Source organism: Mya arenaria, chromosome 11 (assembly GCF_026914265.1).
Source record: "Mya arenaria isolate MELC-2E11 chromosome 11, ASM2691426v1".
Taxonomy (NCBI): Eukaryota; Metazoa; Mollusca; class Bivalvia; order Myida; family Myidae; genus Mya; species Mya arenaria.
In genome coordinates, this window is record NC_069132.1 from 27369325 (window position 1) to 27441413 (window position 72089).

Below are 72089 nucleotides of genomic sequence, written 5' to 3' on the forward strand. Positions count from 1 at the left end.
TACATTTTATTCGCCAACATGATGTTTGTTTTCGACTGGACACTGGAAACTCCACTTTTAGGACAACAAAATATGAATGGCTGTTTCAGTGCCATGATCCAATTCAGCGCTGAGATATTCGTCAACAAACTGCTTCGTTACATGAACTATAATAAACAGAACTCCTGATTTCTACTATTAAAACATAAGATTACAGACTATTTCATAGACTATAGAATAGACTTACGGAGTACCTGTGTACGTATATATAGCCTCTGGAATGATTCGGTATCATGACACAAGTTAATATTTTCCATAAATGAGTACTTTAAGGTTTATCAGTCAAAATTTATTTTTGTTATACATGTGTACGTATTGATTTTGAATAAGAGTGTCACTTTAACCTATTTCAAAACTTATAATCTGAAAGCTTGCCGCGAAGTTAAGCAAAATAATAGATAATATAATTCATTTGACAGTAGAAAGTGGCTGTTTCCCTATTAAATTTCAGTTTTGTTTAGAGAATTTCACAATTAATACATTTGTAGCAATTCAAAAAAAAATCAAAATAAACCCAAGACTATTAAATATACATCAGTTTAAAGGTTACGGTGCATAAAAGAAAATTAAACGACAAAGCCAACACGGAATGAAATAAAAAGTGCAATATTAATATAAATTGTTGATCGCCAGACCTGAGCAAGAATGAAATTGCTCAGAATTACTAAAGGTCAAAATTCCATTTTTCTCTTTATAGCATTTATAAACTAGACATGACCTTTTCGTGAACATGAAAACTCATTTTCTACAATCCTGCTGCTTACAATAAATCGGATTAACTTTGTAGTGTATGTCTATAAACGACAAAGTGCTTTTAGAATAAACTATCTTAACGAAATATTCCCCAGTAAACGGAACTGATGTCATTATGAAAATAGTTCTAGCTACAAAATAATGACACAATTGCATTGCTCGATAGAGCTTATCGTTCACTTCAAAAGGGAAACGAACTTTGGTAGCGAAGATACCCTGCGAAAGATAATGAAAACTATATCAACAAAATAATAATACAGTGTGAAATTCACACAGAAATCGAATTTCACCTCGTTTGTGTTTGAAATAAATGAAAGCTGAAGCAATCATTTCAGCTAACGTTTACATAGAGTCAATCATCGAAATTAGACTTTTATATCAACGAGCCTGAATTCTTACACTTTTGCTGCTCTATTAAACTCAGAATTTGAGCAAGCACCAAAGGCATTTTACCAGTGCAGGGCTTGCGGGCTTGTGTTAATTTCAACCACTGCATAGTTTGGTATCTCATATTTGTGGAACGTTTTGTTCAAGATACATTCTTACTCCCAAATAAGATTTACCACAATACATAGAATTGTTTTAATATATCAAAAAGGATGAATTATTTTTGAAAACAATGGTTCTGATGAAGGGTACAGTACCGTGTTTAATTTTAAAAAAGGTACAGAAAACATGGTGTTTCTACCTTATGAAACGATAGTAGATCACAGTCAATCTTTAAGCACTCACCAATCATTTAATATATTTGCGTGTTCAGCTACTAAATACACGGTTGCAATATTTGTATCAGTAATTAATCTTTTCCATAAATGCATTACATGTAATTAGTAAGTAGTTAAAGGTTTATCTCTCAAAAATTATGTATGTTATACATGTGTGTATATTGATTTTGAATAAGAGTGTCACTTAAAGGAAGCCACAATACAGAAAAAGACGCGAAATAAATTACAATATTTACTCCAGCCAATTTGTATAATTTCCACGCGAATAAACGCCCATGAAATCGCATAATGAGTGTGATTATTTCTGTCACGAAAGCCCGTCCATCAGCCTTTCATGTGTACGTTATCAGAAGACGATACCGTATATTTGGAAAGTTAGCGCAGTGTAGCAAATTAAAGATACTATATATGCAGTGCATCCAACGGTAGTCAGTAAGTTTAATATACAGCTGTTTTCTACTCAATAGAAGTAACGGGATTAGAAGGTGACCCGATATGGGATACACGCGGCAAAGGATATCCCACAGTGTGTGTATACCACGTGATAAATTACGTCATATATGTTACGTCGGAAGGCAACATAATGAAGACTTAAATCAAAGATAACTATTCTTTTACAACACCATTTTAAATAAAACAAAGGGCAGTCTATGCCGCTTAAAGAGACCCACATTTGTTTTATTACCGAAATTTGATAAAGCATTAGTTTCATCAAACACTTCGACAAACCGGTTTCCAAAATCATGTTTTGACAGTGCTCCGTCAGACGGCCGTATTGTGAAAAAGTTTGTCGAAGTGTTTAAAGAAACTAAACTCTCAATCAAACTCTGGCGTTGACTGCGCTCATTTTTTCATTTTAAATGGCGGAGAAATAGTGAAGTTATCTTTGTGTAAAGTCTTTTTTCAAATCAAAATATTGCCTTCCGACGTAGCATTTATGACGCAATTTATCACGTGGTATACACACACTGTCCCATATCGGTCCATTTAGCGTAAACCGGTAACGTCACGTCGACAACCTAGATGCCAACATTTTCTTAGAAATGATTCATTTTTTCATCGGACGAGGGAAAAATACATCATTTTTGGTATAATTGTAAAGATTAGTGATCCAGTGTAGATAAGGCCATCATTTTTTAATAATCTGATTTACAAACCCGCCGACCCAAGTTTTTGCTAAAATGAAATAAAAATAAAAGAGATCATCAACTGTTTTATTTTTACTTGGCCCGCCGACCCGAAAAATTGGGAGCAAATAAAATAAAATAACTTCTTGGAAAAATTAAATTAGCTTTACATGATCATTAAAAAACAACTCGCAGACTTCATTTCCGAGTATTAAACCTATATCACGGGTTTCCCTGGTGATTGGAAGCTGACATTCGGCTCGGCATTCTCTTCAGCTTTGTGATCACCGAGCTGCTACGGCGACGTCATTGTCGACAACCCACGGAAATTTCCGTACGACTCCGTTACACAGATAACATTGCAGCTTGTTGGCCGAGGAGATTCGATTGCGGTGAGGATGTGCTAAAGCCCGGAGCCTGAACTCGTCTATTCCACGACGCTCTGTGCTAAACATAGGCCCTGTGCATAATGTTGCAAAAAATCTAACTTGATTGTCTGCCAATTACACGTTAAGTTTTTCGTCTATCAACTGTTCTTCAAAAGAAAGAAGAAATGCATTCTTCGACTAGTTTTAACGAATTGGCAAAACATATCTGCATTTCGAGCAGAGGTGACTCTGAATATCGTCTGCAATGGCGGCATCGTCAGCTGCTTGTTATTTTAAAGTGAAAACAATCCTCAACATCAAGGATCAAGATCAAATATAATGTATTTCAAACTTTGCAAAATGTTATGCAATGCTTAATCGTTCTATTTAATGTTACAAATATAAACATTCTGCAAAACTTTTGAGACACTATATTTAAAGGTATACTTTGCTCATTTTTTGTACATCTTGCCATGTTTATTTAGAAAAAAGGGAAATTAATACGTTTATACGACCGATTTTTGAAGATTGATCCTGATTTGATCCAGATCTGTTTTTGTCATAAGTGTAAAAAATTAATTGTTCAACATCAATGACAAGTTAAGCATGTTTTCATAATGTAACTTGGAAGGTTTTTAGATTTGTGTGTGTATGTTTATAAAATGTATTGGAAAAAGTGTTCAATTGCTTCATAAAAATGGCAATTATTTTTATGGATCAACTTGATCCAGATCAGGTGATCTTTTGTGAACACGGGACCAGTAGAGCACATCATATACTTAATACTTTTAAAAGCTGACTGCATGAAGAACTTGACACTGTCATTTAGCACTTGTAAATACCCAGTAGAAATATACATATTTATATACTTCAAATAGAATTGAAGCCAGATTCCTCAACATATTTTATTTGTTCACATAACCTAAATTAGCTATTCTTTACCGTTTTAACAGAATTTAAAGGTTTATTTATTAAATAAAATAAAATAACTTCTTGGAAAAATTAAATTAGCTTTACATGATCATTAAAAAACAACTCGCAGACTTCATTTCCGAGTATTAAACCTATATCACGGGTTTCCCTGGTGATTGGAAGCTGACATTCGGCTCGGCATTCTCTTCAGCTTTGTGATCACCGAGCTGCTACGGCGACGTCATTGTCGACAACCCACGGAAATTTCCGTACGACTCCGTTACACAGATAACATTGCAGCTTGTTGGCCGAGGAGATTCGATTGCGGTGAGGATGTGCTAAAGCCCGGAGCCTGAACTCGTCTATTCCACGACGCTCTGTGCTAAACATAGGCCCTGTGCATAATGTTGCAAAAAATCTAACTTGATTGTCTGCCAATTACACGTTAAGTTTTTCGTCTATCAACTGTTCTTCAAAAGAAAGAAGAAATGCATTCTTCGACTAGTTTTAACGAATTGGCAAAACATATCTGCATTTCGAGCAGAGGTGACTCTGAATATCGTCTGCAATGGCGGCATCGTCAGCTGCTTGTTATTTTAAAGTGAAAACAATCCTCAACATCAAGGATCAAGATCAAATATAATGTATTTCAAACTTTGCAAAATGTTATGCAATGCTTAATCGTTCTATTTAATGTTACAAATATAAACATTCTGCAAAACTTTTGAGACACTATATTTAAAGGTATACTTTGCTCATTTTTTGTACATCTTGCCATGTTTATTTAGAAAAAAGGGAAATTAATACGTTTATACGACCGATTTTTGAAGATTGATCCTGATTTGATCCAGATCTGTTTTTGTCATAAGTGTAAAAAATTAATTGTTCAACATCAATGACAAGTTAAGCATGTTTTCATAATGTAACTTGGAAGGTTTTTAGATTTGTGTGTGTATGTTTATAAAATGTATTGGAAAAAGTGTTCAATTGCTTCATAAAAATGGCAATTATTTTTATGGATCAACTTGATCCAGATCAGGTGATCTTTTGTGAACACGGGACCAGTAGAGCACATCATATACTTAATACTTTTAAAAGCTGACTGCATGAAGAACTTGACACTGTCATTTAGCACTTGTAAATACCCAGTAGAAATATACATATTTATATACTTCAAATAGAATTGAAGCCAGATTCCTCAACATATTTTATTTGTTCACATAACCTAAATTAGCTATTCTTTACCGTTTTAACAGAATTTAAAGGTTTATTTATTAAATAAAATAAAATAACTTCTTGGAAAAATTAAATTAGCTTTACATGATCATTAAAAAACAACTCGCAGACTTCATTTCCGAGTATTAAACCTATATCACGGGTTTCCCTGGTGATTGGAAGCTGACATTCTGCTCGGCATTCTCTTCAGCTTTGTGATCACCGAGCTGCTACGGCGACGTCATTGTCGACAACCCACGGAAATTTCCGTACGACTCCGTTACACAGATAACATTGCAGCTTGTTGGCCGAGGAGATTCGATTGCGGTGAGGATGTGCTAAAGCCCGGAGCCTGAACTCGTCTATTCCACGACGCTCTGTGCTAAACATAGGCCCTGTGCATAATGTTGCAAAAAATCTAACTTGATTGTCTGCCAATTACACGTTAAGTTTTTCGTCTATCAACTGTTCTTCAAAAGAAAGAAGAAATGCATTCTTCGACTAGTTTTAACGAATTGGCAAAACATATCCGCATTTCGAGCAGAGGTGACTCTGAATATCGTCTGCAATGGCGGCATCGTCAGCTGCTTGTTATTTTAAAGTGAAAACAATCCTCAACAAAACAGAAACATCGACAATCCAGGCCATCAACCTTAACCAATCGTTGTCGGAGTTCGCATCTGCTTATTTAGCGGACAAAGAAGTCCATATCGAGCATGCGGCCGGGGATGATGCGGACACGGATTTAAACACGCCGTTCTGGGTTCTGAATGATTTCGGGTAAGTGAATTTTAAAAAATACACGCCTTTTCATTAAGAGAAATATTCCAGTTGAAACTTTTTACAAAACGCAATTTATTGTCGGGATTAACAATGATGCAATGACTACGAGTTAATATTTCGCCAAATTAATGCGAGTTAGGCTGAGAGTGAGATGAATATACGGTACTGATGACCCTGAATACCGATGGGCTATGAATAACATTATTTAAAGTGACGAGTTTACGGACATTTGTATGGATTCATTTTTAATTTAAAAAAAAACAACATATAAACAAATGTCATGGCAAATATAAATAACAGGTCATCATTTCCATTGTAGCCAAAGTTCGGAGCTTTGCCCTATGTAGAGAGTGTGGCAAGCGCCGAGTTGTGTACAGCGCTAAAAAGCTTTTTACTGATGAAGAGCGGTCTGTCATGCGTGTGCAGGAGTAGCTCGTGTATATGTGCGGCAATCCACTATTCCATGCTGGAATATACCACAATACGATCATTGTCAAGGAGGGAATTAATTGCAATTCGATGATGGAGGCTGCTTATTATGCAGGTAGAACTTCTATGAAATGTGTAGCAGATTATAAGCATTTTAATGCCTGGTATTCTGGTAAAGAAATCCTGTTCTGACATCTCCTGTATTAAGGTCTTACTTCAAATATGAAAAGTATTGCACCTATACAGTCATAGTTTTAACAGAATAATCTGTTCTGCATCATTCATGACCCTGTGTACAGCAGATTTCTGCCACATTGCATACAGTCTTATTACAGTTATATGCCTCATTATCTTAATGTTGGTATCTAGACTGTTGGTATAACTGTTTACTACATATTTTTTAATGATCTGGGTTGTTGTTTTTAAATAACTGTAGTCCCGTCCTTTTACATCACATGATTGGCACTGTAACTGCTGCCCCTATTTTATAAATTATAGTTTCTTTTGTAACCCTATATAGCATGTGCAGACATGTCAAAATCTGTAATGAAACAACAAGCATTTTTTTCAAAATACAATGAAATTGTGTGATGCACCTTGCAAATCAATACTTGTAATATGAAAGTAACATGTTGTTAAACTGTGTTTATTGTGTGACAATTTCTCACCAACAATTTTTTTAAATGGCGATGAGTAGAGTGATAATTTTACTGACATGTTATTGGCAATTTTCAGGGAAGACTGTCCAGTTTGACGATGTCTGCTTCTATTGTGGAGATACGGAGGTAGCCGACAATGAAGGAATAAAACAATTAAAGTAAGAATTTGGCATTGTGCGGCCCATATGTGAAAGTGAAAATGACAGATTATTGTGAATTTTTTGTTATTCCAAATTCAATGACCTTGCTGTTTTCCCTAATCAGAGTACTAATATGTTATTGTTTATCAGGCCCTGTGTTCACAAAGGATGAACTTTCAGGATCAAGATCAAATATAATGTATTTCAAACTTTGCAAAATGTTATGCAATGCTTAATCGTTCTATTTAATGTTACAAATATAAACATTCTGCAAAACTTTTGAGACACTATATTTAAAGGTATACTTTGCTCATTTTTTGTACATCTTGCCATGTTTATTTAGAAAAAAGGGAAATTAATACGTTTATACGACCGATTTTTGAAGATTGATCCTGATTTGATCCAGATCTGTTTTTGTCATAAGTGTAAAAAATTAATTGTTCAACATCAATGACAAGTTAAGCATGTTTTCATAATGTAACTTGGAAGGTTTTTAGATTTGTGTGTGTATGTTTATAAAATGTATTGGAAAAAGTGTTCAATTGCTTCATAAAAATGGCAATTATTTTTATGGATCAACTTGATCCAGATCAGGTGATCTTTTGTGAACACGGGACCAGTAGAGCACATCATATACTTAATACTTTTAAAAGCTGACTGCATGAAGAACTTGACACTGTCATTTAGCACTTGTAAATACCCAGTAGAAATATACATATTTATATACTTCAAATAGAATTGAAGCCAGATTCCTCAACATATTTTATTTGTTCACATAACCTAAATTAGCTATTCTTTACCGTTTTAACAGAATTAACTCCATTATATTGAGTGAATAGCTAAATCCTCTCATAGTGTCAATATTTGGACAAGACATCAAATAATTAAATTTTGTATGTTGGATGTGTGATATAGTAATCTGACAAATACTTAGAACGAAGGTTTGAATATGACAATGCAACAGTAATGTAAACTTATGGTAGATGTACGGTAATTGCCATATTAGAATTTGATAATGTTTAGTCATGTGTCATATGAATATTGTTTTTACAAACTTCTTTTGTGAAAAGCTTTTGTTGTACAATGCATGTATATTAGTATAAACAATGACCATGATTCTTTGTATATGTACATATGTTTGTGTATAGGCCGGTGGCCATTAGCACAATAAATAAATAAATATATAAAATGAGAATATATTATTTTTGCTGATAGCATTTAATGTTATATCCTCAGTATACCAGGGGAATCTTGTTTATATGTTGAAAAAATGACAAAATGTATATGTTATAAGGTTTATTCTAGTCAAAATACCAATAGTAAGGCTTCGGTACATCTCTTGTTATGACAACATAATTTTCTTACATCATTTTAGCTTGTCTGAGTTAAAATATTAACAAACACTAGTTTGTTTATGAAGCATTTTTATTTTGCAAGCACATGTAGTTCTATAACATGTAATAAGAGATTAGACTGTGGAAGGTGGACTTGTATATGAATTGTGCCAACAGTGCTGAAATCTGGACGTCAATATTTGTTTCAATAGGTTTAAAAACCGTTTACCATCTAGACAGTCTATTAAAATGTTTTTATGACTCAGTTAGTATGACAAGTACTTAACAATGCACTTCAGATAATGGAGACCTTTTTGTCTCTTATTCAGCAGCTTTTTACCTAAATGCTGTCAAACTTTCTCAGTGTACAGTTTTCTGTTTCATTCTTTGTACACTAACATATCTGAAGTGAAGTAAAATACTTTACGGTACTGTGTATGTATTGAATGTGTGGTCAACATTTATGACCAATCTGTTGGTTGATATTGTAGACCACTTTGTGAGAACTTGATGTCATTATGTTCAGTTATTTCACAAAGTCTGTAGTTATACTGCTACAATACTTACAATATACAGTATAACCTCACTTTGCGACCACCCTGGGGACCCTTTACAACTGGTCTTATTATTGAGGTGGCCTAAATAACGACCTTAAATGAAAGAGCAAAATTTGGAAAATGGACTTGAACATTGTGTTCTTAATTTTGAGGTGGTCTTCTTATTGAAGTGGTCTTTAAGGGAGGTTTTACTGTATCTGAAATAGCTGATGTTTGATGTCACCTTGAACTGCTACATAGAACATTAATTTTGAGTTGTTATGAATAAGAGAAAGTTTACCATTCACAATTGGTAAAAGTGCATTACAACCTAAGTAAAATCAAATAGTTTGCAATATTTGTTTGACTGCTGTTTAACTTGATGTTAGCGAGTATTTCATCTGAAATTTCATTCTTGTTTTACAAGTTCATGTTACAATAAGCCAAAACATGTTTCTTCATTCAATTTATTTTGTACAATTCAATTGTTAATCCATTCCAAATCTTAATCTGGCTTCAATCTACAAGACTTGAAAATAAAGCATATATTGAGCAAATTTGTGTTGTGAAGTAATATAGTGTTTATTATACATTTCTGTGGTTATTATGGACACAAAACATACATATACATGATATATAGCTCTATAAACAGGCATTTTGGGCTTAAAATGATATAAATGAAAATAAAATTTATGCTCCCTCACGGTACTTTTATTTTTATTTTTTGTACGACTGCTCACTTTTTCAGCTTTTATTTTTATTTTTATTTCGCCCCCTCGACTCAACATTTTTGAAAAAAAATCTTGTAAATCAGATAATAAAAAAATGATGGTCTAACACTTATCCTATACATGTTCATGAGGTTCGGAATCTTAACGAGGCGTGGTGTGCGAATTCAAATGGTTGTATGGCAGGCAACGAAATATACAAGAAATAATGATGATTAACTAGTATTGCTTTATACAGATAACGTTTCGTTTTCATTTAAAATATACAAAGGCAATTGATAAAAAAATGGCTATACAGAATCAATTTTCGAGGATGTTATAATGTGTTAGCTTTTAAGAGAATTTCAGAAAGAAAAAGGAAGTTACGTCATCATTTCTTTCGGAGTGTTATGCGTAGGTCACACACTAATGATAGCTGACGTTTGATAAGTACATGATGTGCAGCGATAAAACAGGCTACGGAGAGCCGTAATCCTTAATGTATGAAAAGGGTTTAGCAAGTTATGCTATTTATCTGTATAGCATTTTCTTATCACTCAAATACAAAAACACCTATTCCAAAATGTTAGTCCTTATTAGACTACCAGTAACATAAGTTCGGTCTATGTTTGTAATTTACATCTGTTCAAATGACTTAGTGGTTTTAGAGAATATATCTCAAAGCTATATTCTCTCAGAAAACGGAAAATGTATCATTTGCAGATGTTTGTTTTAAAGCAGCTTAATTTGAATTTATTGTGTTTAAAGATGAAAAAGATAATTACATACAAAGGTATAATTTGAAATGTAAAATTTTCATTATGTTTGGTAATGACAGCTAAGAAATAATAAATTAAACATGTTTTGTTTAAAAAAAAAGTCAACAAAAACACATCAACAATTTAGATAAAAACACGTTTTTCACCAATGACGTTCCAAATGATAAATTAATTCCTATTGACAGTAATAACTAATATGAAAATGAAAACTTTCAGTTTTTCCGATTTAGCCACATGATGTAGAAATACGTAAGTGTAGTGTGTTCAAGAAAAACCTTAGCACGCACTTTTCCAAAAAATACAAAGAATAAACAGAATAAAAAATGCTGTTTTTCCCTCCGTTGCATTTGCTGGTCTAAACAATATGATGTCAAATAATTATTTTCTGTGACATTCTTAAATTGTTCTTCACCATTCCCGCCTTCACACAGATTATATCATTCAAGATGACTGATAACAAGATTGTAACCGTTTATTTAAAAAATTGAAAGCGCAAAATTATTAAATGATTGGTGAATGCTAAAACATTTACTGTGATCTACTATAGTCTCATAAGGTAGAAATACCGTGTTTTATGCTCATTTCTTTCAAAACTTATGTGAAAAAATCTTTCAAATTAAAATCGGTATCCTCTATGAGAACCATTGTTTTTGACATTTATTCATCCTATTTGGAATATTAAAACAATATTATTAATTGTGACAAATCTTATTTGGGAGTTAGAGTGCATCTTTAAGGTGGTAGCCCCAACCATTATTGAAAACTATATTTAAATGCAGGTGTGGGCTGTCTGTGTTGTTGGTAACGTTGTGTGTTCCTTGTTCATTAATTGTTGGGTCATAGCTTTGTGCCTTTAACTATAGGCAGTGTTAAATGTTTGGCTACCGGGCTTGTCCCTTTAGTTTCCATTGTATTATGAATACAGTGTGTGAATACCACGTGATAGATTAATACCACGTGATTGATTACGTCATATATGCTACTTCGGAATGCAACATTTTGCTTAAAATAAAGACTTTAAATCAAAGATAACTTTTCCTTTACTACACCATTTTAAATCGAACAAAAGGCAGTCTATGCCGTTTTATCATCGAAGTTTGATAAAGTTATTAGTTTCATCAAACACTTCGACAAACCTGTTTCCAAAATAATGTTTTGTCAGTGCTCCGTCAGACGGCCGTATTGTAAAAAGGTTTGGCGAAGTGTTTTAAGAAACTGAACTCTAAATCAAACTCAGGTAGAAGATCGAAGGCGGGGCTCCGTAGGCGGCGTAGACTGCGCTATGTTTCATTTAAAATGGTGAAGAAATAGTGAAGTTATCTTTGTTTAAAGTCTTCATTCGAAGCAAAATATTGCCTTCCGACGTAGCATTTATGACGCAATTTATCACGTGGTATTCTCACACTGGAAAATGTTTCACTTAAATCATTAGGCCATTTGTGCAGAAGTTTCAAATGTATTTCTAAATATTACAAATCAAAGTGTTTCTTAAATTAGTCTATAATTAAAAGGACATGGCTGATCAGCAAATGTTATTTAATTTTGATGTCAACGAAATGCGCCGAATTTATATAAAATCTATTCACATCAAAATAACGTTACTTTTATTTCATTCCGTGTTGGCTTTGTCGTTTAGTTTTCTTTTATGCACCGTAACCTTTAAACTGATGTATATTTAATAGTCTTGGGTTTATTTTGATTTTTTTTTGAATTGCTACAAATGTATTAATAGTGAAATTCTCTAAACAAAACTGAAATTAAATAGGGAAACAGCCACTTTCTACTGTCGAATGAATTATATTATCTATTATTTTGCTTAACTTCGCGGCAAGCTTTCAGATGATAAATTTTGAAATAGGCTAAAGTGACACTCTTACTCAAAATTAATACATACACTTGTATAACAAACCTTAATTTTGTGTGATAAACCTCTAACTTGTTACAAAATAATAGGTTTATAGAACATATAAATAACTGATAACCAGGTTTTAGCCGTTTATTTAGTAGCTGCAAAGGCAAAAATATTAAATGATTGGTGAATGCTAAAATATTTACTGCGAACTACTATCATCTCATAAGGTAGAAATACCTCGATTCCTGCACTTTTCGTTCAAATAACCTCGGTATCCTTCATAAGAATCATTGTTTTCGTCATTTATTCATCTTTTTTGGTGAATTAAAAGAATTGTAGTCATCGCCGAAAATAATTTTATGTGATAAAAAACTGAAATAAGCATCGATCTTACATCGACTTTTATCAAATAGTATGTTTCCTTTATGCTGATACTTAAGACAAAACTGACATGTTGATTTCATTTATGGAATCTTATGGAATAATTTTAACTTTTAATTGCAAAAATGAAAATGTGCTCAGGAAATAATAATACAGATAGGCCCTTTCGGTTATCAATAATAATAAATGGAAAAAAAAGCAAAACTTGTCCGAAAGAATATGAACCTATTTTTATGTCCTCTTGCACCTCAATGTTGAGACATTGGTCTCTTTCGTGACTCATAGGGGGTGATCATTTGCTTGGAAATTAGACAAATTGGCTCGGGTAATTTTAGTAAATAATTCCGACGTCTCTTTGATATCGTGAACAGAATCCATCCATCACTGTAATGTGGTCTCCAAGCAATTATTAGCATGCCGTTTTAACGTTTTCCCAAGAGTTGCTAACGATAAGTCGATTGTCAAAGATGAATCTCAGTAATCCCTTCTACCGACAATATTATTTGAACGAAAATAACCCTCGCTTTTTATAATGATTAAGCGGCTATATCAGTTCCAATTGCTTGCGTATACAATATTTAAGGAATGAATTGCGGGGTTGATGTCATTATCGGGGTATGAACGCAATTGGGTTGGTCAATGTGTGTGGAGTCCGAAGGACTCCACGCGTACTTTGACCAACCCAATTGCGTTCATATCCCCGATAATGACATCAACCCCGCAATTCATTTCTTATATTTACACCAATAGTTCATTATTTCATTCAAGAATTATTAAAAAAATACTTCATTTCATTTAAGAAAACCTTTCAGTAATCCGTTCTTACCCATTCTGTAAATAGAACGACCCTACTATAACCGGAAACATTTTTTTCAAATGACGTCACAATAATGCGGGAAAAGATCAACCACTTGAAAGCACTTTAAAACGTTAAATTGAAACACTTCTGGCACCAATATATTTAAAATATAATAAACAAACACTTTCTAAAATGTTGATCTATATTTTACGGGAGCTGCTGACACAATACAACCAATAACAAGATCAATAGCTCTCATGTATATTGTTATGCAATGAATTACAATCCGAACATATCCGAAGATGTTGCGTTCATCGATTGATGAACGCAATTGCCGAAAGGCAGTTCATTTAAGGGATGGAAGTTGAGGTGTAAATATGTACAAATGACGTGTTTTTACGTGATACGTCGACGACGCAATTTTCTTCTATTTCATACCAATAATTATTTTAGGAAATGATATAAACCAGATTGTTTTTACATTTTTACATTTCAGCATGCCGTTATTGTAATTTTGGCTTTTAGCTATATGAATATTTAAATGTTATGATAGTTTAGCTCCGGTTATTATTCATTTTATTTTCATAACACTTAATAACTGTCGATTTCCCGGCACATTTTGGCATTTTCACATATCGGTGGACTTGAAAATGCAGAGGTATGATTTATCCTGATATTGTTTTGCGCATTCCTACCGGACAGCGAAAGTTTGAAAATTCGGAAAACGAAACCGGTATTTTTGATTGATTTAGGGCACCAATGAAGTCATAGCAATGTCATCTATATTTTGTATGTTATTATATTGTATCAATATGCAATTGCATCGCTTGCGTTTATATGCACTCAGGCCGCAACTTTCAATATAACAAACATTTACAAGTGCTTTTATAACGCGTTCTTGTAGGAGAATTCCCAAGTGCCCTTTGTTGAAAAAGGTTCCTATAAAATATTTGAACACTATCAAGTATCAGAACAGAACAGGTCTAAATGCGGAATAAGCATTTCTCAACATCAAAGCTATTAGCTATATTTGTACAAGGAAACCCTTGGCAGAATCGTCATTTCTTAAGATTACATGTGTAAATAAAGTGTTTATTCACCCGAAAGGTTTTCTAAATGAGTGATATTTGATAGTTAGTTCATCAAAGGAGCTTTTTCGCGATATTGATAATATAATTTCAGAAGTGTTGTTTTTTACTACAGGGAAATGAAAATGTAAACACGTCAATTGAAACTAAAGGAAGTGTTCTTTAAACGAATAAATTCATACCAGGCGCGTAGCCAGGAATACTCCCGGGAGTAATTCGATTTTGAAAAATGAAAAGTCTAAATGGCCTAAATCCGGTGTAAAACTTGAACCCTAAGGGGGTACAGGCGAATTTGAAACCAATCCATCTCGGCATTATAAAAGTTAAATGTAAAATGTCGTAGATATCGGTAGTAACTGTGCATAGTATCCTTTACTACGATGTTCCAAGCACACTTTAAACATGAAATCTTAAACACGGTAAACAATTTAGCTTTACTTTTACGTATTATAACTATGATCAATCATAGTTACCTCCCGTCTTTATTACGTCAAGTCAAGTTTTAAACAGCGCGAATTTTTAACAAACAAAAATGGCGTCTCCGACAACCTTTTGCCCACCTTATCCCGATATTTTTCGAGAATATGGAACTTGTGCAACATCAGTCCCGTATGATAGTGAATTCAAATTCAACCTGCTGACCAAACACTGGGATAAGGCTCCAAGTTTCAAGTTTCCAACAAGGTACTATTATTTATAAAAATACACACGCTACTGTAGACTTGAAAAGTAACACTTAACTGAAATACTAATTAATTTTGTAAGAGGAAATTCAAATGAATAAATAGTATAATAGCATGTGTTTTTGTTAATTTGGTCAAATTTTCAGAGCAAGAATTTATAAAATTATAATACAATTTGATAGTCAAATTCGGCCATAAATCGCTTGAGATAATTAAAAAGTTATGAATGACTTTTCACAAGTCCCTGTGGCGTAACGGTTAGCGTCGAGAACTCGTAAACCAACAACTCGAGTCCGAATCTGGAGAGAGTACACATATTTTAAAAAAATATTTTTACATCTTTATTGTTATCTAATATTGTTATTATTTTATTCTTCTTCTGATATTATTATTATTATTATTATTATTATTATTATTATTATTATTATTATTATTATTATTGTTGTTGTTGTTGTTGTTGTTGTTGTTGTTGTTGTAGAAAACGATTTGTATTGCCCATTTCGAAGCAAACCTGATTAGGAACATTTTCTTTAATTTTAGGTATGCTCAAGGACGGTTTCGCACCCTTCAACCAAAGTATTTCGTGTCATATCCATGGCTACGCTACTCTGTGGTCACTGATGGTGTCTACTGCGCCCAATGCCATCTGTTTGCTGGCCCTGATGCTCGCGTGAAAACTTTAGTCACCACAGTATTGAGAGATTGGAGCAACATATCCAAGGTAGTTTTGAGCCACATGAAATCAGAGGCCCACCCGTCTAACTGTGATTTATCAGATCATTTCTTAGCAATAATGAAGGGGAAAAAAAGACATACTATGTAGCATGTCATCCCAATACAATGTGGTCGTTGAAAAGAACAGAAAGATCCTTGTTAGTATTACAGAATCGATAGTGTTCTGTGGGAAACAGAACATTGCCTTGAGGGGGCATGAAGGCGATAAGGGAAATTTTCAGGCCCTATTGAACTTTCAGGCTAAGCAGAATCCCATATTAAAAGAGCATGTAGAACACGGAGACCCAAGATCTATGTACCTTAGCCCCGATATACAAAATGAGCTTATTTCCATTTGTGGAAAACAAATCGCAGACAGTATCGTGTCAAAGTGCAACAGCGCACCCTGCTTCGGGTTTATGGCTGACGAGGCAACTGATGCCAGCACTATGGAACAGATGGCCATGTGCCTTAGATACTTCGTCGGAGCTAATTTACGCGAAGATTTTTTGGGGTTCGCTGAGTGCGAATCAACTACAGGCGAGACGTTGTCCAATGCCTTCTTAGCAAATCTTGAACTGGCGGGTGTTGACGTAAACAAAATGCGTGGCCAGGGATATGATGGCGCTGCCAATATGTCCGGTATCCGAAGAGGCGTACAGGCAAGGATCCAACAGCGTATTCTTGGGGCTGTGTACACCCACTGCAAAGTCCACTGCCTCAACCTGGCCATTATCCACGCATCAAAAGAAATGTATGCAAGGAACATGATGGCTACCGTACAACAAATAGCGTTTGCTATTAACTACTATGCTAAACGCCTCCTACGCTTCCAGGAAAACCTTGACAACGATGAAGTTGCCCGTGTCGAGATGGATAAGCGCACTAAACTGCAATCTCTTTGCGAGACCCGGTTGGCAGCTAGGGCGGATGCTTTGCACACTTTCCTATGCTTATTTAGGTAATCTTGAGTAAACATACTTAAATTATACAATGCCTAAATGCTCTAAATCAATATTCTTCAAAGTATTGTATTTTTTCCTCATTATGTGATATTTCTTAGTCTGTTATCTTATCACTTTTTTATTTAAAATAATGTACGTCTGAATAGAAAGGCTTTCGATGTTCATATTGTTCGCTCACAAACCATTCTCGAAACATTGATTTAATTGTGTCATGAATTTCCAGAGTTGTTGTAAGTTCCTTGGACGAACTCGCTAGCGATTATGGTGACAGCAAAGCCACGGGATACAGTCGACTCGCTCTATTCAGACCTTCGAGTTCATCACTACCCGAGTGTCTGTCGAACATGCGTTGTCAGGGCTCGTACACCTGTCGAAACTCCCCCAGAAGAAGACGTGTGATTTACTGGAGGCAACAGGAGAAGCACGTGTTGTTGTCGCTTTGTTAGAGGTTTGTTATTTAATTCATTTTCCTAACGGCTAGTTGTGGGATGAATTCATTTCGTTATGACAGAAAAGTTATAGAATAGTGTTAATCACGCCTCGGTTAACCGGCAAAATCATATGTAAGTCAATATGTACCAGTGTACTTGATCTTACTTTGGGTCGGACTATAGTTATACTTTTCATCGGCGTAAATGGCCATGTATTTTTTTTCCTAGACCCGTCACTCATTAACAGTGCACTAATTTCATAGCTTGTATATATGTTTACAGAAACAGTTCATACTTGTGTGTGTACATATGAACTGAACTTATTTGCAGTCATATGTTATTAAATGTTTTCCCATCTTTTGACAAAAAGAAAGATGGACGTTGCCGTGCGCTTTACTAATGCGTTGTTTAATGTTACGTCACTATCAAATATCATTTCAGTCTGAACGCAACGATCCAACAGTATGGGATAACCTGTACGAAAAGGCTATGTCACTAGCAAGAGACATTGGGGTGGAGCCGTCCATTCCTCGATGCCCGGGGCGACAGGCAAACAGGCCTAACGCACCAGCGGCAACACCCACAGAATACTGGAAGGTCAACATGTTCCTTCCTTTCATTGACCACCTAGTTGTTGAGTTAACAACCCGCCTGCTTAAACCGCATGGGAGATTTACTGCACAATATCTTCTGCCGACGAAAGTAGGTTTTCATTCATCCTTTTTTGATGAAATAAAATATGTGATATCAATGAAAACACTTGGAATTGCGTAATGTTATACATGTATAGTCAAATAAAACATCAATTATATTATTGTTCCGTAGAAAACAAAGTGTGTGTACCAAAACGTTAAGTTCTGTGCATATCTATATTTTTCTCTAAAGCAATTGCTTATTTTATTGTTTAATTTTAAAAAAGTGGGTCATGTTTGTTTTGTTACAGGCTACTGAACTGACACCTGCCAGGGCCGCAGAGATTTTTGCAGAGTACAGTCCAGACTTAGAGTGTGACGAGGAGACGTTTGTCCGGGAGTGTAAAAGATGGATTGCTAAATGGACCACAACATCCCCAGCTGAGTTTCCAGACCTGGAATCATCTTTGCGAGTGGCCACTGAGGCATCATATCCAAACATAAGACTTTGCATGATGGTGTTGATGTGCATGCCCGTTTCCACAGCTACGGCAGAGCGGTCCTTCTCCACGATGAAGAGAGTCAAGACGTACCTCCACAACACGATGACCACCGAGAGGCTTTCAGGGCTTAGGCTTTTTAACATTTATCAAGAGCGAGATATCAACGCTGAGCACGTAGTGGATGTTTTTGCACGTAGAAAAGACCGTCGGCTGGCGTTAGTGTTCAAAGTTTAAACGTGTGTTGTTGTGTAAAACTGTTTCAGAATGGGAAAAAAATCCATAAGATAAACTATGTATACATTTGTGTATTATTTGCTTGTGATGTTTTCCATGTTTAAATCAAACTATATGTGATATTTGTCCTCAATGCAACTTGTTCATCTGTATATCCTATATATTCGGAGGGAGGCATCTCCACCAAGTATAAATATGTTTTGAATATTTATTGCTCGATCTTGCAGTTTTCCTTTTTTGCTTCAGTTATTATTAACTTAAAACTTGCATTTCAAGTTACCAGATATGCGTCAAATGCCACCAAATCGCACGAGTAAAAAAAAAATTCAGGGGGAGTACCCCCGGACCCCCCGCTAAATTGGGAGTACTTCAAATTGGGCTCCAGCTACGCCCTTGCATACTTTTGCATGTAAAGTTCAGTATGATTATGTTTTGTACTGGAGACATTGTGTTTATTGCCGGTTTGACGTCATTTGACTAATATTTGGCGCTATTTTCCAAGTGAAAAACATTTAATTATTGCTTTTGACGAATCATTAAGAATTATAAACTAAATGAGATATTTTCCAACAATCGAATATCACTTATTTCTTGCTTTCAATGGATCATTTAAGAATAAACTAATCAATAAAAAGAAAGAAAGAAAGAAAAGATCAACAACAAATGTTTGTTTCAGTGTACGATTGCAATATCGAAGGTAGTAAGTATAAATGTATGTAATATTGTCTGACCACGATAAATCTTGGTGTGAGTAAGTATGGATTAGAGTTGACCTGTTTCAATGTTGTATTTAAAAAAAAGTTATTCTTATTTCTTCTACCACATGTCCTTGCATTAGACGTTATGCCATAATGATTGGTCTACATTTCTGGTGAGTTCATGTGTTTTTAAAATAAACTTGGTCTAAACTGATATAGTAAACAATCATCCACTGAATTTAACACTGAGTTGAAGTACATTTATAAATAAGGCATATAGACATACTCAGTTTATTGACGTTCACCGGACGCCCTCAGATGATTCACCTTTGACCACTACCTTCGTGCTGCGATTAAGACACTTTGTATAGGAGACAGTGTAGGACGGCACCAAAAGCTTGCTAAGATATAAAATTGCGACATATATTTGCTTGCTGTTGTCACCTCGACTCAACTCAACTCAACTCAACTCAACTCATTATTCTTTTATTATATCACAGTTTACATTTAAGTTAAAGCATGTGAAAACTCAATATATATATATATATATAAGTTATTACAGGTATAAAGAGGTGGGTTAATGGCGGCTTCGCAACAGGTTTGGAGTTCATCATTATACAAATTATAATTATAATATAATAAGTAAAGGGGAATGTGGTTAGTTTAAATATTATTATTTTTATAACAAAACACAGAATGCCACACTTCCCGCGCAACCGTATGAGGAATATTGTTAGGTTGAGCCAATTCGAAATCGGGGGTTGGATGAGTGCGACGTGGTCACCTTGCTTCCCTGCGTGTTCATGGCTGGATGGACATTAAGGAGACAGCCGGGGGGGGGGACTGTAAGGACAGGACCCGTGCCGTCGACAGGCATCGCAGCTCCAGTGGTACCTCCTTGCGGATCAAGGTCGATATCACATCCTGATTCGTCGCCTGAATTGCTGTCTACATCGGACGGCACTTGTCGTGAAGACTCCACCGGCGATTTTAGGGTTGGCTGGGACGCATACGATGTCGCCAACCTGACTTGTCGCTGCACAGACTCGATTTTGAGGGCAGACAAAGGTTCACTGACACGAGCAACATTGTTGGCATCCTAGATCCACGAAGAATATCGTACCAGCCAGGAAATAAATCACATTGAAAATTAAGTTCCCTTTCAACATCCTGGCCTCGTTATCTATACTTTTGTACTCCAAAAGGCGAAGGCGGCTCTCACTGACATCGGTGGTAGACTTTGAATAAAACAGACATTGCTCAATATTATCCAGTTTATTGTGTATTGGACTTGTGTAAGTAATGAGGTCGAATAAACAGTCGAGCTTGTTGTCAAACGACATACAAGTAAACTCCCTACGCGGTGGTGCCGTCTCGGCGAATACAGACGGGGGACCACCACGTCCGCCATGATGACCACGCTGGCCACCATACTGGCCGATATCCGGACATGTGTCCGGACATGATGAAGCACTTGTCCCTCTACGTTTGCGTTTCTGTTCATTTCGTCACAAAGGAGAAAACCTGTTAGAAGTGCTGGCCATTGTGTAATAAATCCACACACAAAAACTAGAATTATTCTGTTGTACACTAACAAACAAATAATTTGCTTAGAGCAAAAAGCACGTGCCCGCCACGGGCGATAACCTGTCACTTGCTGTTAATATGTCGTCTGATGTGACTCTGACATGGGTTTTAGAAGAATATCCCTATCGGAATCCATGATGTAATGATGTTAAAATATTAATGTTTTCAAAGTGATTTACGAGGTTGCTTCATAGTATGTGTTTTGAAATTGTGCACGAAAATGACGATAAACTAACGGGTTGATAACAGGTTGATCACCATTTGTGAAAACCTGTGTAACAATGGTCTGCGTCGCTCTAGTCCAATGAAAGTTCGGCCCGGTCTAATAAGTCTTGGACAATGTCAGTAAGGCTATCTTAAAGTTCTCATGCACAAGCTTTTAATTCATGTTTTTTGTGTGTTGTCTGGGCCAACGGCTTTGGAGTTATTACTAAGTATCTTTAACAAGACCGAATGGTGGTAGAGAAGTTGGACGATATTTATAAACGACGTTCAACTAAACATGCTCCACATCCATGGATCCTTCGCATGCCACTCGATACGGACATATCTAATTCAGATGTTTTCCGACATGGTTTATCAATACGGAACAAGGAAAATTATTTGATAATAAACTCGAAGTAGTGTATGTTTACAAATAGCATTATTCACGATCAAATCATCATCTACCAGGTATAATCGGTATAGATGTAACTCAAAGATATAGATGTAACTCAAAGATATAGATATAACTCAAAGATATAGATATAACTATAGATATAACTCAAAGATATATATGTAACTCAAAGATATAGATATAACTCAAAGATATAGATATAACTATAGATATAACTCAAAGATATAGATATAACTCAAAGATATAGATATAACTATAGATATAACTCAAAGATATAGATATAATTCAAAGATATAGATATAACTATAGATATAACTCAAAGATATAGATATAACTCAATAGATATAACTCAAAGATATAGATATAACTCAAAGATATAGATATAACTCAAAGATATAGATATAACTATAGATGTAACTCAAAGATATAGATATAACTCAAAGATATAGATATAACTATAGATATAACTCAAAGATATATATATAACTCAAAGATATAGATACAACTCAAAGATATAGATATAACTATAGATATAACTCAAAGATATAGATATAACTCAAAGATATAGATATAACTATAGATATAACTCAAAGATATAGATATAACTCAAAGATATAGATATAACTATAGATATAACTCAAAGATATAGATATAACTCAAAGATATAGATATAACTATAGATATAACTCAAAGATATAGATATAACTCAAAGATATAGATATAACTCAAAGATATAGATATAACTATAGATGTAACTCAAAGATATAGATATAACTCAAAGATATAGATATAACTATAGATATAACTCAAATATATAGATATAACTCAAAGATATAGATATAACTCAAAGCTATAGATATAACTGAAAGATATAGATGTAACTCAAAGATATAGATGTAACTCAAAGATATAGATATAACTCAAAGATATAGATATAACTCAAAATTGTGTGGTTATTAAACTAGCAGAGAAACTTGCAAACTTTTTTATGCTATAGTCAGGGTGAGGAATCACGTGACATTAAAGGGGCTCTCACATGCGTCACAACCAATGTAAACAAACAAGTTAGTGACGTTAATTTCTAAATAACTTTTTCGATAGAAAAGATATGAACATATTTCTTAGTAAATAAAATACTAAACATGTTATTTTCTGCTTCTACACGTGTATCTTTTTTAGATACGCTTGTAATTTAATGAAACAATCCTTGGCCAAAATTTCATTTTGACGAAAACGTGCCTATAATGAATCAGATGTGGTTTAACTCTTATTTCCGAGCGTATTTATTATTCTAATACAATTATGCTGGAAACGCATTGCCTACATATACGCAACCGTTCAATTAATATTGCTTAGTGTTCCTTTAGAATAGAATACCATTTAAGCTGATGTTAGGGAAGGTCTTGCATTTCTTGCAATAAAGGATCTCAATCTATCCGATACTGCATTTGCCAATACATTGGTTGTTTTCTTTGTGCTCGAAGGATCACTCTTTCAGATAGAATTCATTTATACTCTATCTCTTTTTTATATCATTGATACAAAACGCTTCATTTTTTTATATTTTATCTCCGTTTTAACATTGTATAAGATTGTACATATTTTGGCAATGTTTACCGTTGTACCATATACACATTGTGTAGAACGAAATCACAACGAAAAGTGTTTGGCCTGTAATCACTGTGTCATTTAATAATATCACAATAAGTGTTTGGCCTGTAATCACTGTGTCATTTAACAATATCACAATAGTGTTTGGCCTGTAATCACTGTGTCATTTAACAATATCACAATAAGTGTTTGGCCTGTAATCACTGTGTCATTTAACAATATCACAATAAGTGTTTGACCTGTAATCACTGTGTCATTTAACAGTATCACAATACGTGTTTGACCTCTAATCACTGTGTCATTTAACAGTATCACAATAAGTGCTTGACCTCTTATCACTGTGTCATTTAACAAAATCACAATAAGTGTTTGACCTCTTATCACTGTGTCATTTAACAATATCACAATAAGTGTTTGACCTCTAATCACTGTGTCATTTAACAATATCACAATAAGTGTTTGACCTCTAATCACACTGTCATTTAACAATATCCCAATAAGAGTTTGACCTGTAATCACCGTGTCATTTAACAATATCACAATTAGTGTTTGACCTGTAATCACCGTGTCATTTAACAATATCACAATAAGTGTTAACCTGTAATCACCGTGTCATTTAACAATATCACAATAAGTGTTTGACCTCTTGTCACTGTGTCATTTAACAATATCACAATAAGTGTTTGACCTCTAATCACTGTGTCATTTAACAATATCACAATAAGTGTTTGACCTCTAATCACCGTGTCATTTAACAATATCACAATAAGTGTTTGACCTCTTGTCACTGTGTCATTTAACAATATCACAATAAGTGTTTGACCTCTAATCACTGAGTCATTTAACAATATCACAATAAGTGTTTGACCTCTAATCACCGTGTCATTTAACAGTATCACAATAAGTGTTTGACCTCTAATCACCGTGTCATTTAACAATATCACAATAAGTGTTTGACCTCTAATCACTGTGTCATTTAACAATATCACAATAAGTGTTTGACCTCTAATCACCGTGTCATTTAACAATATCACAATAAGTGTTTGACCTCTAATCACCGTGTCATTTAACAATATCACAATAAGTGTTTGACCTCTAATCACCGTGTCATTTAACAACATCACAATAAGTGTTTGACCTCTAATCACTCTGTCATTTAACAATATCACAATAAGTGTTTGACCTCTAATCACTGTGTCATTTAACAATATCACAATAAGTGTTTGACCTTTAATCACGGTGTCATTTAACAATATCACAATAAGTGTTTGACCTCTAAATAGGTGTTTGACCTGTGATCTGTGTCCTTAAACGATATCCATAAAAGTGTTTGGCCTTTAATCACTCTTCATTAAATCATCAGTGTTTGGTTTATGGGATTTTCCGTGGGTTTCTCCTTTTCATCCTTGGAAGTACAGGACATATATAGAAGCCAACTATAATACACTTTAAGTACCATTCTAAGACGGAAATTTATCACCATGCACACCACTAGTTATACAAAACGTTATGGTGAGTTTAAAACACAACAAAACAAAACAAAACATACAGTTGACAACTGTCTTTTAATTTATGTAATAATACCGTGAACTATAGGTATAACGAAGCGACAATTGACAAAGCATTTTTCTGTAGAGTAAAGCATATACGTATATCCATTGGAAACTATTCATGCCAAGTCTTTCTTAGGCTTCACTTTCTTCGGGGATATCGGGGTGTCTTGTCAGAACTTAGGTAATGTTCAACCTTTATCGCTGTTTTTTTTCTCTTTAACCGAGTGTAAGGTGTGTTGTTGGTTTTACGAGAACAAACTATTTTTTTTACCAATAGGTCGAATTACATACATAGATGTATAGCATACAAGGCAAGGTTCCAAGAATTGGCTTGTTTTTAAATATTACTATGCGTTCGCAATTTTCAACCTTTTCCCACAAATCCACATGGTTTTAAAATAGAAAACCACACAATTCCGAGAGGGCGTTCAAAACAATATATATATCTATTAAGTGTAAAAAATATGTTATTGTTGCTGATAATTCTAAAAGTTCAAATCACTTGTATTGAATTGTAATATGATGCATACGCTCTCTCTATTAACTAACTATACCTTTGCGATGCTCAAATAGGGGACGATTTTAAGATGTGGTAATATAAAACTCAGTTTCAGCTCTAAATAACCTGCAGTTTGATATATAATTAATAAAATATCATAATCATTCTTTTGATATACTACTGGAAATCAATTAAAGGAGCGCAAATAATTTTATTGTCAATAATTCATTAAAGCATGCTATATAAGTTTCGATATCAAATGACAATGGTACTCAAAATACTTAAGAATTGCAATCGCACGCCAAAAATGCGCTTACAAAGACGTCACATTAAGGTAGTATATTAAACACATTTAATAAAATGAGGAAGTAACATTAAAAGATTCCATTCATAATGTCTGTTAAGTATTCCACATTTCACTGATCAAAGACAACATAGTCGGAAACTGTTATGTTGCGGTAATAGGACAGCAATATCCTGTTTTTCGAAACCGCTGACTTTCCGCAAGAGCAATTACGATCCAGCAACAATTAATTCCATATTTAGATAGCAAAACCGTTATTCATGCAACCTATTAAGAACAGTGGTAATTTCAAGTTATTTATTTCCATAATTACCCCATTCTGATTAAAATTTCCATTAATCATATGTCTGATAAAACAACAATTTCCAATATCGGAAAAAATCCTTCCGCGACAACCAGTTTGCGATGGTCAACTCCCCCGCAAAACGTTGAAACCAATGGCGCCGCACATCACCGTTTTCTTCTGAAACTCGATGGCTCGATGGTGCGCCAATATATGAACCAACACCAATAACAGTATCTCTGATTAAGCTTCTGTTATTTCTTACGCCACTATGTTGATAGGTGAAGCGAAGGCTTCTACGGGCAAATTTTGGAATAGCAGTTCTCGTAAAAATGGGACTTAGTGATAATTGTGTACTTCTATGTATTCTTATACCTGCTATGCAATGTGGGAAATATACTGGTGAGAACTATATAACTCTATAAACTTAAAGAATAATTTGTAAATGTATTTAACAAATTTCGATTGTAAACATTTTTGAATATTTTTATTCTAAATATATTTCCTCACAAACATGTAATATAGCCCAGTTCTTTGTATGATAAAATACTTAAAGGAAATAATAATTTTTCGGAATTCACAATTTTCAAGATGAAATTTCAAATTTAAATATTATTTAAACATTAAATAGAAATGGAAACTATATTCAAGCATTATTGTAATTTAATCAACAAGCGCAATTTATTAAAAACAATGTAAATGTTTTCATAGCTACTTAAAACATCTGTTAAACAAAATACATTCTTAAATGTGTTTATTTGTTGAAGCATGGTAGTAGTTTTAAATTGAAAGTATCAAACACGAGTTTATTTTTCATACTATTTTTTTTAAATCTTTCCATAAGCCATGACATATAATTTATTAACATGATATGTAAATGTGGACTTCGATAAGAGAGATTCAAAAGTAAGCGCATTTTTAAAGAGAGATTATTCGGAGCAAAGAAAACGTATAAAGTATAAAAAACCCCACAGACTTTGATAGTATGAGACTATTCATTGACACTGAAGGGATTGAACAGGTTACAACACAGCTACAACAATTTAGTTTGTGACAAAATGAAAAGGGTGGATCAAATAGGAATATTTTTTTAAATGAACAGCTCACATACACGAAAACACTAACATCTTGGGTACTGCCTCTGCACTGTATGTGGATTTTGTAATATAATTATAAGCATATCGTAAACATACAATCGGAATTAGGACATATTTGTTACGTTATTCGGACTGGTTGAACTCATTTACGAGATACTCTTCACCTGCGGTTACGAAACATTCCCTGCACGCCAAGTAACCCGTACATTTCGCGTTGAATTATTTTTTGCAACACCTTTCCTTCTCACATTTTTTTAGACCAAACAATATGGCATCTTTGTCGTTTAAATTAACACATATAAGTCTTTGTATGTATTGACTCCACTGTCATTGTCAAACGATAATGAGATAGTTTGTAGTTTGGCCTTAACAGTTTAATACCACAGTTACATAACATAACATAACATAACATAATTAAAGGACATATCATCTATTGCCAAAATGCAAAACATATGAAATAAATCATATAAAACAAATCATCGTGAAGAGCAAAGACATAGTCAATAGAGAAGTATACTATATATCATATCAATTCTCAACATAATTAGGTTCTCGATCGTAACAAAAATGCATGATATAGATATTTACTAACACAGTGCATAGTTTTTCCGCTGTCTGAGGACAAAAGGGTAATAAATTTTTGTTTTGTTGGCCAATGGCAAAAGTATGGTTTAAAGAATTGTTTTGGCCTTACCACAGTTACATTGCTGCCATTTGTTCACGTGTAACTTTCTGTTCAATTAATGTTTCTGCATACCGCACCTATTAACAGTCTTTCTTTTGCAGTTCACTCTGTCCATGTACTTAATGGATTGCAGATACGACCTATTAACATGAACAATATTATAATACATGTGTAAAAGGAGTGAAAATTGAAGATATTATTTAAGATTTAATAGTTGTGAGTTATCAAGTGGATACTTATAGATAGATAGAATACTGGTCTAAGGTTATTTATACTTTAATTGGCTTAAAACTCCAGAGTAGTTTAAGAACACGAATTCTGATTTTCAAAGCCTCAAGCCCGATAAGAGGCTGCCTGGACCACGAGGGGCCATAATGCGCAATCAATTCAAAAACGCGTTCCTCCCGCACATATAATTGGTGAATCTGACTAATAGCCAATCTTATGGTTTCTTACAAAACGCTCACTCTGAAACATTAGGATATAAAAAGATACACTTTCAAGTGTAAAACATTCTTTCAAATGATGTTACAATACCCCACACCATCTTTTAAAAGCAAAATTAACACATTTACATCAATCTTAAAGCTATCTTGTTAATATTGCTTACACCAACAGTCATATTTATTTGTGGCCAATGTCAGTCGACTTTTGCCTGAAGAAATTAAAATAGACATATTCCTAAAATTTCAATTAATTCAAAATATTTAACTTTAAACTTTGACCTCTACATCAAACGATACAGAATCCGACTTCTATGTGTCAGTAACATATTACACCTCCAATATACTTTGTTATAAATTTTCACATAATCATAAATTGTAATGTTATAATACAGACTACAGTTTGTTGACCTTACTTGTAAATGTATCAATATTGTGCAAATTAGTATTAATATTTTTCTACTTATAAAAGGCCACATTGTAAGTAGGATGTTTTTTTTATTGTTTTATAATGATGCCATACTGTGTCACAACCTTCTTAAAATAAAAAAAGTTATTATTATTACCATTATTATTTCAATTATTATTATTAGTATTTTTAAAAATTGTAAGTTTTAACCATTTTTTTGAGAGGCGTTGATTTGAAACATGCGTGGGCGAATCAAATAAACCAGCTGACATTTATTTGTTTTTGGAACACTAGTTAATTAAAGGTTTACCGTTGATAACAACTTTAATGTCTGTTTGAGCCATAAAATACAATGCTAAATCACATCATAACTTACCTAATAGAGGGCGGTCACAGAATTTATCATTATATTTCAACAATACCAACACATTTTTCTTGTTTATAGCAACCAATTACCGTTTTTAACTATGATTCAACCGAAAACAAACATAACTTTACACAAATATAAAGTCTGATTGCCAGTTAGGTAATATATCATATAAAGCTGTTAATTGTGTAATTCCATAACTAGAACATGAATTGTTGTTTGGGGTGCATCGTCGGTTGCCCACGTTAGCTAATTACTCTATGTTTTATAGTAGATGATTAAATGATAACGCATTTTACGCTGTGAGTTCCGACAATAGCCAGGAACAATGCATATATACATCATATTCATTGCATAGAATAAAGAAATCATTTCGATTAAGATCAGATCTAGCACTCTTCCGTGCTGCACCCTTATCTGCATGCATGTCTGGACACTTGTCAGAGAATGTTTGGAAAAATTATTTTCGTAGCAAATAACACATTTTTTTTATTTTCTGCATTTCGCTTCCTCCGCCATTCATAAAATTCGCCAAATATTGAAAAACTAGGATCTCTCGCTTATGTTCTAGTATCATAAAAGCCGATCGCTCTTCTGTATCCATTTTCCCATGAAATTTACTTAAGATGGAGAAGTCTATCAGAGAATTGGAGATGGTGAAGGTGCAGAAGACGGTTTTAAGCTTGTGTGTGTATGTTTTGGTCACGTTAGATGTGACAATTCATGGTCTGCCAATGGCAGTATAGTATACGCATTGTCTAAACGGAAACATTAATGAAAAGACATTGGCAAAATTTAGATTGTGACAAAATGTTTAAAAAAAAAATGCATGATGGGGTATTGCTCATTACTGGTAATTGAACTCATTGGTAGCAAGGTGACATTATTTAAGAAATTTGGGCATATTTTTAACGTAACATATGTTATCTAAATATACATAATATAGTCATAATATTATGATTCGTCGAACAAAATGAACAACATATTTTCAGTTGATGCATACATTTACCCATTTTTAAAGTGACACTCGTATTTAAAATCAATACATGCTTATGTATTACAAACATAACTTTTGAGTGATAAACCTTTAACTACCTACTAAAGAATGCATTTATGCAAAATATTAATTAATGATAACAAGAGTATAACCGTGTATTTGAATGCTGAAAACGCACAAATGTTAACTGATTGGTGAGTGCTAAATGCTTCACAGTGATCAACTAGCGTCTCATAAGGAAGAAATGACGAGTTTTCTGCACCTTTCTTTCAAATTAAACAGGTATCCTTCATAAGAACCATTGTTTTAGATATTTATTCATCCTTTTCAGTAAATTAAAAAAAAGTGGTACATCTTATTTGGGAGTAAGAGTCCATCTTTAGATAACGATGTAGATGACAAACATATAAGCCTATCCGCAAAATTTGTGTACATTATTACTGAACCAAAAATAATTTTATTTGACGTATGGAACAAAGCATCTCGCCATACAAAAATAAGCATCTATAAGCTCGTTCCATATATGTGACCATTGTGTTCGTTACGTAAGAGTAAAAATAACTGTTGAAATATGTTAAATTAACATGCGAATAGTTTTTCATGCGCTTGGTAGTCAGTTGATTGTATTCCTTGTCTTGTGTGTTATTTGTTGATTGCCTGTTTGACCTTTATCCTTGCAATTAAACAAGGTCGTTTTAATTTGGATTGCTGTGCTTGTTCCTAAAGCCTTCATAGAATAAATGAAGTTAGGGAGTTGACATATTCAGCAAGAAAAAAAAACGAATTTACATGTTAAATACGATTAATATTATGTTGCTATTACTTTATCATTCAAGACGTGACACGTTTGAGAGGAGACCTTGACGCATTTCTTGCAAACAATTCGGGCCTGCAGTTACTCCTTGGCAATTTCCTTACAGAACCCTCGCCTCGAAAACAGGTCTTCAGGAGCAACCACTTCAATAAACTCCTCATGCTGAAGTCTGCTGTTGCAGAAATTTTAAAGGAGCACGACGCTATTGCCCATAAATATATGCCTTATTTTACTAGCCAACACTACTTAAAGAGAGACGAAACGAGTTTTCAAGGAAGCCAACGTTTCGTTAATGTTTTGAAAACAAACTTTGGGGACTTTGGTAACACAGCGCATTTTGATGGACATCAAAGAAAGAAATACCAGCGTAACTTCTCCTATAATACTTCAGTTCAAAAGGTATGTTAGTAATTGAGCGAGTTAACCAAAACAAAAACAAAACATGCACATTGACAATTTGACAAGTATTTTGACATTTAGAAAGACAAATATAATGTCAAGTTTATAATTATGTAAATAATTATGTAAATATATATATATAAACAATATTTTTTTCATCATCATTACATTGATAGTATGACCATGTTGTTTTTCAGATTGACTGGCAGCCAACTGCAAATCATCTATTTCAGAAGCTTGCTTTGTCTGTGATATTTAGCTTTTTGGCTAAACACAATGCAACTGCACCGAGTTCCACAACTGTTCCAAGTTTGAACCCTGTCTCCCGACCATGTAAGATCCGTCATATAAACTGGTGTTCTGACAGTTCCGATTATACGTACTAATTGCACTAATTGTTCACAGCATTATACCGTTTTTGTAAGTTTATACTCGTCCATTTGTATACTAATCAATCATATATTGGTATAAAAGAGAAGCATTATACATATAGTGATGTTACGATAAATGATAATATGATATTAGTTGAATCACTAAACACTTAACCAGATATCACACGTTAATGTTGTCACTTGTTATTCGAGCTATCTTCGTTAATTGAAAGATGATAATATGAACGATTCTTTAGCAATGTCAATCTCAATTATCTTTGCAATGGTTTTAACCATCACGTACATTTATTAAAATGGAAATCTTTACCATACGAATACTGTTTTCCATGAAGTTAATCCTTAATAAGAAAAATATGAATAACCAAATAAGAACTACCTAGAAATGAAATTCAGCATCATTTCAATTCAACTTATCAAATTGAACTAATGAACATTACTATAAAATTTCCTGACCGACTACGGATTTTAGTACTTGTCTTTAGAAACGGTCATGATTGTTATGGTGGGCAACCAAAAAAAATGAATAAATTTGGTACCTTAACCCTTGCTTATTCTTTATGAAAAAAACTATATTTACAACAATGGGTATCAAGCTGAATAAGGCAGGTTTTGAAATTAATTGTTTCAATGCATTTAAGTGTATATGCCCGAGAACTATCAAACTCAGTATTCAAACTATCAGCAAATGCATGTGCTTTGCAAACATACATCACAATATGTATGAATAATGCACCAGTAATTTGTAACCCTGCGGGGACGAACTGATGGTTAAACCCCGGCCAAATACCCCCACACCCAGAGACTCTATATAAGGCCCAATCTCCGCTAAATTTGGCGCTATGACAAAACCACCGCGGTCACCCGGCCCTGCGGGGGCACCTGGAATGTAAGAACACGGCCCTTTTCCCCGGCTATCCCCGGTATACCCCCGGACCTGGGGGGGGGGGCGTGGTTACAATTGACTGGTGCATAAGAGGAAAGTATACGCTTTTTGAACCACTCTTAATATTTGAAAAGTCAGTTCAACCTTTTAAAGACGGTTTAGTTTCACCACGCCATTCTTGCGGGCGTTATGTATTTAGACAGTTCAATTAAAAACAACACAAACTGTGCATGTATTTGGTGCGTAGTTAAAGCCACGATCATTTGATGCTTCAAAATTTGAAACACGAAGTTCGTTCGCAAATAGTAATATAAGACATCGGTTAATATATTTTCGTATTACAAAATATATTATTGATATCAATTTATGTTCAGAATACTTTGTTTTTAGTCCCATATATTTCCCCATTTGATTCATGAAGAGAGTCGAGCTTAACAGCAGCCAATTTGTCTAATATTCTTTCACAAGAAACAGCTTGTATTGCTAGCCATATACGAGTTTGACGGCTTGTGACTTATTTGTAAGTAGTTCGTGTTGCAGATATACATTATCGTAGCCATTTATAGCTCCATGCTCTACTGATGTTTGTTTTCACTTTTCAGATCTGTTTTCACGCTTGATTAAACGGGTCGATCCAGTGAAAGCTGATATAGAATTGATGATTGTCGTTGACCGATCCATTTATATGCGATATCTTTCAAATAGTGGTTATTCTGCTGAAATTGCAAAATCCAAATTGTACCAGTACCTTAGTATTCTCATAGAATTGGTAAGTTAATTTAAGTTTAATACTGTTTTATTCACGATATCGAACATGAATAATCATATTTATCATGTGTTTCCAGTCCGGATCGAAAAAAACAAACCGTGGACGCGAACTAAATCCTACACAAATTGCGTTTTTTGACGATAATTGTTTTTATTTTGATATATTTCATGAAGAAATATATATTCGATCGCGCTTTGTTGAAATGCCGTAATTTAAGTTTCATAAACTATATAATAAAATAATTTATAGGTGGCGCGTTGCTGTGCATGACTTAAATCTGGCAATGGTAGTACCAGACGTAATTTTCCAGCACGGCCAAATTCACCGGAACTGCTTGACCAATCTAGAACCTTTCCATCCAAACTGTAACATACGATCTGATGCTGATAAACACTTTACTTAGAAATTATTTAATACTGATCTCATGATTGCAAGTATTCCCATTTTTCTTTACACCTTTCCGCTTACGGTCGTTATTCAGATCTTTAAACTGATCGACATTTGTTTGAAAATTTAATTTACCAAATCGAAAATGCATACATATTTGATAAATCTTAATATAAAAGTGAAAAAGCTTCACTTTTATATTAAGAACTATCAAATATGTATGCATTTGGATGAATTATATATCAAGTGCCATTTATTCCTGAAGATAGGCTGGTTCAATAATAGATAAACAACAATTACATATGGAAAATTACGATGAAAAGAAATAAGAAAGAAAACTTTGCTTTTATTACATGCAAAATGTGACTTATACTTAAGACCAGTGTCTTTAAAAATGAAACAACACATTATTTTTAACAACGATCTTGCTCTTCATTTGAATGAAAACAAAAGGTGGGGCCTGTCGGTGCGGCTGGCTATCTGATTAATTAATTGGTACATGAAACATTCTATCTTGGAAAGGATCAACGAAGGAGATTGGCGTTTATATGTCGTATTGCCAGGAATCTTTAATTAACGGTTGGTTAGGAAAGGTTTCCAAATAAACTGCCATACACCATTGAAGTTTATCGACCTAGGTCTACAAAAGTGTGACTATGATTGTTAGCAAACTTTGTGAGTTAAAGCTTTGGATAGAATATATTTGCTATATTCACACAAATAATATATACGGGTTGCCTTCTACATCTACACAAAGGAGATCACGAAGATAGCTGTGTTCTAAAGTATATTCACTTAGCCTAAAACGTTATACATAACATTTTGAATATTGACAACGTGTTTCAATATTGACACATTCCGATAGGATCATAAGTTGTGTTTATTTTGTTACATAACACATGATACATATTGATGTCTCAGTGGTCCAGCGGCTATTAATTTCGAATTCACGGGCTCGAATCCTGTTCCTGAACAATGCCTTTTTAAACAATTTGACTTTGTTGTTTTGTTATTTACAAAATTTATATTATCATGAAAATGATTAATAATGTTTCGAAAATATTATATTTTATATTTGATTCATTTTCACACCTGATGGGCTTTCAAAAAGTGAGGGTGCTTTAAATGTATATACATAGTTAGTCTCTAGATTAAAGGCTTGGCGTTAATGATGTTTTATAGACAAGGAATTCTTTATGGCAGAGCTTGAAATAGCATCTAAAGTATGCTATCTATTATTGGAATCATTTGAAAATTTAATAATATTGCATGTCTTTCATGTAAATATCAAATGTTTAACATGGCAAATGAAAACAATTTGACAAGTTCAGAATAACAAATGCATCTTGTTTTTTTATTGGGATATTTTGAAATGAAAATAGAATTATATGTCTTTAATGTAAAAAGTATATTATTGAATGGAAACCTGAATTACATTCTTTGACTTTTGACATTTGTAAATAACAGAAAAAATGAAGTTCAGAAATATTTTACTAGTTTAAAAAAACAATACATTTACGCCAAATCAAAAGCGTTAACTGATGCATCGATCAGCCGGCAAATTGGGTAAGACACAGAGGTGAATGAAATTAATCAAACACTTATGATATGAATCAACTGCCGCCTGACCTTTTATGTCGCCTCCGTAGCATGGCAGACTCATAGGGTACGGCTTCGGCGTCCGTGCTCATCGCGCGTCGTCAGTTCGACCCACAGCCAGATAACTTTATTTACTCTGTACTTATGGCCCATAAACTGTCAAAGATAAACTTTATTTACATTATTCTCTCCCTTACTTGGTCATTTTTTTCGAATCATAACCACGCTTGTTGCTCATGATTTAAATTTTGACCTGTGATAACATAAATGCAATTTTACTACAAACCGTGGTCAGAAATCAAAATGTTACTAACAAAAAAACTATTAACAGTTACCTTCTTTCTTTTACAAACCATGTGACCATTTCAACGTCCTACTAAGTGCTGATTAATTGTAAAACTTTTTTTTCAGGTCAACCAGAGATTTGAAAATATTCAAGACACTGGTTTCTCTATTCGTGTTCACGTCTGTGATATACTTACTGCAAAGGTATTGCATATTTATAACATTCACAGTTATGTTGTATAACTACATTTAAAGCGTGTATAAATATAACCGGTTAGGAAGTTTTCAAATGTTATCAGTTTTTACCATGTTGTTGGTTATTGTTTGTTTTGTGTCCTATGTATTTGGCGTTGACCCTGTGTCATTAAACGGGGTTTATGTTTAAAAGTTCGATAACTGTGCTTGTTTCTGTAGTTATTCATATACATATTGATTAAAAGATAAGAATATAACCACTTAGATACACTTCCGTTCATATAGATGAGAAACATATAACAATGTAAAATACAGCAACATGCACAGGAGCCAAACCCTGTTTAAAAGCATTAATCTGAGGACCAACAGACACTTAATTGTTCAAGGCGAGGGGCACACAATGTACTAACAACCCATATCACTACATGTTTGGGGTCATCGCCTTGGAAACAGACAGCAAAACCCGATTTTTCTTGGGGTATGAACTAGTTAAAGGAAAAAACAACACAAAACATGGTTTATTTTTTGATGTTTCGAATACTGGGCTTGTCCCTGTAGTTTTCATTGTATTATTTACATTATTTACATGGATAATCGTAAACTTGTCAATCCATACCATGTATTACCTATTTACTTTAGACGCGACGTGAGATAGCCTGGTTCGAAGGCATGACTCGCTGGTCGGAGACGTCTGGAAATCATGTGGTTAGCGCTACCAGGGCGTTGAAAAGGTTTCAAAGATGGCTGAAACGTTCCAGAAAGATCCTTCCCAAATATGATCATGCTGTATTTATGTCAAGGTATAATTGTTTGTGCGATATATTATATACATTCATATAACTATTATCAAGTTGACAACATGGAATACCATAGCCGTGTGTGTTCGAAATATTTTACAAGTGCACTAAAACTATTATTTACATTTCTTTATTACAAAGTATCAAACTATGTGAGATCGATTATTCAAGTACTTAAAATCATAATCTACCATATTGAAAAAGGTTAAATACTGCTTGGAAACGAATTAAGCAAAGAGTATTCATCTGTCAGTTAAGTACAATCACCCTAACACTGTCATTTAACAGCGAGGATAAATTGTACCGTCACAAAATCCGTTTTTAACAGTTAGTTTTTTTGCACTTCAAAGGGTTTCATTTGTAACGTTGCTGTTCTTGGAAATGACGTAGTTTAAAACTATGCTTTAATTGGTTGGTTGAGGCAGCAAAACCAATTCAAACTGTACATGTACGGATGCTTTGCGCGGGTATGAGCCCGTCTCTTTCGTAGTTTGTGTTCATGGTGATGCGCCAAAGTATATGCCAAATAGCTGATGACCGCATTCATTTTCATTGATGTTGGAAGGTGATAATAAAACAAAATTGTTAAAATTCTCCCGCATTTGTAAAACAATCTTAATTCAACAAATGTATTATGTAAAACTGGATGTAGAATATTTAACAATGTTACTTATGTGTTTATTTTGTTTGAATATATCTGCTTGAATTGTTTATTTCATGCCATATGTTCTAATATAGATATTTGGATAAAATGGAACTTGAAACGTAGTTAGAACGAATAAACAAAAATGAAAGATAATGGTATAGGTATTCGATTTGTTGTTGTCTCCTTATCCCGAGTTGATTATGTAAATACATATTAAGTTTGTATTTCAGTTACATTTTGAGCAAAAAGAGGAGAAAAGCTGAGGGTAAGACGAATAAAAAATTTCTCCAAAAACGTTGATTCGAAACATGTTCTATATTCGGCAATAAGTTCGCAGCTTTCGAAAAAAACATCGTTACTTAAATTAGTAATCGAACATTGAAATATTTATCATTTAAAAAATAAAGATAAAAAGTTCTGAATAAACTATTGATTTCTTTGCGGCGTTTTGTTTTACTAAATATGGTGGTATTAGTATTATGAAAACAAATGTTTTACAATATCTTAAAGTATCTTATTTTCATTTCATTCATTTGGATAACTGCAATACACATTTCTTTTTTACAAACACTTTAACTTGATAACATATAGTGTGTGTATTTTAGGTTACGCCTACATTGGCACTATGTGCGAAGTGGCTTCTGGCAAGTCCGCGTCCATTGTCCAGGACGAAGGGGATTTTGTTTCTGCTGGAGTTATTGCTCACGAATTGGCTCATAGGTAAATACATCACAAGGCAAGAAAAACATAGGTAAATACATCACAGTGAAGTATGACTTACTTTAAATACATCATAGGGCAAACATGACATATCTATAAATACATCACAGGGCAAACATGACATATCTATAAATACATCACAGGGCAGAGATGACATATATAAATAAATACATCACAGGGCAAACATGACATATCTATTAATACATTACATGGCAAACATGACATATCTATAAATACATTACAGGGCAAGTATAACATAGGGCAAGATATGGGAGAAATATGAAATATTTATTATATAATCTCAATTGTTCATATATTCTTCAGCAGCAAATAATGTCTGCAGTTAGTTAGTAAAATGTTCAACTTAAAAGACATACCACTTGACCATTCACAAGTAAATTATCATTTAAGATAAGGCATGGGATCTTAGTAAATATGGATTTTACGTTTTAAATTTAGCGGTAACACGTTGCACACGTTTAACACATTTCAGTTTAGGAGTTGATCACGATGGTGTTGGAAACAACTACGCATGCCCTGCTGCCAACAACAATATCATGGCACCCCAGACCTCTGACAATCCTGCGGTGTCGTCCAACATTTACCACTTCTCCTTATGTTCCGTGATGCAACTAAAGACATTCGTGCAGTAAACATCAAGTTTAGCATTATTCTCACACTGGTGTAATATTCATAAAAACACCGATACTAATTATGTTTATTTGTACACTACGTCCAACATTTATCTTTCCCTTAATTAGTTATTGTATCGCAACATTATTGGTTTGGTATCATTTTATGGTACGAAAATGGAATCATATTTTCTAATTATAATAGTGAGTACTTGTTCAAACGGAGTATACATTACAACTTTTATTAAACATGGAATGATAGTTACTCGTTTAATTGGTACTAGATGTAACAAGCCTTTTCACAGAAATCGTACATCTGTATTCTCCATACAGAATTGTATACATTTCTTAACACTTTTAATTATTGCTTAGTGTCTTGAAATACAACCTCCTTTGATAAACAGAGATTCATTTCAAGGTATCTGATCTTGTAGTCATAAGTTTAAACACATCTATTAATTTAAATAAAATACATAAATAAACGCACAATGTACAAAACAAATATCGTACATGATATGCCGGAATGAATTGGAAGACAAGCATTATAATTGCTTGTATGAGTTCTTTTTCATGTTAAGTTTATAAGAGTATGGACTGAATTACAGCTAGGTCTTCACAATCCTTACAAAATGGATGTGTTTCTGCAAACCTTTCACAATCGTTTTTAAGGCTTATATATTCATTGTTTTGTTATAAAAACCGGGATTGGAACTTAGACGTTGAAACTATATGTGAATCTCCTTTAAAACATTGATGCAATTTGCTATTTGAAGCCTGGAGTAAGACTTTTATAGTCGAATGGGGACGTTAATTTAGATGAAGGATACACATTTAACTAAGTATTCTGAGTATCGTGAGAAATGTTTAGCTGTTTTGATTTTCATATTAATTTACTCACAACCATTCAGAGACCATATTGTATAATATTCTATTGTGTTGCCTTTGTTTGAATGAAGAAATTACAAATTACGAACTCTGTTTATTTTTATACGCTATATATAGTGCACTTCCTTCGCTATGAGCTATAAAGAAATTAAATAAAAGGCATGATCACGTTATTAAATTGCAGTACAAAGAGTGTTTCACTTTTCAGATCACCGAGAGCGAGTTGCCTCCTTAATAGTCCAAGGAAGCTTTTAACGTACAACATGAAACGTGACCCCCCAGGGAAAGTTTTCGATGCGAATGAACAATGTCAGCTCGCTATTTCAGAGACCTCTCAGTTCTGTGATGTGAGTACACACATGTTTTTCATACTTAATAACTTAAGATAAATGGGTGCAATGTTATAATCGAGTATATATATATATCGATTGATTTTTACTGGTGTATGGCAAGTTCCATATATAGCACTATGCCCTTCGTATCATCCCGAGGCCCTGATAGCACTTAGCCTGCGTTTTAGCCCAGCTTGAAAGCGGCCAAAGATAGAGGCTTAAGCAGAGTTCATTGTCCTATGTGCCATTAACGTGTGCCTGTAAACAGGTTTAATTTTTGAATTTTCGACTACTCGGATTGTCATTTTAATATGCTACGGTATGGCTCAAAATAGAATCATTATCTTTTTTCAGATTCGGTAACGGCTATGAATTTGCACTGTGTGAAATCGGTACAATGTCCGTTTTCATGAGGCTTTTAAATGGCTATAAATTTTCACTTATGGTTATTTTCCCAATTTCATATTTTGCTTGCCATGGGTAAAGCCGAAACAACAAAGAATGTTTGTAACGTAATCTATAGAATTGAAATTGGTTATTACATTAAACTTGGGAAGAGTGGTTCAATTGTCTGGAGGTTTACAATAAGCTATTTATAAACACTTTCGGGCGATTTTATAATTTGTTTTTTTCCTCAATTTGAACAGTTTATAAAACTGAAACATATCAATTAGTTACAAAGCTATGGGTGTGTTAGGTTTTCGTTAGTAATAATTAATTATAATGAGTAGAACGTGCTATTCACCTATATTACAGACTTTTTTGCAAGCTAACTGTTTTTGTGGCGGATATGTGGTCTAGCAGATTCGTTTCCCCGCCGCAACATTAAGAAAATACTAATCATCTTCCGGGAGGGACGTTAAATGGGGGTCCCGTGTGAGTGTTTTACACAGATGCACGTTAAAGAACCAGGGTAGCTCTAACCAGGGCTACAATCTGTCTGTGTACTATGCTCCAAAAAACTTAAATGACTAAAAACTTTATCGCAATACTCGTCGAATGGGCCTTGGTCAAGTGCGAGCGTAAATAAGCTTACACACACACACACACACTTAGTGTTTTATTGTATATTGAATGATTATCACAGCTGTTAATAATTGTTAAGAACAAGGACGTTAATATGTGACTAATAAGAAGAATATGTAATTGATGAATATTTCTTCAGAGAGGTTATGACTCTGTTAGGTTAGTGATCGCCTTCCAGAACTCCGCCAAATTGTATTTGATTTCAAAGCCTTTTTTCTAATGAATTTGTGGGAAACGACCATATTAATTCGACATCTATCGACACTTCCGTGACATTTTCATTTTAAAAAACACTTAAAACTAAGGTGGCCATCTCCAATTTTGAGTTTGCATTATACCTTGAATGGGCACGTTATGTGTTTTTGGATAGTTTCCGGATTAAATTAGATTGATAATTATCTATAAATGGACCTTTACACAAATGTAACAATGCACATAAATTAGCAATTCGAGATAATGAAATGAGAAATTAAATAAATTTTGAGCTATGAGATACAATACTGTATTGCTCTGAATAGATTAGATTGACCTGGAGTGTTAACGAGCAGATTTTTCATTTCTTTAAGTTAACATCGGATAAAGTTGCACATTGCAAACCAATATTGTCTACTAGCAGTTATACACAAGCTGCAAATTTTAATACTATGAAACAGATGACTTACTTTTTGTGCCAACCTTTCAAATCGGTCATAAACAAATCGGCTATCAATGTTTTATAATGAGTAAAGTGGTAATCTCAATCTACCAGATTGATTCAACATTGACTCGGCGGGTGAGAGACATTTAACATCAGATGACGTCCATCGCTGTAAAACTGACATTAAGTAACGAATATGCTTTCCAAAATAGATACAACTAATATATATATAGCAACAGCACCATCCATCAGTAGTTGCGGGAAACGTAATTTAAACAAACGCTTTTGGAACGGGTTAATTTACTACATAACTATTCTCCTTATGGTGATTTCATAATAGTTTGAGCTCTATCCACTTTTCAAAAAGTAGGTCATAAAACTGCATGTTTTGAGAAGGTCAAACATGACGTTAAAACATCTGTACATGATTTTCATTGCGCAATCGAGTAAGATAGGTTAGTTTCATTATAAAATTGCTACAATGACAATTAAGTGAAAATTCTAATTAGAATTTCGTATGATGCGTTCCTTAAATAACAAATCAGGGATAATAATAATGTTATTAATTTTCTTGGGCTTTGCGTAGTACAATATACATACATTCCAACCTTTAACTAAATAGCTAAAAGGAATTTATTTATATCAATTATATTTTAAGGCTTTTTCTTACTCAAATTTTAATGGTGTCTGCAAAACAACGATTTGCAATCCTATTGTACATATGTCCCAACTAACGTAAAAGTATATTTGGTTCACGTCATGAGATACTATAGTGTACCCATTTCAATTCGGGCCATTTTAAATTTCAGACTGGTTCTCGCCTCGAGACGGTGTGTGAGAGACTATGGTGTACCAGTCCAGGTAACATGTGTCTTACTTCCAACAGACTCGTAGCCCTTCCTGGTACGACTTGCGGGACAGGAAAGGTATGATGTTGAAAACTATCAAAGCCAAGACTATTAAAGAAGAGCATGATGTTGTAAGTTTTAAAATTAATTTTAAGGTAAACTTTCGAAATAAAGTAGGTGTGTTCAGCTTTTATATGTATGTTTATATTAAGATATTATCTGCTGTGAAGCAATTGTTGAGTTTCTACGACGCTCAAAATATCCCCGAAAGTCCTTCACTCAGTAATATGAAGCACGTGTTTCCAACGCTGCGCAATATGTGTCTGTATTTCATCAGTATACTTTTCAAATATGTCTGTACGTATTTAAGCACTGCGAGATGGGTAAATGTGTCGCTCTGAGAAGGACTTTTGTATCCCCATTCCAGTCAGTGCGTGTTGATGCCAGCTCCTTATACAGAAACAGTGCGTATTATCCCATTTTGTCTTAAATTTGAAACAAAATCAAAAGACATTCTTAAATTTCAAGCGCGAGCCCGAGAGGTCGTTGCTATCTTTGTCTATTTTATCTGGCAACATGTGAAGAAAGTTCCAAGTGAATATCAGTTTTTTTGTAATGACTTATGGTAATGTGTATGCCATCGATTCCAGCTATCACAATACTTCTATGTAGTGTTTGCGTCGGGAATAGGCGGCCACCTAAAATGGCATCAATTGATATATAAACTTTGGTTAGATCAAATGAGCCCTGATATGAAACATAAACTGTTTTTACTTACATACATATAGTGCGTATCATACTCCGTGCTATATCTAAAATAAAGGCATACTATTGATCATTTACTTTAAATTGAAGTTAGAGTATTCAGGTGTCTAAAGATGAATATTTGAATGTTGAATATCAATTTCAACAATTTAAGTACCTATTGTTTTTACTGAAAGGGGGCAGTCCAAGCATTACGTTGCTTTAATTATTTTTGGCATTGCTGTTTATAATAGATGGATTAACTGAAGATCAGACTTCTGGATTTATTTTTAATTTTCGACTAATGGCCTTGTCCCTGCATTTTCCATTGTATTATTAAGTTGTACTATATTGGTACGGGCTATGTTGTTCATTAGGTTTAGTTATTATAGAATCGAATCTTGAATTATTTCAGCCGATTGCCCATTTGAACCCACTCGATGCCGCTTCATTGTTAAAGCCTCTCCAAAACTGTGCACCATGGAACGCTACCAGAAATACTGCTGCAAGTCATGCAGCAAATCGTTAACACAGGACTAACCTCTGATCGACTATAAACATGATTAACCAACTTAACCTTAAGGTTTGATGTGATACGGCTATTGAAGAGGAGTCGACATTTGTGTTGGTGAGGCAGTGGGAGGACAAAGACATTTACATGGTGCTAGATAGATTAAAGATAAGTTAAGCTTCGGTGCAACAAGATGAAACGAACACACACCGGAAATGGTCGAGAATCACGTTCAATCACATAAAGACTCTTTTCATTAGATGGTTCTCGTTGAATAAACTGGCATGGTTGAGATTTAGCTTTGTCATTATATACAATAAGTAAACTCATAGGCGACATGTTTGTTGACAGTTTGAAGGTAACCATACCTTGCTTATCATTTCAGAAACGTATATACATAGGATTCTCATTAATTTTGTTAATTATAATAGGGATGGTATGAATTGGATTAATGAACATAGTCCAGCAGAATAGACAAGGAATCGTTGTCGGATTATTAAATAAAAATCAACAGCAAACAATAATTATAGTAAATTATATATGAAGATCATATACAATGTTTACCCAAATGATATCTAAAATAATTATTTAGCAGTTCGAAAAAGAGTTATCGTGTGTTTTGGTCGTTTATTAGAGGATCACAACGTTTCCGTGGCTTCTGATTAAAAAAGCAAATCATTCAATCAACAAACACGTCTGTTCGAGCCCATGTTTCAGCGCACAGACCCTAAACATAACATGTCCAACACAAATATATATGGGCCTGTAAATCAATTTTGTAAAAGCAATCTTTAATAACTCAAAACAAGTCCGACCTAAGACGAAATCAGTGATGTCTTAATACACAATCACCTATAAAGAAATAACGACCGACTTTCGGGAGCACAAAAACATCGAAATAAAGAAAATAACCACATATAGTCATCGAGGAACACACATGTGCATCCTGACGCCCAGCTTTATTTTCAAAATTCACCGTGATTCAAGTATATAAAAACACAAAAAGCGGACAATGATGGTACGATTTTGCCCTTCTGAATATGATTCCCTAGTCACGTCTTTAGCTGCACAAAGCGGCGGCGAATGCATACTTTTTTTGGTGTGGATGTCGCAGAGGTGTCGATAGATGTCGAATTAATAAGGAGACATCTCGCAAATCCTCGGGGAGTGCCCACGTTAATTTGAAACTCACCCGTAAATTGGCGTACACCGTGCCGCATATTGTCGTATATTCTCGCCTGCCTTGGTTGTCAAAAACTTAGTGCCGAATCAATGAGATAAAATACGACACAAGGCGAATTGCATACGGTGTATTGCGACATAAGGTGCTGAGTGATGGTGGACATCTTCGTTTTCGACATCTTCGCAACGATGACCGAGGGTTCTTCAAGTATCTTACTAGTTCAATACTCTTTAAGAAATGTGCATCGTGTTATGCACTCATTATCGACACATATGAATCGAGTAAATTAATATCAGAGCCCCCTACCATTTTGTACTATTTTAGTTTTTTTTTTTGTGAAATTGATGAACTCTAATTTGCATTGCGGTATATTATTAAGTCGCAATAATACCGCACTCATTTCACATCGTATCGCTTCTTATCATAAGTGTCGATCTCATGTGTCCAACAACAGGTAAATAACAGCACATTGGAGATATTTTTTAGAGCAGTTACGTAAGTTATTCTCTGCGCCATCTCGTAAGACTGACGTGCGAAGTCCTGAATACTAAGGAATTTCATACAATCTTTGGGTCATCTAAATCCCTCAGAATCGTAGGAATTTTACAAGATAGTTCAACGATTGTCCTATGTTAAACCAACGATGCTTCATGGCAGGTTCCAACATCGTACGTCTTTTCTGAGACTGTCGAGGGTTATTCATACATATGTAATTCTATATTACGATTTGATTTTGACAGCCTCGACCTATATTTTTATGACAGTGGTTCAACACATATTTTATACAATTCAAAAATCAAAAGAGTTTTAAGTAATGTAAAAATAGATCGTATGATGTGAAGAGTTAGTAACTAAGGCCCAAGTCTATCACACATAGGTCATTGAACACATACAGCCATTTCATTAAAGCACTCCGCATACAACTCATGGCCTTCCGCTGTGATTGTGGCATGTCGGAAGAAATGTTGCTGGGGAACTGTAGGCACACGATTCAACGCCTAACAAAAACCAAACGATAGAACCAGAACGACACATGACAACAGACACAGATTACATGGATACATAAATACATAAATACATTTTAACAAATATTAAGCTATGTGTCTTTTGTTATAAATGTTTGATACTCACTTTCTAAATAACAAACAATTTGATGCGATAATAAGCACGATTTCGAACGTACAGACCATATTTGATATTCTTCAAATTAAGAACATTTTAGTCTCTCAGAAAGAATAATGATAGCCCTGTCAAACGAAAAAAAACACCTTTCTTAGACGGAAATAAGTGGCTTTCGTGGCTGTTATAATCTCATTTAAGATAGTATTTCATGGGAGATCATTAGACAAACATATAAACAGAGACATGAGAATTTAAGTAAGCAATTTCGTCATCTTCTTAATATCACGAGCATAATTTGAAAATAATATTATGACGTTTTAACCTTTTCCCAAGAGTTAACTGTCAAAGAAGCTATCCATTTATGTAAGCGAAAATTTACATTGTTTTTGTAATGGAATATGAAAGGAACAAGGGCGAGCTGCTTACGTATACAGTACAGATGACACGAGCGTTGTGTATTTACATCAATAATACATTATTTTGTTTATTTAAAACCGATTTATAATCTAGGAGGTTATTTTGAATGGTCAAAAACAATCATTTTAATAATTGGCAAAAACTTTCACTTGATGACGAACGTACCGCGACGTTTTCGTAGTGTGTACATTTACGGCTATATGAAACAAATGCAGATTTATGCTAGTTCAGCTCTGGTGTATTATTCAATGGACGTAGTGTAACGAAAGAGGGAAATATCTTTGCAAATACTGCCTAAACATGCCCGTACACATCATTGGCGTTTAACAATGACAATAAACAGGCCAATAAAGTGCATGCCTTTACTGAAATCCTGTTCCTACTAGGTAGTTGATACTATAGATAAAGCGCACCATTCTTTCTTTTCAGTCACAAATCAATCCTTTGACATTTCACTTTACGTGCTTGGAATCATAGTGTCTTCCTTCCAAAGTTATAAACAAAACCATACAGTGTATGTTCAACAACTTTGAAAAAGGTAAGGAATAAAATTTATAGTGATTAAAAAAGGCTCGCCTGTGTCAGACTTGAGACCATTCGTAACATGGGCCCAGACTTAAGTATTTTGTTCATCGGTTATGCAAATCATAAAAATGAAGCGTTCTTGGTGACAGTTTTGATTTTCAATTCTTACTTTTTATGTACATGACCCATAGTTGGAACCGAAAACAGATAAAAAAAAGGCCATCTGCAAATCTTATTTTCCGACATGCAGCATCTTGTCGATGTTTCAGGTACATTTTCTTCGATCGGCAATGTCACATGCTGTGTTCCTCAAGATTCTATTCCTGGTCCTTTGCTCTTTTTAGTTCATGTGAATGATATGTCAGCAGTGGTAAGGGATAAACCTTTGCTGTATGCTGATGATTCAGCTTCCCTAGTACCTGGGAAAACTTTGACTGATGAGATTGCTTTGACTGAAAATTTGAAGGAAGTAAGTATGAACCACAACCTGATCTAGACTTCAGGTCAAGAACACTTTTAAACCCTTGAACCTGTAACCAGTTGAACAAAGTGTTAAACAAATTATGCTGTGACAGATTTTTGCTGTACAAAACAAGCTTGCCCAAGCTTTTTTTTTGATTATTTTGAACTACTTCATATATCCTTCGACATGATGTAAAATTAGATTTATTCAGTGATTTTGTGATTCTTGCCCGAATCTGTTTTTCGTAATACAATATATGACATACATTCATATTTATTTTCTACAAACAATTGCCTCTCTATGTCATGCCATCAATACTGAGGTCCACTAAGGAGCAAGTCATGGATTTTCAGCGCATGATATAGTATTTCATATTTAAATGTGTATTCTATTTGTTGTGATGTTGTAGACAATGTAATAATATTTCTTTTTCCTTTACCGAATTAAATCTATCTATCTAAATCTAAGGCAGACAATAAAGTAATGCATGTAACTATTATCAATATCGCGCTCATTAAAAAAATGCTCATATAATGAGTATTCACAGGTACATTTTGTTGACACAGGTTACACAGAAGATATATAAATACTACCAAGAATTCCAACAATTCTAGTCCACATGCGGAATGGACATTTCTCAATGACACGGACATGTATAACCTTTTGCACGAGGAAGCCCGTTGCAAGATCGTCTTAACATAAGAGTATTCATGAATGTTTTAGTCCGTACTTGTTTTGATAATCATATCATCAATAAAGTTTGACATATCAGCTGTAAATATTACTTAAAAGAATATCATTAACGTTGTTCAATAAAGGTTCTTGGCATTTAATGTCGTCTAAGGAAAATGGACGATAAATTATTACTCTATAGTCTATATTACTATAAATGAAATTAATGTTGTTTCTTAAAAGAATGCATCATTTATTTAGTTCAAGCTTTATATAGAATTACATCTATTTCTCCGTACAACATAACCTTGACACCGGTAACCAGCCAGATTTTATTTTTATTTAATTTTTTAAAAGAGTATACAATGAAAACTACAAGCACAGTTGTCAGAAATCTAAATATAGACCCTCAAAATTAAGGCAAAAACGAACTGACTGGAGACAAAATGGTAAAAATACCACGAACAGACAGCATACACACATCAAAATATTAAACGTAATCAATGAATGGTGGGATTACCGAATTGAAACGGTCCGTGAAACACTGGAACCATGAGTTAACAGGTGGTTTAATTTAGTTTATATGCGCATAACCGCACACCTGTCCCAACATCAATAATAAAGAATAAATAAAATAAAAGCCTTATCTGACCCAGCATCATCTTGAAAACAATGAAGAGTAAATTAAAATTTACTTATCAACTGATAAAGTAATTTCAACTATTCAGCGACCGGATAAGACTTTACCACTAACAAATGAATCAAGCCGAAGCAACAGTGTCAATTAAGTAAGATGCAGTTATACAAAGAAGGGTTAATATGAGAATAGTTTAAGGTTTTTAGATTTAACAATAGTCAGGCTATCTCTCGTTTCTATGTTCACATGTATCTTTTTTCTTCGTCTATTAAGTGATGTTGTAGAAATACGGTAGTATTCAACGAACTTGGTAGAATGGCATTAAGTGACTTTTAACCAAACATTAGACAAATATAGTAAAAAACCCATACAAGACATCAAACTCATGTATTTACATTAACAGCGTGACATGCAAAGGTATATCTCAGAAGGCATCAACTGTTGTAACATCTTCCAATAACAGATCGTGCTGAACAATATAGATTTCTTCAAATGCATCATAGGAAAGATAGAAGGCTGATGAGTTCACCGATATTTTTGTACAAATTGTGGTAAAGGTATTCCAATTTGAATTCCAATATGAGAAAATATAGACGTCTATATAGACATTAAGCTGACCTTAAAATAACCTTAAAATAACCCTTCTGTTTGCATACAACTAACTTAATGCAGACACAACTCGGACATGCTACAGTAGGACGGATCAATGGAGATTGGTTATATAATAATGCACGAATCAAAGTAGTGTATCTTAATAAATATGTGGGAGCATCCTTCACATCCAAACTCTCATGGCCAATGGGGCCACATTATCAACAATAGTTTTAATGTTTATGAAAGAAAGAAAGATACTAAATGGATGATTTAGAAATAGATAATAGCTCTGAAAGGTTCATCTCATGAATCACATGTGTCGCTTTCCACCATTTCGTCAAAAAAACTTCTGATTCATAGTATGCCCTTGTTTCAATTTAAAGTTTCAACCCTGACATTTCGCTAAAATATGTTATTTCCTACGAAAACAAGTTAATTATCTGGAAAGTTTTTATGATACTTAATCCGTGAACAGTTGCACCAGAGAAATGTCAGAAAACGACATAGGTCGTGATATGCGGCTTAAGCGTTAACTTGATCTTTAAATAGCCGTCGCCAGTTGGAAGTAGAAAACTTGTAACAGGAAAAGCCTCCCAGTGGAAATATATTACGCGTAGCAGTGCGATATAAGAACGGCCAGGTTAAGCCATATATGACCAAACATCGACTACAAACCACTCTATGTAGTGTGTGATATGTACACATTATCGGTTGTATTCTCAAGTTTGCCTTGACACATACTAGGGCGTACACAGTTATGTATGTATCACTACAATAGACATCGTCGTGTGCTCTGTCCCGAGAAGCCATGATATAAATAAATTAAACGAAAATTAAGCAATATTTGGGCGTTTTGTTCAATGTTTATACTTAATGGTATTCCGGATACCAGTTAAAAGTTCAGTAACCAAAAACTAGAAACATAATAACATGCATACACTTGACATAGTTGTAATAACTGGTAGGGAATATCAGGGAGTATAAGTATGAAGAATTTCAATTGTCAAACTCTCACCAAAATATCTGTGAAGTACTGCATATATATCCATTTGAAACTTTTAAATTTGCACAATGTCACAGGGATCTTGACCAATGACTGTGGTTTTACCCAATGACGCATTAATCATACCATATGGCACTCAAATCGAGCACAATGACACAGTGATATTGCCCAATGACACTGTGATCTACAACATTGATACAGTGGTCTTACCAATGACACAATGATCTTGCCAAGTGACACTGTGATATTGCCAAATGCCACAGCGATCTTGCCAATGTTACAGTGATCATGCCCTATGACACAGTGATCTTGCCAATTTGTCACAGTTATCTTGCCTTATGACGCAGCGATCTTGCCCGATGACACTGTGATCTTACCAATGACACAGTGATCTTGCCCAATGACACTGTGATCTTACCAATGGCACAGTGATCTTGAATGACACTGTGATCTTAACAATGACAAAGTGATCTTGCCAAATAACACTGTGATCTATTACATTGCCACAGTGATCGTGCCCGACGACACAGTGATCTTACAAATGACACAGTGATCTTGCCAAATGACAATGTGATCTTGCCAAATGACACAGTGATCTTGCCCAATGACACTGTAATCTTGCCCAATAATACTGTAATATTGCCCAATGACACTGTAATCTTACCCAATGACACTGTGATCTTGCCCAATGACACAGTAATCTTGCCCGATGACACTGTAATCTTACCAAATGACAATGTGATCTTGCCCAATGACACTGTGATCTTACCCAATGCCAGAGTGATCTTGCCTAATGACACTGTGATCTTGCCCAATGACACTGTGATCTTGGCTAATGACACAGTGATCTTGCCCAATGACACTGATCTTGCCTAATGATACTGTAATCTTACCAAATGACACTGTGATCTTGCCCAATGACACTGTGATCTTGCCTAATGACACTGTGATCTTGCCTAATGACACAGTGATCGTGCCCAATGACACTGTAATCTTGCCCAATGACACTGTGATCTTACCAATGACACTGTAATCTTGCCCAATGACACTCTGATCTTGCCCAATAACACTGTGATCTTGCCAAATGACACAGTGATCTTGTCTAATGACACAGTGATCTTGCCCAATGATACTGTGATCTTACCAATGACACTCTGATCTCCCCCGATGACACTAATCTTACAAATGACACATTGATCCTGCCCAATGAAAAAGTGATCTTGCCTGATGACACTGTGATCGTGCCCAGTGACACAGTGATCTTGCCTGATGACACTGTGATCGTGCCCAGTGACACAGTGATCTTGCCTGATGACACTGTGATCGTGCCCAGTGACACAGTGATCTTGCCTGATGACACTGTGATCGTGCCCAGTGACACAGTGATCTTGCCTGATGACATTGTGGTCTTACCAATGACGACATGATCTCGCTCAATGGTATTGTGATCTTGCCAAATGACACAGTGATCTCTGCCAATGACAATGTCACTTCGACATTATCTAATGCACATTAACTGACTTACCGAATGACACTGTTATCTAGACCTTTTACAGTTTGATCTTGCCAAATGACTATGAACGTATGCAGTGACACAGTAGTGGCCAAAAGCAATAATAATGAGGACAATTAATAAGAGACACAATACGACAAACGCAGTTTACATAAAATATACAAATATCGTTTATCAAAAGGTGATGGTGTTATCGATGAAAAACAGATAAGCCTTTTAATATTGTGCTGCTGTAATGCACTGCCATAGAGCGGAACACAGCATACCAGAACAAATCATTGTTCCAGTGATGTGAGCCAGCTGCCTATTTCCATAGGGGAAGTTCGCGTTACATTACCTTTTCGGAGGAAATTTTAATAGTTTAATATTTTAATAGTATACTACAAAAAAACAAAAACAAATTCAAAATATATTTTCCTTTGTTTTAAAACAAAACCAAGATATATGTGTAGCCGGTACAAATCTAACAGCAACCATTACTGTAGCACAGCTAAACCAAACATGGCAATGTATAGATTTTTTTTCTTTTAATTTGTTAATGTTTAAAAACGGGGAGTAATGTGTATGTTTTAAAAAATAAGCATGTATTTTTCCAAAGAAGGTGCCACAAAGCTCCCAAAGAACTTTCCGAAAATACATATTACTTAAGTGCAAACAGAACAACAGTTTGATTTGTTAGTGTGAATGTAAATTCTAAAAGTTCAAGCACATTTATAAAAAATATCCTGCCTTACACTGACACATAACGCGCTCTTAAAACAAACTACACTATCTTGGGTATTCTTTTACAGGGGAATATTTTAAGATACGGTAATATAAAACTTCGACTCAGCTTAAGGAAATCTTCCGTTTGATATATAATTGACAAAATAATATAAAATTTATTTTGATGAACTTATAGACAACAATTAAATGCATCGCTAATTATATTATTGTTTATGAATTCTTCATCAATTGTGATTGAAATTTCCATTAATCATATGTCTGATAAAACCCAAACAAAAGGACCGTGATTTTCAAAAATAATAATACATAATCTTATAAAAAATACTTCTCGGATAAGATTAAAATAAAATTGTGAGTTCTTGGGATTTCTTTGAGGCATTGACTTGAAACATACGTGGGCGAATGAAATAAATCAGCTGACATTTATTTGTTTTGGGAACACTCGCTAATTAAATGTTTACTGTTGATAACAACTTTAATGTTCCTTTGAGCCATAAAAGACAGAGCTAAAACACATCATAACAATCCTAATAAAGGCCGTTCGCAGATTTTAATCATTATATTTCAACACTACCAATACCTTCTTATTCTTTGTATCTAGTAATTCATTACCGATTTTAATTACGATTAATCTGAAAACATAACTTTTCACATCTATAAAATATGTGGGAATGACACGAATTATATCATGATAACTGTTAAATGTGTAATTCCATTATTAAAACAAGTAGCGTGGTTTTGGGTTCATCATATGCTGCAGACGTTAGCTAATTACATTATACTTTATAGTTAATGATTCAAAGATAGCGCAAAATACACTGTGAGTGAACGGAAATAGTCTGGAGCTATGCATATATTTAGCACAGTTATATGCAGAGTTCAGAGAATGTCTCGAAAAGTTTTTTTTCGCAGCGAAGAACAAATTTATATTTTGCTATTAACTTCATGTTGTTGTCTTTAGATTTCGATTCCTCCTTCATTCATAATATTCGCTAAATATTGAGCCAGTATCTCTAGTATTTCTTCTAATAATAGTATCATAAGAGCCTATCGCTCTTCATTTCCCCATGAAATTTACTTAAGACGAAGAGCAACGCAAATTGCCACAAATTGATCTATCAGACTTCTTAATTAGAGTTGGCGACAGTGCAGAAGACGCTTGTGGCTTGTATGGGAATTGTTTTGGTGTCGTTATACTCATTGTTTCAATGGAAAAGTGCACGAAAAGACATTGACAAAATCTAGATTGTGACAAAAATGCTTAAAAGATCATTACATTATGGGGTCTTTATAATTTCTTTTATTGGAACCATTGGTAGCTTGATGATAATATTCAAAAATATAGACATAATTTATCGTAGCCTTTTTTATCTGAATATATCTATTATAAGCATTATATCATCCGAATAACATTCTGAAAGTCCATACATACCTTTCACCATCTTTAAATAATAATGTAGTTAACAAACGTATAAGCATATCCGCAAAAGGTGGAGTCATTAGTATTGACTGAATACTAATTATTTTTACTAATGAAACAAAGCATCACGTCATAAAAAAGTAAATTCCACGAAAAATGTTCCATGCATGTGGTCATTGTTTTCGTTACGTACATGTAACAGTTAATATTTAAAGATTTTAAATTAATTCAGACATAATTTTGATGAGTAGTCAATTGACTGTAATTGTTGTGTCGTTTTTCTTTTGTTCAATGTCTCTTTGACCTTTACCTTTGCAACTCATTAGGTTCGTTGTAGTTTGAGTTGCTTCGCTTCTTCCTGTAGTTCCCGTTGCACAAATGAAGTTGTTAAATTTACATTATAAGCAAGTGGACATTTCAAATATGATATATGTTAATGTTACTTTTATTTTATACAAACTTCACACGCTGGAGAGTCGACTTTGCCGCCTTGGCAGTTTCCTAACAGAGCCCTGGCGTCGATAATAGGTCTTTAAAAGCAACCATCACTTTAATAAACTGCTTTCGCTGAAATGCACGATACTATTGCCCGGAAATATGTGCCTCATTTTACTGCCAAACATTATTTAAAGAGAGACGACAAGAGTCTCCCAGGAATGTTCACATACGTTTCATAAGTGTTTGGAAAACGACGATATTTTGGTAAACGCCACAGTGAAAATACCAGATTCACTTTTCTATTAATACTTCTATTCGAAAGATTTAACAATAAGTGTGTGAGTAAATAAAATAACAGTAACAAAATTTGACACAAAGACAAGCTTTTAAATTATTATCAAGTATATAAAAACTGTACATATTGATATGATACCAGATACATTTGAATATTTGTTTTGTGGTCATTGCATTGATAATATTACTCTTTTACTTTATTTATTGACTGACAGTCAATGTCAAATTATCTGTTTCAGAAGTTTTCTCTGTCTGTGATATTTAGCGTTTTGTTCAAACATAATGCAACTGCACCGACTGTCCCAACTTGGAACTCAGTTCCCCAACTAAGTAAGATCAACCACAATATGTGGAACAATGGAAACGATGGGTTTACAAACCCACTAGTCAAACGCATAGTACAATGGATACGATAGGTATACAATCCCACCAGTATAATACCTAATATAATGGAAATGACAGGTAATGATACCCACCAGTGTAATACCTAATATAATGGAAATGATAGGTAAAGATACCCACCAGTGAATGCCAAATATAATGGAAATGATAGATATACAAACCCACCAGTATACAAAGGAAAATATTTGTATAAATACCCACCAGTGTAATACATATTAGAATGGAAATGATAGGTATAAATACGCACCAGTCTAACATATAATACAAAGGAAATGATTTGTATCAATTCCCACTAGTCTCACAAATAATACATTGGAAATGGTAGTTATATAAACCCACCAGTCGAACATAGAGTACTATGGAAATGGTAGGTATACATAACCACAAGTACACAATATGAATATTTTGCGGGAATATCAGCCAGCCTCTCCAGTAGTTAATATCATGTGATGCGCAATTGTATAAACAAAAACGCTTTTGGCGGCGGTTGGACTCTTAGTTATGTGAAGTCGATCGACATTCCATACAATTGCACTTATAAGATTTCACTGGATGAATTGTGGCGGATTTAAAGCCACGATCTCTCGTTGTTTCAAGAACTTTAAAAATCGAATTTTATTTCAAGCCCGTTGTTTGATACAACGTTAAAGATAGTGTGCACTAACAATAGATTGACAACCATTTATATTCAGAATAAATCATTTTGCAGACTGATATTAAAAGTTTCATTTTTTCCTGGAAAAAGTCGTGCATAAAAACAGTTAATTTGTCTTTCTGTTTCACAAGAAATAACTTTTATTGACAATTACAAACAAGCACTATTAAAGTTTATCGATTAAGGTCTACAAAAGCCTGACCAGGATTTGAAGCAAGCTTTATACAGAGTTCATAGTACATATTTGTTATTTTCACACACACAAAAACGGGTTGCTTCTTATCAACATTCTTCTTCATAACGCAGTCGATCATAACATTCTAAAGTTTATTCGCTTAACCTTAAACATAAACATACAATTTTGAATTTTGACAACTTTTGCTGCAATAGTGGCAGATTCCGATTTGTGTTTATTTTGTTACATAACACACGTTAAATATCGATAGATCAGTGGTCCAGCGGTACATTATCTCGTATAGCAAACCAGAGGTCACGTGTTCGAATCCTGCTGCTGGTCAACAAAACAACAACAACAACAACTTTTTATCTTTTTTCTTTGAATATCTTTAAAAGTTATTTTATCTTGTGAATTAATTTAAACTTAAACTTTAAAATTATATTTGATTACATAAATATCGCACCTTATGGACGTGTTCAAACTTGAGCGAATTTTTAAAACATTAAAAAAGTAAGACAAATATAGTGTTAAGATGAAAGGTTGTGCTTTAGCAAAATGAGGGTTTTCATAGAAAAGTAACATGTTATGATAGAGCTCAGAATAACATCCTATTTGTTTTTCTTTCATTGGAATCATTTGAATTATAAATAACTGTTCATGTCTTCAGTCAATTCAATGTCCAATATGGAAGACGATAACAATATAACAAGTTCAGAATAACAATGAGATCACCTTTACCTTTTTTGGGATAAATTGAAATATAAATAGAAATATATATTTTCAAAACCCCTGTGGGAACAGGTAAAATATTTACTTTTGACATTTAATTAAAAAAAAACAAAAACCTAAATGATGAAGATACTTATCACTGGCGCATAGGTCAGTCGGCATATCGTACAAGACAATAACATATAAGAAAAACATTAAAAAAAAACTGTTATACACATACAGCCGCCTGGCTTACTTCTAATATTTATGGGCATAGTACCTCATTTAAGTTCGATCAACAGCTAAATAACTTTATTATCTCCGGAGGTATGACGCATGAATTGTCAAAATTCGACCTGATAACTTTGTCCACCCTCTTAATTGAGCATTTGTTTTCCAATCTTTACCACACTTGATGTTAATGAAATAGAGGATATTTGTTTATTTCAGTGTTAGATCGTTTTTTTTTTTATATCACGAGTGTCATAGAAAAATATGTGGCGAATAATCAAAGTTTTATAAGTGCATATATGTTCCAAAAAAATCACGAAAGCACTTTTGTTTGAAGCGGGTCATGAATACCAAAACAAATTACTACGCCGCCATATATTGAAAGAAAATTTGAAAGGTCGAATGTGTTAGCAAAACAATTGCGGATAATCATTGGATATAAAACATTTTTCTTAGTTTTAGAGTATGTTTCACGATACATGGATATTCAGTCATCTCGCTTTCAGAGACCATTCAGTTTCGCTTGAAGACAGTTATTTTAAGGTAAAGAGTGAATTTGTTGTTGACAAGTTGTTGACATGTTCGTATTACAAGGACAAATAGTTCAAAATACACTTGAACGATGATATAACATTCTATTTATGTTCGAACAGTTGTTTTCGTCTGTATTTTGTTTGTTATGAAAGCAAATGTACGAAAGTTCAGCTTCAAGATCAAAAACAAGTTGTTATTTTTTAAATCTTTATTTTAACTGATGTAACATGGGATTGTCTTATAAATTTAAAATATCTTATTTGCCAACATTTTATGGTTAAAAGTGAGGTGTTCTGTTTTAATCAAGAGGAAGTAACTACAATGGATTTTAAAAGTAGTTCTGAAAGTTTATATTTTCACTCCCTATTATTTCAACAGGTAAATGTGATATAAATAGATGATTGTACATGTAAATTGAACCTGCTCGCAGAATGGAGTCCACGTAATTGCGAGTTTTAACAATCTCATCCCCAAAATATGATAATATTCACAATCACACAGGTTTAACGAGGGAATTCGAAATTCAGATCATTTCGAACAAGGTGACAGTTGCGCCATAATATATCCACAGTTGCAAAGTATATATTTTAAGGATCAAACTTACGGGTGAGTATGAACCAAGATTTTTAGATAACGGATTGAGTTTGTATGAGTTAAATTAAACTTACTAGAATTATATATATATATATATAGGACGGGAACAAAACGCCTGAAGAAAATTAACAGCTAGCTTAATAATCGTTTATTAACTTTTCGCACCGCCGCGTATCGCTGTGGCTCGACGCGGTGGAAGAACACGGTGGGCGTTATGCTTCAGTCGCCGCGTGTAATTAAAATTATATAAAAAAAATAACGTCCGCGGTAAGGAGAAATCGCGGAGATGTGCGAAATGTGAAAAAACGCGTTGTTGGTAGTGTACATTTCGTATTACAATTGATTGAAAAAAAATAAGAAAAAAATTCTTTGTTGAGAACATGACTACATTTGACACCCTATTGCAGAAATTGGTAGTTTCCACTGTAAATGTTGGAAAAAAACATAGCCTGTGGAAATCTAAAATTGGTTGTTTGAACCAAAATAACTTTTTGGTGTTAGGGTTATATATTTGTACATAATTTTGACAGTCGGGCAAATGGTCAACGTGGTGTATTCATGTGTTTTATTTTTGAATTTTTGGATTTTTATAGACTTGCAAGTTCCTTATTTTCCAATTGGGACTGTTGAGAAGTTGAACGCTTGGTTAGTGTCAATTTGAAACATATCCTAGTAGTGCTGTTTTCATAATTAATTTTAGTTACAGCTTAATGTTACCAGCGTTTTCGCGGCGCACAGTTCCTTTTACCATACAAGTCTATACTACCGTAACCTGTCTATCACTCTAGAATCTATCCGATGACGTCAGCGTTTACCTTGTTACTTCCCTTTTCTTCTACATCTTTCGAGAAGGTAGCCCGTACATTTTTTTTTAATTTTATTTAAAAGCTGACTTGAACTTTCTAGGACGAAGAATAAATGAATATACTAAGCAATGTTACAACAAACTATGAACTTGATTCTAGACTTATAGAACAGCGTGGTAGTTTGTCCTCTCTGTTTACTTAGATAGCTCTGTACAAATGCAAACTATGGTTTTAATACTTGTTATAGTTGGTAACAAACTAAGATGAGAAATGTATCATTGATATATCTATACATGTAGTTTGTATTATGTGTCATGTCGTGATTGAAATTGTATTAAAATTTCCATTTTCGGCTGTGAGCCTTTCACTGCAATATACATATTTTAATAATCAACTATTACGTATTTGACGAGATACAGAGACAATTGCTGTACCAATACCAGACAATTGAAGACAATATATGCCAGAACTCGCTCAATATCGACCAAACTTGGCCATTATCAACCAAACTCGCCTAATATGAGTTTCCTCCGTTTTGATTGGCTACAAAACTCGCCTAATATAGGATTTGAGAAATGGGCCATTTTCATTGGCTGTCGAAACTCGCCTAATATGAGAAATATGCTGGAAATTATTTTTAAAGGTAGCCATTTTGTTTTCCGTTTTCCGACTGTTTTGAAATTGTTGTGCTTCGTATAACTCTATTCGGAATGCTTGAACCTATTGAATGATTGAACCACTGTGTACGGTTTGATATAACAGTTGTATTTAACCCGTTGGTGGATTTTACGACTATTATGATTTTGTACACCGACAAAATGGTCGACGAAGGTAAAACATTTGACGTTTTAGCAAGCGATTTACGACGAAAAGACAAGCTTCCTTACAATGTACAGTGCTTTATTCATAAGTATGTGCAATTTCACTGTAAGGATACATGTCAAAATCAGCAAAGTCAAGTCTAGAAAAGCAGACTGACACCATGAATGAATAAAGGATATTAAAATACGTCTTCAATGTGAACTTAAGGTAAGTGATAAGAATGTTTTAAACCAAAATGGTAATAGTTAATTAATAAAATACTGATTAATTAGGTGATTTCATATTGGCCCAGTTATTTGTCCTCGGTCAACTGTATTTGCCTTCGCCCTTTCGGGCTCAGGCAAATACAGCTAACCGAGGACAAATAACTAGGCTAATATGAAATCACCTAATTAATAACATTATAATATATACTGGTTTATTGTGACGTGTGCGGAGTGTACCGAGCGGCTGTACACTTTTTTATAATTAAACTTATGGCAGAACTAACTTATAAATAACAAAAGATGAAACTACATTCTTCATTATTATACCTCACTTCTATAGAACATATAGTAAAAACGCCAGGGCAATATTTTCGACTATCACCCCGCACTATCACCCTCTGCCGCACTGTCACCCTCTGACGTCATGAAATTGAAAATACGCTACAAATACGCCGCCATGTTGGACTTGTATGTGAAAAATTATGATTAATATAAAACTGGCATTGCAACCTTAAAATGCACTCATTATAAAACCTCACTTCTATAGAACATATGAAATTGGTAATACGGTACGAATACGGGATTTACTGATAGTATTTTACTTAAAGTCTGTATCACCTGAGCGCTTTGTTTACTAGCCGACAATTCTTGCCAAAATGGCAGCAAGATTCGCAGCTGTCAGTGAAAATGGTATTTTTAATCTTTAAAATACTAAAGTTTTTGTTCGGTATAATAAAATAGATATTGACTGCCTTGAGGGTGACAGTGCATATTGTCAACCTTCGGAAAACACTGTCAACCTCGGCTTCGCCTCGGTCGACAGTATTTACCTCAGGTTGACAATATGCACTGTCACCCTCAAGGCAGTCAATATTTATATAATATAGATTAACCTTATGATTGTTAACAAATGATGCTCATTGGGATTTTAAACCAAACAATCAAATGAATTATTTAAGCGAAATTAAAAGAGATTGTTAAATCATAGTTCTAACTCAAGTAATTATGAATATGTTTCGGCTCTTAATACTGTATAACAGTCTTGTAAACCCGGATATCTTGGCTCTCCGGCTATACGTATATAAATGAAGGTGTGTCTTGTTATACTATTCTATTGCACGCGCTCTAGCTCTACGCTCTAACTACGTCACAGCCGAAAGCAGAACTATCTCTAGATATCGTAGAAGTTGCAACTTGATATGCCTCGTGTGATAGCTTTGCTTTCTAGCAAGAGCATGAGCTTTTAATATGAAATACTACAGAAACAAACTCAGTAGTCAAAAGTTTAAAAATAAACCCCGTTTAATGGCACAGAGTAAACGCCAAATACAAAGAACACAAATGCGAACAATCACATACCAGAACCATGGAACAACAACACAAAACTCCACAAACAACACATTACATATATACTATATACAAATCAGGTGTGTTCATCAAGGATTGTTATGTACCGCCTTGGAACGGCCAGTAACATGGATACAACGTGTTGTTTGGTCTAACGTGATGTTGTTAAGTCATTAATAGGCAACCGTGCTGATGATAGAGCATACCTAGATCAGATTTGGTTTATCTCTATTTCCGAATGTATTTATCATTTTAATTCCATCATGCTTAAAAGGCTTTATATAAACGCAATCCTTTAATTAATATGGCTTAGTATGTCTTTAAAACAGAATACCGCTTAGGCTTGTATAAGGGAAGGTTGACATTGATTGCTCCTTAAATTGCATTCAATGAACGATCCTCAATCAGAAACTGCCTTTTCCTATACATTGGTTGTATTCTGTGCGTTCAGATGATCACTCTTTAAGAACATATTCATATACATGATTTATTTTTCATTTCATAATATCTATTATATTTAACGATCTATTCCGGGTTTTTTTTTTCACCGTATAAAGATTGCATAAGATTGCAGACATTTTGGAATTTATTGTCTGTTTTTGTTGTGATAATTAGAAAACATGGTTCTTTTTTCCTATTACCATTTTACAATATCACGCTACATATTTAATTTTCATCACTTTGTCATAAAACAGTATGATAGTTGGTATTTGTTCCAAAATGATATCACCGTTAGTTTTAAGCCTCCAATCACTTTGTCATTAATCGAAATTATAGTGTGTGGCTGATAGGATTGCCCGATGAGTTCCCATTTTGCATTCTTGAAAACACTTCTCTGAGAGAAGTAAGGGGAAATGCATAAACACCTAACAACAGATAAGATGAGTATCATCTATGGCGGCAACTCATGAAACACGTACATCACAACCTCCACAGACCGTTATGATGAACGTGAAAAACAAGAGATATAATTGACATCTGTCTTTCAATTAATGCCAGGTATAACGCAGCGGCTCCTGACAAAGCATAGGTTTGTGAGGTAGATCATACACGTATATCCATTTGAAACTATTTAGACAGAGTCTCTCTCAGTCTTCATTTCTTAATATTAGCAGTGTCAAATCGTGTCACCTTTATCTTGGTTTTCATCTCAAATAACTAGTGTAGAATATGTTTTTGGTTTTATTAGAACATAACTGATTTGCCCAAAGGTACTATATCATTAGAAGACGTTGAGCCTACAAGTAAACAAGGTTCCAAGAATTTGTTGGTTTTCAAATATAAACAGATGTCAGCTATTTCTGTCTTATCCCACAAACTCACTTGGTTTTAAAGTACAAACTACAGGGAAAGTAACTTGAAAAACATTAATTTTACTAAACTGTAAAAGGAATAATGTGTATTAAAACTATAAATATATTTTAAGAGCGTAAAACACATTTATCAAATTGAAATAATTATTATGCCTGACATTTACGCATAACGCTTCTTCTTACAAAGTATATTACATCGGAGATTATTTTATAGGAGATGATTTCAAGATATGGTAATATAATTCTCTGCTTTAGTTTAAAAAATCCTGCCGTTTGATATATAATTAATAAAATAATATAGTCATTCTTTTGATTTACTAATGAAAAACAACTAAATATATCGCTATAAGTTTTGACATAAAATGGCAATCAGCATTTTTTTTTAAATGGCCCTTAAATAGAAGGACGTTATATAAGGTAGGAAATTACACGCCTTTAATATAATGAGGAAATAACTTCAAAAGATTTTTATTTATGATGTCTCTTTAATATTCAACGTTTCACTGATCAAACACTAGACGGTCGGAAACTGTTATGTGGCGGTAATAGAAACACAATATCCTGTGTTTCCAAACCGCTGAATTTCCGGAAGGAGTAACTTTTCCCAGTTACCAAATCCTAGAAATAAGAAATTAACATGGCTGTCAAGTTAAATGGGTCTTTCCAATTAATGTATTTGCATACCGCACTTACAAGCAGTATTTCTTTTGCACAGTGAAAAAATGAAAAAAAGGCATTTAAGATTTAAAAATTCTCTAAGTTGTCAAATGGATATATAGATAAACTCTCTGGCTTCGGTTTCCCGATACTTCTGTCAGCTTTAAAACTTCAGAGTAATTGAAGCACATGCTATTTGAACTGTCCATACTTGCAGATTGAACACAGTAAGTCAAGTATAATCTTTAGATGAACGGCTGTGCTTTATTGAAATTCTTTTTTCATAGACAACGAATACTTTATGAAAGAGCTAAAAATATTATCTAATGTCTGTTGTATTCATTGGAGTTATTTGATACAGATAAAGCATTGCATGTCTTCAATGTATCAATTAAATGGTTAATACGGAAGACGATAATACTTTAACAAGTTCAGAAAAACAACTAGATCACGTTTTCTTCCAGTGGTAATATTTGAAGTATTAATGAAGAAATGTAAAAAGGAAAAATTTCCTATGCAAAATCGTGAAATGTTCATTTGCTGACTTTCAAAGTTTTTAAAAAAACAAAACCGATAAAAAATAGTAAAGTTCATGAAAAATATATAAAAGGTTAAAGAAACTTTTTACAAACACGGCATATCGGGCAAGACACTGAATATAAGAAACTCATCACTGGAAAAAACAACAACAAAAAAACCTGATATGCACAAAGTGCCGCCTGACTTTTCATGTCGTCTGCGTAGCAAATCAGATTGATCATTGTGTACGGTTTAGTCGTCCGCGTTGTCGCGCGGGATTAGCCGCGTCGTATTCTCATGCCCGCACCTAACTAAAGTATTATACAATCCAATTTATATTTTTACCAAACTTAGTCACAATGCTAATTGGCAAAATACCTCAATAAAGTTTGATCAGCAGCTTGATAACCTTCTTCACTTTGGAGTTATATCCAATAAACTGTCTAAGTTTTACCTCTTTGTACTATCTCTTACTCGAACATTTATTTTCTAATCTTATCTACATTTGATGTTCATGAATAGTGTTTCTTTTGTATTCTCACTTAATGATACGAGCGCAGAAAATTTATCTGAGAAAAGGTCAACAAACTATACAGTATGTAGTACTGCTCTGTCTTTGATACTAATCTGGTTAAAAAGCATCGACTTGTGTCTAGCAATTGCAAAATGATTAAACGGGAATAGGATTTTGAACAATAACTGAAAAATATTGTCCACCTGGCTCGAGGTTTACAGTATTAATAAACACTTCCGGGCGCTTGTATAATTCATTTAAGTTTGTATTAGACAAAAGCATTACTCTAACAGGAAACTGAAATCTTGATTTGTCCAAATCCTTATATTTAAGAGATTGATTGTAGAAGCGAATATAGAACTTAACACCATTAAACATAAGGAAGTTATTAGTATTTCAAGTTTCAGTAACAATTCATGAATATTAATGAGGTGGGCGTGGCGTTCGGCCATTGATATAAATAACTACTTTATCTGGAAGATAAGGCTCACAGTTTTACTATGTATGTAATGCTTTATCAAATAATAAAACAATTGATTAAACAAAAATGTTGATATTTTGACTAAAAATGAGAACCGTAATTGGTGCATATTGAAAATATAGATAATTAGTCATTACCTATTTAAATGGCCTCCTTTTTCAAGAGATATCAAAATTGAGATTTAATTTCCCATCTGTATGGGTATATTTTTGTACCCAGAAAACATTTTGTGATAGGCGCCTTTGTAAGCACATCTTACACCCGAAGTAAAAGCTCTGTTTATAGTAGATAATTGTAAATACAACATTGTCAACGCCCTTAAAACATCGGCTATGCGGATTTTTGCTCACGTTTTACTTAATGATATCTACGAATCGTATACGCCAAAAAACCCAATAATTGCACTGTGGATAAAGTACCAATTATATAATTATCACAGAATATAAATACTTTTTTCCCAACTACTCCACATTAGACACTTAATTAAGCATTGATACTTAATATTTTTCATGAAACATTGTGCGAGATAATGCCTACATATCTGAAGTAAAGCATTATATTCATATGTTATAGTGTAACTGTATAAACATATTAGTGTAATCATATAGCCTGGTATTACCTTTGGCCTTAATGCACTGCAAAAAACAACTAGTATCTTTGAGGTTTATGCACAAAGCGAAAAAAATAACATGAGACACAAAAAACAAAAAAAACGCAACTTCCAATTTCATTTAAAGATACTGCTCAAAATAACCGCAGAAATTACTGGTATTGCTTTGCCATATAAAAATACCATTTATAAATAAATGCAGAGGTTAAAATAATGGTCGCTGGGTGATTTAAACAGTTTCCGAGACTAAATTAGATTCACCTAGAATATCAACAAGGAGATACCTCATTTCTTTAAGGATATTATCAGATCAAGTTGCATATTTTAAACTAATTAAGTCTACTGGCAGTAATAGACAAGCTGCAAGCTATAATATTTTCAAACGGGTGGCTTTATTTTTGTGCCATGCTTTCTAATCGGTTATACAAAAAAGTCGAATAACAATGTTCTACAATAAGTAAAGTGGCAATGTCAATTATCAAGATTGATTAAACATTAAGGCGGCGGGGGTGAGGCATTTATGCTGATGATAGATCACCAATCAGATGAAGCCCATTGCAGAAAAAATGACAATTAAGTGAAGATTATGCTTCTCAAGATAGATTCAGTCTATCATAGAGCAACAATACCATACACCAGAAGTTGCGGGAAAAGTCACGCAATTAATTACCGCTTTTGGAACGGTTTACATTGCTACATATATATTTTTTCAATACTTTGAGTTGCATGCAGTTGTTTTAATTAACTCAATATATTGCATAGAGCTATTTCTGTTCAGAAAAACGTTTATTTATTTATTTTTTATTTTATACTAAATATGGTTGATATGTACGGCTTTTACTCTTACTTTAATGTTCAAAATTCATCTCCTCCCTCAGTTATATACACGTGTTTCCAACGGTGCGATTATATGTGTCTGTGTTTCGTCAACTTATCATCAATATATGGCTATAGTTATTTCAGCGCTGTAGGTTGGTCATTTAAGCCGAGCGTCGAATGGTCGAAAACTTAGCATTTTGATTGGCTGCAATCAGCCTTCTAATTGGTCAAAACTATTATATTATGAATTACTATTAAAGAACATTCTGACTTGCGATATTCCCTTTTCATTTCAATATAATTCACCGACTATGAAAAAGATTAAAAAAAAAACAGTTTAAAAACAACAACACAAAAAGTGATTTCTATCAATCATATCTACCATTCTCAAAGTATACCGATTCTTCATATGTTTCTTTTTCAATTCATATAAAAATACTATTTACCTTAAGAAGTATATCTGTTAACAATGTTGTCGATTTTGCCAATCCGAATGAAAGAGAAACAATTTTTAGGTAGCTGTCAATAGTTTCACACGGCTGTGGTAAAATTCGTCACAATATGTTAAAGTGACACTGGTATTCAAAATCAATACAAACACATATATAACAAACATAAATTTTGAGTGATAAACCTTAAACTACTTATTAAACAATGCACTTTTGGAAAACATTAATTACTAATAACAATATTATTATCTTGTTTATTGACTTGCTGAAAACGCAAAAATATTAAATGATTGGTGTATGCTCAAAGATTTATTTTACTCTGACCTACTATCATTACATATGGTAGAAATACCGTGTTTCCTGCACCTTTCTTTTAAATTAAACTCGTAATCCTTCATAAGAACCATTGTTTTTGACATTTGTTCATCCGTTTTGGTATATTAAAACAATTGTATTCATTGTGCTATTTCTATTTGGGAGTAAGAAACGCATTTATCAAAATGTAATATCATGCCTGACACTGACGCATAAAGCTTTCTTCTTACAAACTATATTACATTGGAGATAATTTTATAGGAGATGATTTCAAGATTGGGTTATATAAAACCCTGTTTTAGTTTTAAGAATCCTATGTATGTATAATTGATAAAATAATATAATCATTCTTTTGATATACTAATGACAAACAATTAAATGTATCGGTCAATCTTTTATTGTCAATGAATTCATCAAACACATGCTATAAATTTCGACATAATATGTCAATCAGCAAAACAATCTTCAAACTTTTGAAATGGCACCCAAATAAAAAGACATTATATAAAGGTATAAAATTACACACCTTTAATATATTGAGGAAGTAACATCAAAAGATTCCATTCATGATGTCTCTTTCATATTTCACATTTCACTGATCAAAGACAAGATAGTCGGAAACTGTTATGTTGCTGTAATAGGAACGCAATATCCTGTGTTTCCAAACCACTGACTTACCCAGTTACCACCTCCTGGACATGCGAGATTAACATGGCTGCCATTTGTTCAAGTTTGATGGATCTGTCCAATTCCTGGGTTTGCATGTCGCACTTACAAGCAGTATTTCTATTGCAGTAACTGGAATGAAGATTGAAAAAAAAGGAATTTTGGATTAAATAGTTCAAAGTTGTCAAATGATTATATAGATAAACTTTCTGGCTTCGGTTTCTCGATGTTTTTATTGTCTTAAAAATAGAGTAATTGAACCACATGAATTCTAAACTGTCCGCGCCTGCAGATTTAAAAAAGTAAGTCAAGTATAATTTTTAGATGAACGGCTGGTCTTTATTTAATTTCTGTTTTCATAGACAACGAATACTTTATGACAGAGCTTAAATAACACCTATGGTGTAACAATGTATATGGTGTTTTCATTGGAAGTATTTGTTATATATATATATATATATATAGCATTGAATGTCTTCAATATAATAATTGAATGTTAGATATGGCAGATGATAATAATTTAAGTTCAGAATAACAACTAGATCACGTTTTTTTAAGAGGGATTATTTAAAATATTAATGAAGAAGATGGTTTTCAATGTAAAAATATGAAGTTTCCTATGCAAAATCATGCATAAAACCGATTAAAAATAGTTCATGAAAGAATTTAAAAGGTTAAGTAACTTATTATAGACACGGCATATCGGGCATGACACAGAATATAAGAAACTCATCAAAAACAACTGATATGCACAAAGTGCCGCCTGACCTTTCATGTCGTCTGTGTAGCAAAGCAAATGGCTCATTACATACGGTTTCGTCGTCCGCGATGTCGCGCGGGGTCAGCCTCGTCGCATACTCATGCCTGCACCTAACTAAAGTATTTTATTTTCCATTTCATTTTTTTATCAAACTTAGTCACAATGCTTATTTGCAAAATACCTCAATAAAGTTCAATCAACAGCTAGATACTTTTATTGACTCTGGAGTTATAGCTCATAAACTGTCCAAGTTCTACCTCTTTGTCTATCTCTTACTAGAACATTTATTTTCCATTCTTTACCACATTTGATGCTTATGAATAGTGTTTCTGTCGATTCACACTTTGTGATACAAGCGCAGAAAAGTTATCTGAAAAGGGTCAACAAACTCTTAAGTATGTAGAACTGCTCTGTCTTTGTTACTAATCTAGTTAAAAAACAGCGAATTATGTCTAGCAATGGCAACAGGACCATACGGGAATAGGTCATAGCATAATACTTGAGAAGTGTTGTCCAACTGTTTGGAGGTTTACGGTATTTATAAACACTATCGGACGGTTGTATCATTTATTTAGGTTTGTAGACTAAAGCATTACTGTAACAGGAAACTGAAAATCCTGATTTATCCTAATTCTTAACTTCACGGGATTGTAAAAGTGAACATAGAACTTAAAACTATAATACATAAAGAAGGTATGAGTATTTTGAGTTTTCGAAATAATTAAGGAATATTAATGCAGTGGACGTGGCTTTCGGCCATTGCTATAAATTACTAATCTATTTGGAAGATAAATCTCATTGTTTAACTGTGTATGTAATGCTTTATAAAAGAATAAAACAATTGATAAAAATAATGTTCATATCTTGACTAAAAATGAGAAACGTAATTTATGCATATTGATAATATAGATAATAAGTCTTTTCCTATTTAAATGGTCGTCTTTTGCAAGAAATATCAAAATTTAGAGTTCAATAATGTCCCATCTGTATGGGTATATTTTTGTACCTGGAAAACAATTTTTAATAGGTGCCTTTGGAAACGCATATTAATTCCGAAGTAGAAGCTCAGACTATAGACAGTGATTGTAAATACAACATTGTCAGTGCTCTTCGAGCATAGGCTATGTGGATTTTTGTTCACATGGTACTTAATAATATATCTACACTGTGTATAAAGTACCAACTATATACCACATAATATAAATTTGTTTTTACCTAACTACTTCACCGTAGACACTTAAAGCTGCACTCTCACAGATTTGCTGTTTTTACAACTTTTTTTGTCTTGGAATGAGCTCATTTTTGCGCCAATATCTGCAAACCAATGAAAAAGGACTGCTGACAAAAGATCAGATCGCAGTTTTTCATATTTCCGTCCGAAAATTAATGTGTTATGGCTAAAAGCGTTACTATAGGTTTAAGAAAAACGCACAAAACATCATTTTTTAACTGAAATTAAAAAATCTGCGATCTATTTTTCCCACCAGTCTTATATGACTGGTTTCCATGTATTTTCGAAAAAAAAAATGTCAAAACGTTCAATCTGTGAGAGTACAGCTTTTATTTAGCATTGAAACTAAATACCTTTCATGAGGCATTGTGCGTTAAAGAACCTACACATTTGAAGTAAAGCATTATATTAATATGTTATAGTGTAATTCTATACATTTTATTACTAGTGTACTTATAGAGACTGGTATTAAGATTGGCTTCAGAGCACTGCAGAAGCCAACTCTTATCATCGTGTTTAATACACTAAGCGAAACAATAAACATGAGAAGCAAAACACGAAAAAGGCAACTTCCAATTTCATTTGAGGTTACTGCTGATGTTACTGTTATTGCTTTCGAACGGCCATCTTAACATTAAAATACCGTTTATAAATAAATGAAAAGGTTGAAATACTGTTTGTTGTGTGATCAAAACAGTTTTCGAGACTAAACTAGATTCACCTAGAATATTAACACGGAGGTATCTCATTTTTATAAGGATTTATTATCAGATCAAGTTGCATATTCCAAACAAATAAAGTCTACTAGCAGTAATAGACAAGCTGCAAGATAGCATATAACCAAACGGATGACTTTATATTTGATCTCCTTTCTATTCGGTCTTACAGAAAATTCGGATAACAATGTTCTACAATAAGTAAAGTGACAATGTCAATTTACCAGATTGATTAAACATTAAGCCAGCGGGGTTGAGGCATTTATGATGATGATAGATCACCAATCAGATGAAGCCCATTGCAGTAAAACTGACAATTAAGTGTAGAATATGCTTCTCAAGATAGATTCAGCCTATCATAGAGCAACAATACTATCCATCAGAAATTGCGAGAAATGTCACGTTAAATACTGCTTTTCGAACCGTTACAATTGCAACATAAATAATTTAACAATAGTTTGAGTTGCATGCAGTTGTTTTAATTAACTTATTGTATTGCATAGAGCTAGCTTTCATGCTAATGTCCAAAAAAGCATTTCTGCTCTGAAAGTCATATATGTTACTGAAACAAATGAAAACGTTCATTTTTTTTTAATTAGCAGCACACAAATAAATATGTCAATAACGAACTCATTGTTTTATGTAAACAACTCTTAAATTGATTAGTTTTTGGCGATATGTTTGATATAACAGGATCATTATGACACATTTCCTCACAGTTGTGAATCTCATCAATGAATGTTCAACCAAGTATAGCACGATCAAGAATTTAAGTTGAAGTTTGCAATAAGATCACTTATTGAATTTATGCAGAGTACTATTCGCAAATTCAAAAGGGATGTGTCTTTTATGACAAAAAAGACTTTTTAGGTAACAAAATATATTACTAGTCGATGTACCAGTTCGAAAAAAAATATCGTTTGATACGATCGTTGATTAGAGGGTCCCGATGCTACCATTGCTTCTTTGACAATTTGTGATAAGAGGGTCCCGATGCAACCATTGCTTCTTTGACAATTTGTGATAAGAGGGTCCCGATGCAACCATTGCTTCTTTGACAATTTGTGATAAGAGGGTCCCGATGCAATCATTGCTTCTTTGACAATTTGCAGTCAAACAAGGTTCAATTCAAACAAAAGCACAGCATTCAATCAGGAAGCACTACCGTTCCAGCACGTGCTCCAGCGCACGGAATCTCAACATGACATTTCAAACACAAATCTATATGTTATTCTAAATTAGTTCTGTTCAAGCTATACTTCGGATCACAAAACAAGTACGAAGTAAAAAGAACTCATTGTAGTTTGAATAGTTTGAATAGATGCATTCATGAAAAGTAAGAGTAGGTTAAACACCGTTAGTGTCACCTTACACATGCTTAAGCAATGTATCATTTTTGATAAATCATTCTGTGAACTCAGGGGTTATAGAAAGACCAGACTTATTAACGATGAACCAGTTATGGGCGAGTTTAAACAGTCTCGATTATCCATCGGGAGCAACACAAAACTGCGAAAGAAACAAACTAACCGCACATGGTCAGCAACTAACAGATATATACCTCCTAACGCCCGGTTAAGCGGTTTTCTATTTTTAAGAACCACCGTTGGCTAAGAGCACATCAAAAACAAGGAGCGTGCCATGGTGGCCCGATATCGTCCTTCTGCAAACGATTATCTCGAATACCCCGTCCTACTGTCATGTATTTTGCTCCAAGATGTGGAGAGTTCATAGTATCCTTAAGTTGAAAGGGCATTTGCGGAATAAACCCAGAGGCCGAGCATGTTTATGTTGCATACTAATTGAAAACAGTATTTGACAAAAGTAGTTTCAATATAATATAAAAAGTATGCATAAAATATACAGCCTCATTTATGATATGTTCAGTCCTAAAAATTAATAATTACCATGGGCAATAATTTTAACACAGCTGAAATCATAAACACTATAGCATTCCTTTCAATTACCTTATTTTTCATAATTATAATCATTACTCAAAGATAAAAAAACGGCATAAAAAGCTGACTCAAGAGCCACTGAAAAACAATAGTCTTTAAGTTTAAGCAACTTCAATTGAAAGTTCTTGCTCAAAGACTCTTAACATTATAAAA

The 72089-nt window shown here is 33.8% G+C and overlaps 2 protein-coding genes across 2 annotated transcripts; both read left to right on the plus strand.

The window, feature by feature from the left end:
* Nucleotides 1-16481: 16481 nt before the first annotated feature.
* LOC128208452 (zinc finger MYM-type protein 1-like) lies at nt 16482-17434 on the plus strand. Its single transcript, XM_052912015.1, has 2 exons — nt 16482-16984; nt 17212-17434. Exons 1-2 carry the CDS (start codon nt 16482-16484, stop codon nt 17432-17434), a joined length of 726 nt encoding a protein of 241 aa, XP_052767975.1.
* Nucleotides 17435-26246: 8812 nt separating this feature from the next.
* LOC128207329 (disintegrin and metalloproteinase domain-containing protein 7-like) lies at nt 26247-43685 on the plus strand. Its single transcript, XM_052910182.1, has 13 exons — nt 26247-26341; nt 30774-31150; nt 31348-31483; nt 33028-33194; nt 35592-35669; nt 36300-36460; nt 37334-37368; nt 37709-37823; nt 38317-38472; nt 39549-39687; nt 42145-42261; nt 42554-42647; nt 43343-43685. The coding sequence occupies exons 1-13, from the start codon at nt 26272-26274 to the stop codon at nt 43465-43467; spliced, it is 1770 nt and encodes a 589-aa protein (XP_052766142.1). The 5' UTR covers nt 26247-26271; the 3' UTR covers nt 43468-43685.
* The last annotated feature ends 28404 nt before the right edge of the window (nt 43686-72089 follow it).

Excerpts from the sequence above, each read along its gene's own strand:
- LOC128208452 (XM_052912015.1), top strand. The coding sequence starts at position 16,482 with ATGGCCATGTGCCTTAGATACTTCGTCGGAGCTAATTTACGCGAAGAT. Across the intron at positions 16,985-17,211 it reads ACTTTCCTATGCTTATTTAG|AGTTGTTGTAAGTTCCTTGG; the intron begins GTAATCTTGAGT and ends ATGAATTTCCAG.
- LOC128207329 (XM_052910182.1), top strand. The coding sequence starts at position 26,272 with ATGGGACTTAGTGATAATTGTGTACTTCTATGTATTCTTATACCTGCT. Across the intron at positions 37,824-38,316 it reads GCTCACGAATTGGCTCATAG|TTTAGGAGTTGATCACGATG; the intron begins GTAAATACATCA and ends AACACATTTCAG. Across the intron at positions 38,473-39,548 it reads CAACTAAAGACATTCGTGCA|ATCACCGAGAGCGAGTTGCC; the intron begins GTAAACATCAAG and ends TTCACTTTTCAG.